This window comes from Zea mays, chromosome 8 (assembly GCF_902167145.1).
Source record: "Zea mays cultivar B73 chromosome 8, Zm-B73-REFERENCE-NAM-5.0, whole genome shotgun sequence".
Taxonomy (NCBI): Eukaryota; Viridiplantae; Streptophyta; class Magnoliopsida; order Poales; family Poaceae; genus Zea; species Zea mays.
This window is the reverse complement of record NC_050103.1, coordinates 69857461-69929549: the sequence shown is the minus strand read 5'-3', so window position 1 is coordinate 69929549 and position 72089 is coordinate 69857461. Positions and strand designations below refer to the sequence as shown.

Below are 72089 nucleotides of genomic sequence, written 5' to 3'. Positions count from 1 at the left end.
GGTCACACCACAAAAGGTGCCCTACTTCCTCGTTGAGGCGCCCACAAAGAGCCGGGTCTCTTTCAACCCTAATCCTCCCTTTGCCGACCACAAAGGTCAAGCTCACACACTAATCTTTGCTCAAACGAGCGGGTAATACAAACTTTCTTGTGGTCTTCCACAAGATTTGGAGACTCACAAGAGACACCTAGTCGTCTAGAAGCTAGAAGCTCCAAGAGTAAAGAATCCACAAAGAACTCGATGTAGTACCAAAGCTCGAATGAAGAAGAGCAAGAGAGATTTGGAGATGAAGCACAAAAACCGTAGCTCTCAAACTCACTCAAAGATTTCTCTCCAAAGATTTGAAATGGGAGAGGCAAGAGATGTGTGAGAGAGTGGGAGGTGTTTCTCAAGTTGAAAATGGAGTTTTGGGTCGTGCTCTTGGCTGTGGGGAGAGAGGTAGGAGGGAGTATATATAGGTGGAGCTTAAAACTAGCCGTTTGGGCAGATTTTTCTGTCTGAGACCGGTTGAACCGCCCCTGGCAGGCCTGGCAGCCTGTCTGCCAGTCTGACTGGCAGACTGACGCACAGACTGACCAGCAGACTGGTCAAGTTGACCAAGACCGGTTGAACCGCCCCTAAGACCAGTTCAACCGCCTGGGGCAGGCTGACAGTCAGTCTGCCAGTCAGACTGGCAGACTACAGGTCAGACTGCAAAAACAGGTCCTGACACCGGTTGAACCGCCCCTAGGGCCGGTTCAACCGCCTAGGGGTTAGACTGGCAGTCAGTCTGCCAGTCAGGAGGTCAGACCGGTCAGGTGACCCTGACACCGGTTGAACCTCCCCTAGGACCGGTTCAACCGGTTTTGATCAGTGAGGTCCGGGAAAAAAACCCCGGCTGAACTTTTCTTGGACCCCGGTTGAACCTCTCTGGACCCCGGTTGAACTTGCCCTGGACCCCGGTTGAACCTGCCTGGACCCCAATTGAAGTTGAAGTTCAGCTGGAGTTGAGAAAGTTCAACACAGCTGAAGTTCAGCTCAGCTGCAGCTGAAGAAGCTCAACTCAGCTGAAGTTCAGCTCAGCTGAAAAGCTCAGCTGCAGCTGAAGAAGCTTAACTCAGCTGAAGTTCAGCTCAGCTGCAGCTAAAGAAGCTCAACTCAGCTGAAGTACAGCTCAGCTGAAAAGCTCAGCTGCAGTTGAAGAAGTTCAGCTGCTTTTCAACAAGAACACTCTAGGTTTCTCAAACCTAACCATGGTCTACCATAGAATGTTAAAGAGATTTTTGTTTTTCAAAAATAGCTTTTGAATATAGAGGTTTGAGCTTTGGCAAACACCAACCTTCTTTTTGGATCCCCCTTTATAGTACGATGATTCCTATACTCAAATTAAATAAAATTAATTAAGTAAACTTCTTGAGTCATTGGTGTCTCATGTGTGATTTCTCCATGGCGTTGCTTCATAAGGATCACAAACATCTTTGTCTCACCTTTTGAAGCAAACACAAATCAAACCCTGTGACTTGTACCATATCACCATATATGAGTTCAAATCATGGTTTCAAGTCACCTTACTGATGCATCAACATGTTATAACTCTTCATAGCTGATTAGTTCATCGACTTAGTGCAAGTACTCCCTTCTTCACCTTAGCCATGGTACCTCAGTCTACAAGCCGTCGCTTGGCCTTCACCTTCGCTTAGTTCCTCGAAGCCCTTTCCTTGCTATCTTCACCCTATCAAGCCATTCTTAAGTCACATCCTATTGAGCATCCATTGAGAGAATCATTTCTTCAATATTGTGAACCTTGCTTGAATGTCTTCTAGATATAACTGTTAAGATTAATCAAGCTTTAGTTTGATTCTCATAGAAGCATATATGGACTGATAGTAATATGGTCAAGCCAATTCACGATTCCTCATATCTTATTCACTTTGGCTTGACCAATCCTCTTAACCACTTCAACCTCTATTCTGATCATATGTATGCAGTGATTTCTTAGGTCTTGCCCATATATTCAAACCAATATAGAGAGACCATATTATATCCATTCGCATTGTCTCACTGGATTTAACCTTGTGTTGAACCTTTGTTCACTGTCATTATACACTATTCAAGTATGTTCATCATACTGAATTTCCTGTTCAACACTTAGCAAACTTGTTAGTCTTTTAAATGTGTTGTTATCCAAATCACCAAAACTCACAAAAGGGATGAATGCACTTTCAATCTCCCCCTTTTTGGTGATTGATGACAACACATTTAAAGCTTACATAAGATTTGATAAATAAGATTTTGAATCCTATGATATAATTTCTCCCCCTAAATATGTGCATTTCAGAAAATACCAATTTTGTACTCAAATGCCAAAAGCACATATTTGGGTCACAGTATGGAGACAACTTATATCATACTATTCATAGGGTGCAGTGTGTCATAAAATAAACGTGATGCTCATGACATAGTATGCACTCATCAACTCCCACATCTTATGTTTTACTTATGATTCTCCCCTTTTTGTCAATTATTTCTCCCCTTTTCAAAATTATTCTAACACTTAGTTACATAGGACTAGAGGTAAGCTTTAATGCACAATTTCTCCCCCTTTGTCATAAATCTCCAAAAAGGATACAAAGGATATAAAGGGAAGAAATTTTGATTAAGCAATATTTAAACACACTATCATGAAAAGGGTCCTTAGATGGCACAAAGATAATGTAGAGGTGACATGAAGTGATGTACCTTTGCATTTTACCTTTTCAAGGGGAGTTCCAGACTTATGTTGGATTTAGAATTCATTTGCAAGCTCTTGTTAGCATTGTTGTGACATAGGTCTAAGATATCAAATGAATATTGTCATACTAATTGAAAGATAAATCTTGATACCTGGAGTCTAGATGTCACCTAGCATTTTCTTATCATAACAAGAGGCAACATGAAAATTGCACAAGTATGGATTATACAACTAGTGATCATTTACGAGAATATCAATTGAAAAACACCAATTGATATAATTTGATAGATAAACATATCACTAATTTCATATTACATTAAGTTGTCCTCAAGTTTTATTGCACACATATATATGTATTCAATTGATACCTATTGAGAGTACTTATTTGCAATTTAAAGTACCATTGGCATAAAAAAGTATCATATGAATATAATCATACAACATAAGGAACATGTGCACTATTTAATCAATTAAGTTCTAGAAAGGAGAATTTATAAGCTATGCTACTTTAGACATTTGCAATCCAAAAGGATATGATACATGTTTACCAATTTTAGATGATGTTGGAGTAGCATATAAAAGAGAAACTCATTCCCTTATGAAATGTATAAAAGATACATTTATTGGAGCAAAGAATTTTTGATACCCATCAAAATTTGCAGTGGAAGCGATTGTCTTTGCCCGAAGATTCCTTTCTAATTTGAAACTATGCACATAATAGACTTGAAAATGAAGTTAGTCTCAAAGATTCAAATTATAGACCATTCTCCCCCTAAATGTGTGCATACAAGTGATGAATATTTGTTTAGCTTATGCACTTGGACTTGTGAGGCCAGGGGATTAAGTTCTACAATTTGAACCTTGGTACAAATAAAGTATGAAAAAGTGAAATTGTACCAATTGAAAGAATTACTTATCCTCAAAAAGTATACTAATAGACATGATATGTAATATTTTAAGCCAAGATTCCGGAGAAGTTAGCATGTTTGACTCATACCCCACTAAGATGACTTAAGACTAACTTATGATATCACCACAAGAGGTATTAATCAAATATCTAGAGATTCTTTAATCATCACCACAAGTGCAACCTTGTGATGTGACTTAAGATATTGCATATACATGCACACACTAGCATGTAAGAGCCTAGATACACAAATGTAATACAATAGTTTATGGAGTGACACACCTTTGTTCTATGCCACATGGTCTCCATTATAATCATGAATTTCCATCTTAGCTTTTGACAGGCTTGACATTTCAAAGAGAAACTTATCCTCTTCAAACGATCAAGAGAAACTCATTTTCTTGATAGGTTCAAGAGAAACTCATTTTCATTTCTATGGAATCACTCATCCTCATTTGATGTTCTCCAAGATGTGGACTACACAACATGAACTTGAAAGAAATCATTAGTCTCACAAGATATAGGCTAAACTGTCCCTCAATTTGTGCATACAAGAGTACCACAAAGTACACTTATGCACATCAACAATACGAGGTTAAAGGAGATGTTTGCACTATATCTTGGTTGAACATAACATGCTTTACATAGATGATGAAAATTAAACCAATTGAAAGTTTAAGAATTGAAAGTATATCAATTGAAATCCTAAAGGTAAAGCATGCTAATATGAACATCAAACCTCATAATGAAGTATATTATATGATTATGTCACTACATCTTCATTATTTGGTTGACAAAAAAAATATAACTCCCTTCTTGAATCACTGTGATCTCTTTTCTCTTTACGATTTCATCCAACCAAGTGATCATGAACTTCTGTCATCTTTTCTTGATTCGATCATACTTGATATGAGATCAATTGAAGCTCAATGATTGAAACAACCAAGACTCTTATATTTGTAGATTTTGAATTCATCTTCAAAGAACTTGGGAGGACCTTGTTGAAACACTTAGAAAAGAGAGCATTAGAAACACAAGAGAGGGTTTCACAAATGATGATCCTTATATGTGGATGGCAAATGAATCATCATTAATGAAACCTAAAAGGATAGACTAAATTCTTTTAAATTAGTGCACACATATAGTTGATGTGAAAGTTATATGCACTATTGAACATTTTATATTGCAAGAAATTTAACCTATACTATGGTACATCCCACTAAGGATAGAATACTAAAACAACTGAAGGAGAGGAAGTTTTCATACCATGGCCTCTTATCAACTTCTTCTTACTTTAGTTGAATAGTATCCTTTAAGCTTGTGATTTATCCAATTTAAAACAAGCACATCTCTTAACATAGATTTTCTATGGATAAACTCAACACAAGAGATGACATTAGTAGCACAAGCACTAGTTTCTTATTTAGCAACCCTTTATATGTGGAAGGCAAGTGAGTTGCTAAAATAGAGAAACCTCATAATATGGACTAAATTTCCCTTGAGCCCTTATGCACAATATATTTTGAATGACATGAATAATATGCATGGTTGTTCAATGAAGTCTAAAGGGCTGACTTAATCCATATTATGGTGAGTGTCTAATAAAGAAGAATCAAATCCAAATTAACTAGATAGAGAATACGTCACATAATTTTGGATTGTTCACCATATGATAATATTCATTCATCTTCCAATTAGACCTTTATTTCATAATCAACAACTGATGTATATCCTCAAGTGCTTCTTTTTCCTTAGTGGCTACACAAGTCACAAAAGAGATAAGATTTGAAAATAATATGCATTTGAGATTCAGTTGTTACCACCCTTGCTACTATCTCCAAAGATGATTTATACATTCATTATCGAGCACCCAACTTGATCCATTGAAGGAGTGATCCTGCAAAACAAGTTTAAGCTTCATATCTTGGTACCCAATTTGAATTGGGTCCTTTGAGATTAGTAGGAAGAGCCTTGAGTACCCACACAATCCTTATTGTGGCCTTTCTCTTTGTGTAGGCACCCACATATACTTGACAACTATCTTACATGGTTTCAGGTCAATATTTAATCACATAGATAAAAACTAGAGTTAAGAATAGGAACCTTTTCTCCTTTTCTTGATACATCGTTGTGTTGCCTTCTTGATGATGAACCTAGCTTGACCTTGGGTGCACCTAGCTTATCAAGGTTAATTGCACAAGCATTCATATCATGAAGACAAGTTATGCATGGAATTTACAACTTAGTGATCCAATTCAATGTGAAGCATATGGATACCGATTGAAGTAGATTTCTAAGATATCAAAATATGGGTTTCCAAAATTTAGAGAGTATGGATCACTAATTGTACCTTTTACAGTTTAAAATTCATATTCATGTTAGTGCATATGTATGTGATGAATATCGATAAAAAGGATTCTTATGCACTTTTAGATTTAACGATAAGGGAATTTTAAACTGCATCAAGAGTAGCTATTTAGAAAACAAAGATTACAATCCATATGAATGAGATACAAATTTACCATTTTGGATTGTCTTAGTATAGTTTACTCAAGGGAAACTTATTCTCTACGACACAAGATATATAATGTTCTCCCACTAGATATGTGCATCAAGTATTTGAATGACTTGCCACATGCACTTTCAATTCAGTTAAGAGTCTCATGAGGAGTACATTACATATCATGGTCAAGGCATGACAAATTTGCAATGAATTAACTTATCTTTAAGAATACTTACCATCAAGTAGAACGTACCATTTGTTACACCAATTTGAAAGATCTTACTACGGTGGTGGTGTCACCTTAGTATTCTTCTTTTCATCATTTGTGGAGACTTCCTTCTTTGTTATCTCTTTTCCTTTTAAAACTAGTTGATAAAACACTTTGAAAAGAGGTATTAGTAGTACAAGGAAGTATTTAATGAATGATGATATTTATATATGAATGGCAAACAAATCATCATTTATGAGGCATAAAGTCATAAATTAAATTCCTTTTTAAGTTAATGCACATGGAGGAGTGAATTAACAATATGCACTAGTTTACAAATTTAAGCCAAAAGAAATTTAACCTTCATATTGACATTTCTTTCCATAGAATATATTATTACCAATTGAAAGAATGTCACTTGAAAGGAACTATTATTGATCACATACCAAATGAAACAATTAGTTCCATACCTTTGCCTTGAGCATTCCTAATCTTTCTTTTAGGTGAAGATTAACCTTTAATGCTTGTGATTTTACCAATTGAAAGAGCACAATCTTTACTTATGAATTTCATGAAATAGCTTAAAAGAGATTACATTAGAAACACAAGCAATAGTTTCCTATTTAGCAACCTCTATTATATGAATGACAAGAAGGTTACTAAATAAGGAAACCTCATGATATGAACTAAATTACTCTTACAGGCATCATGCATAATATCAATTGAAACAAGATAAAAGTAGCATGATTGTTTAATTAAGTTTATAGGGCAAGTTTAATTCATAACATGGTGAGTGATTAATGTAGAAGACTCAAAACCAATTTAAACAAGAATGAATACATCACATAGTATTGGTTCGATCTTCTTTGAATGTTGAATGGCACACTCCATTTGAGAAACACATTCTCATGTTGTGAGACTACATAAACACTTAGATAGAAATATTAGTCTCACAACTCTAGTCATATAGAGAATTCCCTTTTTGGTAAGTGCTTTAAGAATTTGAATTTCTTACTTAGCACTCTATTCATTTAAGAACATGGGATAATCCTCTTTATGCCTAGGTCATGGCAATAATACGATAATAAATTTGAAATATGCCACAAGATACATACAACCAATTTAAAGCATGTAGATTGTGACAATATAAAAATATAAACTTGCAATCTACCATATGATTGGAGCTTTTCCAAGACAAGGTAAAATATTTTAAGTTCATTCTCAAGTGCTTCATTCTTCCTATGTGGCTACAAAAGACACAAAGAAATATACTAATTAAAAGCAATGTGCACTTAAGATTTAATTGTTACCATCCTTTGGATATCACTTGGTTGTAGGCCTTTTGCTTGATTCCCACAAAGGCTAATCCTTATTCCCTACAACACAAGTTCTTGCTAGAGTTGAATATGAAGTTAGTGATATAACAACTCAATTCATCTTTGGGCCAATCTTAAAAAAAATAGTCAATGTAAGATTGATAGCTTGAGATAAGAATTGGGTTAAACTGCTCAAGCACCCCAAAGCTTCATATCATCTCTGGGTACCTGCAAAACTTATTAAGTACATTTTGGTACCCATTTTTGGATGGGTCCACCAAGGTTAGCTAATAAGTACTTAGGCACCCAAATGGCCTTTGTGCTAGTTTTAGGTGAACTAATTACCTTTCTAGCACAAGTGTCATTTTTGGGTCTCCTAAGCGAATATGAATGAATTGACATGGTAGACTTAGGAAACTTACTCATGGGACAATCCTTGCATAGGTGTCCCTTTCTTCGGCAAGTGTAGCAAATCTGATTTTTAATTTTGCAAGGCTCCTTCTTACCTTGCTTCTTGTTTGCTACATGGTTAGTGAGCCTCTTTCTTTCTAAAGTTAAGCCACTATCTTTTATGTAGGGACATGACTTAATCTCATGTCCCTTCTCATGACATTGATAACACTTTCTAGTGCATCTTCTCTTATTTGGAAGAGTGGCTTGTTTGTTACCTTGTGTGGAGCATGTGGAGGCGTGGTTGGGGCACTTGTCATGAGCTTTGGCTTTCTTCTTTTGATGTTTGCTCATGTCCTTCTTGGAAAGCTTGGTATTCCTTTGAAGGGGTTTTGTGCATGCTACTATTGTCCCCTTATCAAGCTTTTTCACCATATTATCATGATTATCTTGAGAAGGTTGAGCATGACACTTTCCCTTCAATTGAATCAAGCTCCTTCTTAGCCTCTCATTTTCTTCCTTGAGCTCTTTATTTTCTTGTGTGATAGAAATATCACAAATTCCTGAAATTTCTAGCTCAATGGAAGATTGGCTTTCTTGAGAGCAACATTTGTTAGCACATGATAATATAGTTTCTACTTGAGTACATGTGCATATGTGAGGTTGGTATAATTTTAAATTAGTTAACACAACCTCATGAGCCATTTCTAACATGATATGTGAATCCATAAATTTATTATGAGAGAACACAAGCATATCATGTTTTTCTTGCAAAGCTAGATTTTCAAAATTTAGCCTTTCTATCGTGTTCTTGAACATAGCATTTTTATTTTCTAATTGAGCAAATGATGAATGATTAACAACTTTAATTTGCTCAATTGAAATGTCTTCATACCTTTGGACCAAATCATCATGAGAGCACTTTAGCTTCTCATGCTCTTTGGTCAACTTCTCTAAGTCTTTGATTTTTCTGATAAGGAAGTCTTCTTGCTTATGAAGCATTTCTTTTTGTTCTTCCGCTCTTTTCATGAGTTTGAGCAAGCTCATCCGATGTTTCTTGCTTAGCTGAGCGAAGAATTGTTGAAGATCATCCTCATCTTCACTATCACTTTCTTGCTCCTCCTCATCCTCACTTTCGCTTTCACTGTCACTCCCATTAGCAATAAAACACATATGAGAAGTGGACTTGAAAGACGAACTTTGTGAAGTGGTGGATTCGTCGTTTGGTCTCCATCGATCATTTTCTTCTTCAATTTTGTTCTTCGCCTCATCTTCCTTCATTTTGAGGAACATCCTTTCGGCGATTCTCATGGCAAGATCTATTGCCCTAGGATCAACATCTGCACCAAAAGATAAAGTCGAGGCAACCTCAACTTTTTCAAGCTTAGAACCACTTTCGTTTCTTAGTCCCCCGGACATGATCTTTTCCTCACGCGGTTAAGCGTTAGAACGAGGATTAGGCTCTGATACCAATTGAAAGTTGCCTAGAGGGGGGGGGGTGAATAGGCAAGTTAAAACTTTTTCTACAAAAACTAGAAGCAAACTAGGTAAAACTGAATTGATCTCGAAATTCACCCAGTTAACTTTGGAAATGAAATGTTCTAAATGATCCACTGGGTTCAAAGTAGTAGATCTGAGAAGGGCACTTCTTAAAATCCACACACCAAAAAGGTATAAACAAATCTTTCACGGAATGGTGAGAGAACAAAAAACACAAACAAACACAATGAGCAAGAACACAAGATACACAAGATTTATCCCGAGGTTCGGTCACACCACAAAAGGTGCCCTACTTCCTCGTTGAGGCGCCCACAAAGAGCCGGGTCTCTTTCAACCCTAATCCTCCCTTTGCCAACCACAAAGGTCAAGCTCACACACTAATCTTTGCTCAAACGAGCGGGTAATACAAACTTTCCTGTGGTCTTCCACAAGATTTGGAGACTCACAAGAGACACCTAGTCGTCTAGGAGCTAGAAGCTCCAAGAGTAAAGAATCCACAAAGAACTCGATGTAGTACCAAAGCTCGAATGAAGAAGAGCAAGAGAGATTTGGAGATGAAGCACAAAAACCGTAGCTCTCAAACTCACTCAAAGATTTCTCTCCAAAGATTTGAAATGGGAGAGGCAAGAGATGTGTGAGAGAGAGTGAGAGGTGTTTCTCAAGTTGAAAATGGAGTTTTGGGTCATGCTCTTGGCTGTGGGGAGAGAGGTAGGAGGGAGTATATATAGGTGGAGCTTAAAACTAGCCGTTTGGGCAGATTTTTCTGTCTGAGACCGGTTGAACCGCCCCTGGCAGGCCTAGCAGCCTGTCTGCCAGTCTGACTGGCAGACTGACGCACAGACTGACCAACAGACTGGTCAAGTTGACCAAGACCGATTGAACCGCCCCTAAGACCAGTTCAACCGCCTGGGGCAGGCTGACAGTCAGTCTGCCAGTCAGACTGCAGGTCAGACTGCAAAAACAGGTCCTGACACCGGTTGAACCGCCCCTAGGGCCGGTTCAACCGCCTGGCGGTCAGACTGGCAGTCAGTCTGCCAGTCAGGAGGTCAGACCGGTCAGGTGACCCTGACACCGGTTGAACCTCCCCTAGGACCGGTTCAACCGGTTTTGATCAGTGAGGTCCGGGAAAAAAACCCCGACTGAACTTTTCTTGGACCCCGGTTGAACCTCTCTGGACCCCGGTTGAACTTGCCCTGGACCCCGGTTGAACCTGCCTGGACCCCAGTTGAAGTTGAAGTTCAGCTGGAGTTGAGAAAGTTCAACACAGCTGAAGTTCAGCTCAGCTACAGCTGAAGAAGCTCAACTCAGCTGAAGTTCAGCTCAGCTGAAAAGCTCAGCTGCAGCTGAAGAAGCTTAACTCAGCTGAAGTTCAGCTCAGCTGCAGCTAAAGAAGCTCAACTCAGCTGAAGTTCAGCTCAGCTGAAAAGCTCAGCTGCATTTGAAGAAGTTCAGCTACTTTTCAACAATAACACTCTAGGTTTCTCAAACCTAACCATGGTCTACCATAGAATGTTAAAGAGATTTTTGTTTTCCAAAAATAGCTTTTGAATATAGAGGTTTGAGCTTTGGCAAACACCAACCTTCTTTTTGGATCCCCCTTTATAGTACGATGATTCCTATACTCAAATTAAACAAAATTAATTAAGTAAACTTCTTGAGTTATTGGTGTCTCATGTGTGATTTCTCCATGGCGTTGCTTCATAAGGATCACAAACATCTTTGTCTCACCTTTTGAAGCAAACACAAATCAAACCCTGTGACTTGTACCATATCACCATATATGAGTTCAAATCATGGTTTCAAGTCACCTTACTGATGCATCAACATGTTATAACTCTTCATAGCTGATTAGTTCATCGACTTAGTGCAAGTACTCTCTTCTTCACCTTAGCCATGGTACCTCGGTCTACAAGCCGTCGCTTGGCCTTCACCTTCGCTTAGTTCCTCGAAGCCCTTTCCTTGCTATCTTCACCCTATCAAGCCATTCTTAAGTCACATCCTATTGAGCATCCATTGAGAGAATCATTTCTTCAATATTGTGAATCTTGCTTGAATGTCTTCTAGATATAACTGTTAAGATTAATCAAGCTTTAGTTTGATTCTCATAGAAGCATATATGGACTGATAGTAATATGGTCAAGCCAATTCACGATTCCTCATATCTTATTCACTTTGGCTTGACCAATCCTCTTAACCACTTCAACCTCTATTCTGATCATATGTATGCAGTGATTTCTTAGGTCTTGCCCATATATTCAAACCCATATAGAGAGACCATATTATATCCATTTGCATTGTCTCACTGGATTTAACCTTGTGTTGAACCTTTGTTCACTATCATTATACACTATTCAAGTATGTTCATCATACTGAATTTCCTGTTCAACACTTAGCAAACTTGTTAGTCTTTTAAATGTGTTGTTATCCAAATCACCAAAACTCACAAAAGGGATGAATGCACTTTCACCCCTCAATTAAGGATGGACTTGGTTTCAAGAGAGAAGCCAAGAACTTAACAAGCCATAAGGCTCCCATCCCCGCCAAGGATAAAGGGAAGGCCCCTATGGCTAGTAGTGCTAAAAAGAACCATGCTTTTATGTATCATGATAGAAGACACTCTTATAAGAGTTGTAATGCTTATGATGTTTTTAACTCTCATGCCATGTTTGCTTCTAGTTCTTCCTATATGCATGGTAAAGATATGTCTAGGAGATATTCTGTTCATATGCCTAGGAGAAATGTTGTCAATGTTCCTAGGAAAGTTAATGAACCTTCTACAATATATCATGCTTTAAATGCTTCCTTTGCTATTTGTAGAAAGGATAGGAAGATAGTTGCTAGAAAATTAGGGGCAAAATGCAAGGGAGATAAAACTTGCATTTGGGTCCCTAAGACAATTGTGACTAACCTTGTAGGACCCAACATGAGTTGGGTACCTAAGACCCAAGCCTAAATTTGCCTTGCAGGTTTATGCATCCGGGGGCTCAAGCTGGATTATCGACAGTGGATGCACAAACCATATGACGGGGGAGAAGAAGATGTTCACCTCCTACGTCAAAAATAAGGATTCCCAAGATTCAATAATATTCGGTGATGGGAATCAAGGCAAGGTAAAAGGGTTAGGTAAAATTGGTATTTCATCCGAACACTCTATATCTAATGTGTTTTTAGTTGAGTCTCTTGGATATAATTTACTATCTGTTAGTCAATTATGCAATATGGGATATAACTGTTTATTCACTAATGTAGATGTGTCAGTCTTTAGAAGAAGTGATGGTTCACTAGCTTTTAAGGGTGTATTAGACGTCAAACTTTACTTAGTTGATTTTGCAAAAGAGGAGGCCGGTCTAGATGCATGCTTAATTGCTAAGACTAGCATGGGCTGGCTGTGGCATCGCCGCTTAGCACATGTAGGGATGAAGAACCTTCACAAGCTTCTAAAGGGAGAACACGTGATAGGTTTAACTAATGTGCAATTCGAAAAAGATAGACCTTATGCAGCTTGTCAAGCAGGTAAACAAGTGGGAGGAGCACATCACACCAAAAATGTGATGACCACAACAAGACCTTTGGAGATGCTTCACATGGACCTCTTCGGACCCGTCGCCTATCTAAATATAGGAGGAAGTAAGTATGGTCTTGTTATAGTTGATGACTTTTCCCGCTTCACTTGGGTATTCTTTTTATAGGATAAATCTGAAACCCAAGGGACCCTCAAGCGCTTCCTAAGGAGAGCTCAAAACGAGTTTGAGCTCAAGGTGAAAAAGATAAGGAGCGACAATGGGTCTGAATTCAAGAACCTTCAAGTGGAGGAGTACCTTGAGGAGGAAGGGATCAAGCACGAGTTCTCCGCTCCCTACACACCACAACAAAATGGTGTGGTAGAGAGGAAGAACAGGACACTAATAGACATGGCGAGGACGATGCTTGGAGAGTTCAAGACCCCCGAGCGCTTTTGGTCGGAAGCCGTGAACACGGCTTGTCACGCCATCAACAGGGTCTACCTTCATCGCCTCCTCAAGAAGACGTCATATGAACTACTAACCGGTAACAAACCCAATGTTTTGTATTTTCGAGTATTTGGGAGTAAATGCTACATTCTAGTGAAGAAGGGTAGGAATTCCAAATTTGCTCCCAAAGCCGTAGAAGGGTTTTTGTTAGGTTATGACTCAAATACAAAGGCGTATAGAGTCTTCAACAAATCATCAGGACTGGTTGAAGTCTCTAGCGACGTTGTATTTGATGAGACTAATGGCTCTCCAAGAGAGCAAGCTGTTGATTATGATGATGTAGATGAAGAAGAAGTTCCAACGGCCGCAATACGCACCATGGCGATTGGAAATGTGCGACCACAGGAACAAGATGAACAACCTTCTTCCTCAACAATGGTGCATCCCCCAACTCAAGATGATGAGCAGGAGGCGTGTGATCAAGGGGGAGCACAATATGATCGTACAATGGAGGAAGAAGCGCAACCGGCACCTCCAACCCAAGTTCGAGCGATGATTCAAAGGGATCATCCCGTCGACCAGATTTTGGGTGATATTAGCAAGGGAGTAACTACTCGATCTCGATTAGTTAATTTTTGTGAGCATTACTCCTTTGTCTCTTCTATTGAGCCTTTCAGGGTAAAAGAGGCCTTGCTAGATCCGGATTGGGTGTTGGCCATGCAGGAGGAGCTCAACAACTTCAAAAGAAATGAAGTTTGGACACTGGTGCCTCGTCCCAAGCAAAATGTTGTGGGAACCAAGTGGGTGTTCCGCAACAAATAAGACGAGCACGAGGTGGTGACAAGGAACAAGGCACGACTTGTGGCAAAAGGTTATGCCCAAGTCGCAGGTTTGGACTTTGAGGAGACTTTTGCTCCTGTGGCTAGGCTAGAGTCCATTCGCATTTTGCTAGCATATGCCGCTCACCATTCTTTCAGGTTGTTTCAAATGGATGTGAAGAGCGCTTTCCTCAACGGGCCAATCAAGGAGGAGGTGTACGTGGAGCAACCTCCTGGCTTCGAGGATGAACAGTACCCCGACCACGTGTGTAAGCTCTCTAAGGCGCTCTATGGACTTAAGCAAGCCCCAAGAGCATGGTATGAATGCCTTAGAGACTTTTTAATTGCTAATGCTTTCAAGGTTGGGAAAGCCGATCCAACTCTTTTTACTAAGACTTGTGATGGTGATCTTTTCGTGTGCTAAATTTATGTCGATGACATAATATTTGGTTCTACTAATCAAAAGTCTTGTGAAGAGTTTAGCAGGGTGATGACTCAGAAATTCGAGATGTCGATGATGGGCGAGTTAAGCTACTTCCTTGGGTTCCAAGTGAGGCAACTCAAGGATGGAACCTTCATCTCTCAAACCAAGTACACGCAAGACTTGATCAAGAGGTTTGGGATGAAGGACGCCAAGCCCGCAAAGACTCCGATGGGAACCGACGGACACACCGACCTCAACAAAGGAGGTATGTCCGTTGATCAAAAGGCATACCGGTCTATGATAGGGTCTTTACTTTATTTATGTGCTAGTAGATCGGATATTATGCTTAGCGTATGCATATGTGCTAGATTTCAATCCGATCCTAAGGAGTGTCACTTAGTGGCCGTGAAGCGAATTCTTAGATATTTAGTCGCTACGCCTTGTTTCGGGATCTGGTATCCAAAGGGGTCTACCTTTGACTTAATTGGATATTCAGACTCCGACTATGCTGGATGTAAGGTCGATAGGAAGAGTACATCGGGGACGTGCCAATTCTTAGGAAGGTCCCTGGTGTCATGGAGTTCTAAGAAACAAACCTCCGTTGCCCTATCCACCGCTGAGGCCGAGTACGTTGCCGCAGGACAGTGTTGCGCGCAACTACTTTGGATGAGGCAAACCCTCAGGGACTTTGGCTACAATCTGAGCAAAGTCCCACTCCTATGTGATAATGAGAGTGCTATCCGCATGGCGGATAATCCTGTTGAACACAGCCGCACAAAGCACATAGACATCCGGCATCACTTTTTGAGAGATCACCAGCAAAAGGGAGATATCGAAGTGTTTCATGTTAGCTCCGAGAACCAGCTAGCCGATATCTTTACCAAGCCTTTAGATGAGCAGACCTTTTGCAAGTTACGTAGTGAGCTAAATGTCTTAGATTCGCGGAACTTGGATTGATTTATAGCATACTTGTGTTTATGCCCTTGATCATGTTCCTTATGCATTGTGTTGTTTATTTATGGTGCTCAAGTTGTACAAGCACTCCTCGGACCTCACAAGTCCGTTGCAAAGTGATGCACATATTTAGGGGGAGATGTGCTACAACTTGACCCTTTGAGATTAACCATGTGCGTGAGTTTGCTTATTTAGTCTCTAAGGAGAATTGAAAGGGAAAAAGTGGACTTGGACCATGCAAGACTTCCACTGCACTCCGATGAGAGGGTAACTTATTCCAAGTTCATCTTTATGATCTTATTGCCTTTTACTCTTAGTTGAAGATTTTGGTGAGGCAATGGGGTTAAAGGGCCAAGATTGATCCCGTTTTGGTGCTTAATGCCAAAGGGGGAGAAAATAAAGGCCAAAGCAATAAATGGATCAGCTACCACTTGAGAAATTTTGAAAATAGTAGAATAGAGCTTTTGGTTTGTCAAAACTCTTTTATTGTCTCTTTTGTCAAAAGTTGACCTCTTGTGGGGAAAAGTGTTGATTATGGGAAAAAGGGGGAGTTTTTGAAATCCTTGATCAATTTCTTTTGGACTACCTCTCTTTATGTCTCTACAAGTGAATTTGACTTAGAGTTAGGAAATTGAGGTCGATTTGCAAAAACAAACCAAGTGGTGGCAAAGAATGATCCATATATGCCAAATTTGAATCAAAACAAGTTTGAGTTCTTATTTGAAGTGATTTTGCACTTGTTCTACTTGCTTTATGTTGTGTTGGCATAAATCACCAAAAAGGGGGAGATTGAAAGGGAAATGTGCCCTTGGGCCATTTCTAAGTATTTTGGTGATTGAGTGCCAACACAAGTGCTTTTGTGTTAATCTATGCAAAGGGGTGGACAAAGTGCAAATCATGTCAAAAGGTATGTTTCTAGACTTAGTACATTATTTTATGGACTAATGTATTGTGGCTAAGTGCTGGAAACAGGAAAAATTCAATTGTAAATGTCTTGGCTCGAGCAGCCAAGACTCTGCTCAGTCTGGGTGCACCGGACTGTCCGGTGGTGCACCGGACAGTGTCCGGTGCGCCAGGCTGGCTCGAGCGAACTGGCCGCTCTCGGGAATTCATCGGCGACGTACGCCTATAATTCACCGGACTGTCCGGTGAGCCAACGGTCGGCCGGGCCAACGGTCGGCTGCGCGATCTGCGCGAGACACGTGGACCGAGCCAACGGTCGGGAGGGGGCACCGGACAGTGTCCGGTGCGCCAACGGCTCCCAGGCGCCAACGGTCGGCTACGCCACAGAAGGAAAGAAATCCGCACCGGACAGTGTCCGGTGTGCACCGGACTGTCCGGTGTGCCAGGCGACAGAAGGCAAGATTTGCCTTCCTGGAATGCTCTCAACGGCTCCTAGCTGCCTTGGGGCTATAAAAGGGACCCCTAGGCGCATGGAGGAGTACACCAAGCATCCTCTAAGCATTCCTAAGCACTAAGACATCGATTTCGCGCCTTTGATTCTTTGCGATAGCAATTAGAGCTCTAGTTGAGTTGTGAACTCATTGAGTTGTGTTGTGAGCTCTTGTTGCGACTTGTGTGCGTGGTGTTGCTGTGATTTCTTGTCTTGAGTGTGTTGCTTATCCCCCCCTTTACTCCATGCTTCTTTGTGATCATCTAAGTGTAAGGGCGAGAGGCTCCAAAGTGTGGAGATTCCTCGCAAACGGGATATAGTAAAGCAAGCAAAACACCGTGGTATTCAAGTGGGTCTTTGGACCGCTTGAGAGGGGTTGATTGCAACCCTCGTCCATTGGGACGCCACAACGTGGAGTAGGCAAGTGTTGGTCTTGGCCGAACCACGGGATAAACCACTGTGCCATCTCTGTGATTGATCTCTTGTGGTTATTGTGTTTTGTTGAGACTCCTCTCTAGCCACTTGGCAATTATTGTGCTAACGTTAATCAAGTTTTTGTGGCTTTAAGTTTAAGTTTTACAGGATCACCTATTCACCCCCCTCTAGGTGCTCTCAGAAGTCAAGAACTTAACAAGCCATAAGGCTTCCATCTCCGCCAAGGAGAAAGGGAAGGCTCCTATGGCTAGTAGTGCTCAAAAGAACCATGCCTTCATGTATCATGATAGGAGACAGTCTAGAAATGGTTATAGAAGTTATGATGCTTTTGATTCTTATGCCATGGTTGCTTCTAGTTCTTCTATTATGCATGATAGAAATTTAGTAGGAGAAATGTTATTAATGTGCCTAGGAAAACAAATAGTGAACCTTCTACAATTTATTATGCTTTAAATGCTTCCTTTGCTATTTGTAGAAAGGATAGGAAGATAGTTGCTAGAAAATTAGGGGCAAAATGCAAGGGAGATAAAACTTGCATTTGGGTCCCTAAGGCTATTTGTACTAACCTTGTAGGACCCAACATGAGTTAGGTACCTAAGACCCAAGCCTAAATTTGCCTTGCAGGTTTATGCATCCGGGGGCTCTAGCTGGATTACCGATAGCGGATGCACAAACCACATGACGGGGGAAAAGAGGATGTTCTCTTCCTACGTCAAGAACAAGGATCCCCAAGATTCAATCATATTCGGTGATGGAACCAAGGCAAGGTCAAAGGCTTAGGCAAGATTGCAATCTCAAATGAGCACTCTATTTCTAATGTATTCTTAGTAGAGTCGCTTGGATATAATTTGTTATCCGTAAGTCAATTATGTAATATGGGATATAATTGTCTATTCACAAATGTAGATGTGTCTGTCTTTAGAAGAAGTGATGGTTCACTAGCTTTTAAGGGTGTATTAGACGACAAACTCTATTTAGTTGATTTTGCAAAAGAGGAGGCCGGTCTAGATGCATGCTTAATTGCTAAGACTAGCATGGGCTGGCTGTGGCATCGCCGCTTAGCACATGTGGGGATGAAGAAGACGTTCCAACGGCCGCAATGCGCACCATGGCAATTGGAGATGTGAGGCCACTGGAACAAAAGGAGCAAGATCAACCTTCTTCCTCAACAATGGTGCATCCCCCAACTCAAGAAGATGAACAGGTTCATCAAGAGGAGGCGTGTGATCAAGGGGGAGCACAAAATGATCATGTAATGGAGGAAGAAGCACAACAAGCACCTCAAACTCAAGTCCGAGCGATGATTCAAAGGGATCTTCCCGTCGACCAGATTTTGGGTGACATTATCACATTAGCAAGGGAGTAACTACTCGGTCTCGATTAGTTAATTTTTGTGAGCATTACTCTTTTGTCTCTTCTATTTAGCCTTTCAGGGTAGAGGAGGCCTTGCTAGATCCGGACTGGGTGTTGGCCATGCAGGAGCAGCTCAACAACTTCAAAAGAAATGAAGTTTGGACACTGGTGCCTCGTCCCAAGCAAAATGTCATGGGAACCAAGTGGGTGTTCCGCAACAAACAAGACGAGCATGGGGTGATGACAAGGAACAAGGCACGACTTGCGGCAAAAGGTTATGCCCAAGTCGCAGGTTTGGACTTTAAGGAGACTTTTGCTCCTGTGGCTAGGCTAGAGTCCATTCGTATTTTGCTAGCATATGCCGCTCACCATTCTTTCAGGTTGTTCCAAATGGATGTGAAGAGCGCTTTCCTCAACGGGCCAATCAAGGAGGAGGTGTACGTAGAGCAACCCCCTGGCTTCGAGGACGAACGGTACCCCGACCACGTGTGTAAGCTCTCTAAGGCGCTCTATGGACTTAAGCAAGCCCCAAGAGCATGGTATGAATGCCTTAGAGACTTTTTAATTGCTAATGCTTTCAAGGTTGGGAAAGCCGATCCAACTCTTTTTACTAAGACTTGTGATGGTGATCTTTTTGTGTGCCAAATTTATGTTGATGACATAATATTTGGTTCTACTAATCAAGTCTTGTGAAGAGTTTAGCAGGGTGATGACTCAAAAGTTTGAGATGTCGATGATGGGCGAGTTAAGCTATTTTCTTGGGTTCCAAGTGAGGCAACTCAAGGATGGGACCTTCATCTCCCAAACAAAGTACACACAAGACTTGATCAAGCGGTTTGGGATGAAGGACGCCAAGCCCGCAAAGACTCCAATGGGAACCGACGGACACACCGACCTCAACAAAGGAGGTAAGTCCGTTGATCAAAAGGCATACCAGTCTATGATAGGGTCTTTACTTTATTTATGTGCTAGTAGACCGGATATTATGCTTAGTGTATGCATGTGTGCTAGATTTCAATCTGATCCAAGGGGGTGTCACTTAGTGGCCGTGAAGCGAATTCTTAGATATTTAGTCGCTACGCCTTGCTTCGGGATCTGGTATCCAAAGGGGTCTACCTTTGACTTGATTGGATATTCAGACTCCGACTATGCTGGATGTAAGGTCGATAGGAAGAGTACATCGGGGACGTGCCAATTCTTAGGAAGGTCCCTGGTGTCATGGAGTTCCAAGAAACAAACTTACGTTGCCCTATCCACCGCTGAGGCCGAGTACGTTGCCGCAGGACAGTGTTGCGCGCAACTACTTTGGATGAGGCAAACCCTCAGGGACTTTGGCTACAATTTTAGCAAAGTCCCACTCCTATGTGATAATGAGAGTGCTATCCGCATGGCGGATAATCCTGTTGAGCACAGCCGCACAAAACACATAGACATCCGGCATCACTTTTTGAGAGACCACCAGCAAAAGGGAGATATCGAAGTGTTTCATGTTAGCATCGAGAACCAGCTAGCCGATATCTTTACCAAGCCTTTAGATGAGCAGACCTTTTGCAAGTTGTGTAGTGAGCTAAATGTCTTAGATTCACGGAACTTGGATTGATTTATAGCATACATGTCTTTATGCCTTGATCATGTTCCTTAAGCATATTGTTGTTTATTTATGGTGCTCAAGTTGTACAAGCACTCCCCGGACCTTACAAGTCCAATTGCGAGTGATGCACAAATTTAGGGGGAGATGTGCTACAACTTGACCCTTTGAGACTAACTGTGTGCTTGAGTTTGCTTAATCTAGTCTCAAAGGAGGTTTGAAAGGGAAAAGGTGGACTTGGACCATGCAAGACTTCCACTGCACTCCGATGAAAGAGTAACTTTTTCCAAGTTCATCTTAGTACTCTTATTGCCTTTTTCCTCTTAGTTGAAGATTTTGGTGAGGCAATGGGGTTAAAGGGCCAAAATTGATCCCGTTTTGGTGCTTGATGCCAAAGAGGGAGAAAATAAGGCCAAAGCAAGAAATGGATCAGCTACCACTTGAGAATTTTGAAAAAGTAGAGTTAGAGTTTTTGTTTGTCAAAATACTCTTGTTTGCCTCTTATTGTCAAAAGTTGGTCTCTTGTAGGGAGAAGGCTTAATTATGGGAAAAAAGAGGGGAGTTTTTGAACTCTTTGATCAATTTCTCGTGAAATATCTCTCTCTCTATGTTTCAACATGTGTGTTTGACTTAGAGATAGGAAATTGAGTTTGATTTGCAAAAACAAACCAAGTGGTGGCAAAGAATGATCCATATATGCCAAATTTGATTCAAAACAAATTTGAGTTCTTATTTGAAATGATTGTGCACTTGTTCTACTTGCTTTATGTTGTGTTGGCATAAATCACCAAAAAGGGGGAGATTGAAAGGGAAATGTGCCCTTGGGCCATTTCTATGTATTTTGGTGATTTAGTGTCTAACACAAATGCCTAAGTGTTAAATGGTGGACAAAGTACAAATCAAGTATAAAGGTATGTTTCTCAGACTTAGTACATTGTTTTAGAGACTAATGTATTGTGTCTAAGTGCTGGAAACAGGAAAAATCAAGTTGAAATTAAAGATGACTTTGTTCAGCCAAAATCAGCTCTGTCTGGGTGCATCGGACTGTCCGGTGGTGCACCGGACAGTGTCCGGTGCGCCAGGCTGGCTCAGTCGAACTTGCTGCTCTCGGGAAGTGATTAACGGCGTACGGCTATAATTCACCGGACTGTCCGGTGAGCCAACGGTCGGCCGGGCCAACGGTCGGCCACGCGATCCGTGCAAGACACGTGGCCGAGCCAACGGTCAGAAGGGGGCACCGGACTGTCCGGTGTGCACCGGACTGTCCGGTGTGCACAGGACAGTGTCCGGTGCGCCAACGGCTCCAAAACGCCAACGGTCGGCTTCGCCAAATAAGGAAGGAGATCCGCACCGGACTATCCGGTGTGCCAGTCGACAGAAGGCAAGAATTGCCTTCCTGGAATGCACTCAACGGCTCCTAGCTGCCTTGGGGCTATAAAAGGGACCCCTAGGCGCATGGAGGTGTACACCAAGCATTCTCTAAGCATTCCTAAGCACCAAGACTTCGATTCCGCGCATTTGATTCTTTGCGATAGCAATTAGAGCTCCATTTGAGTTGTGAACTCACTGAGTTGTGTTGTGAGCTCTTGTTGTGACTTGTGTGCGTGTTGGTACTCTGATTTCGTGTCATGTGTGAGTTGCTCATCCCTCCCTTACTCCGTGCTTCTTTGTGAACTTCAAAGTGTAAGGGCGAGAGGCTCCAAGTTGTGGAGATTCCTCGCAAGCGGGATATAGTAAAGTGAAAGCAAAACAACATGGTATTCAAGTGGGTCTTTGGACCGCTTGAAAGGGGTTGATTGCAACCCTCGTCCGTTGGGACGCCACAACGTGGAGTAGGCAAGTGTTGGACTTGCCGAACCACGGGATAAACCACTGTGCCATCTCTGTGTTGATCTCTTTGTGGTTACCGTGTTGTGCAAGCTCTTCTCTCTAGCCACTTGGCTTATTCGTGCTAACTCCTAATCAAGTTTTGTGGATTAAGTTTCAAGTTTTTACAGGATCACCTATTCACCCCCCCTCTAGGTGCTCTCACCGACGCCGCTGCCTCCGTCCCCATCTAGCGATCTCCCTCTCCTCGCCATTGTCGACACCACCGCGATCGAAGATCCGGAAGGCAAGTTTTTTTCTTCATCCTCTGCCTCGGTGTCCTCTTCTGTGTGGTTTGGTGGGGAGGCAGCCGGAGCGCTGCGAGGCCGATGCTGCTCCCACCGCTCCAGTCGTGGCGCGGCCGGCGCGCGGCCTCCGCTTGCGAGGTAAGGGCGGGCCTGCACGGGCTCGACTCCGTCAGCGGGCCCCACCTTCAGGCCGCGCTGGAGCGCGCCGAGGCGGCGCTATACACACTCGCTGACGCCGCGGTCGCCGCGGCGGACGCCGCCGCGGGCGCGGGGGCCAACGCAGGCCGGGCTGCGGCGGTCCAAAAGAACAGCGGCTGGTTCGGCTTCATCTCCGAGGCCCTCGAGGTCGTGCTCAAGGTAATGATTGCTACCCTTACCAGTTTCTTTCTCGGCGAACTGAATGCGCCCGAATTATGACTTATGGGAGTGGAAATTTCTGGAGAGTCGAGGGTGAGGACTGAGGGGTGTGCATACATATACTTGTGGGACGTGGGCAGAGACTAATATCTTTTTTTCATATTTGATTTTTGTTTGGATCTTTTAGTTCCCTAACGAACCAACAAGGTGACAAAGACGGTATGCAAAGGAGTTGGTAAGCACAAGAGACAACCCAATTAACTTTCTTTAGAATTTGAATACCACTACTACACATATAGCCTTCTATGACGAATACCTTGTGACAATAGATCAAAATGTCATAAGCCTCTCCTACTTATGACATTTTGTAGGGGATGATTGACTTTAGTGATGAAAAGTAAAACTTTGTCATTAAGACCAATGCAAAATCGTCATAAATATGAAAGTGTCACATTTGTGACGAACACTCTTTCAATCTTATGACAATTAGGTAGTGTCACTATTTCATGACAATGTTGGTCGTCATAATTCTCATGTAAATTTCCTAAAAAGCAAAAATGTAGACGCCACTACAAATAATGAAATAAATCAAAATGACTATGAAATAAGTTTGAATATGAAATCATGTTTAAATAAAAATTGATTAGGCTTGAATTTCCCACATGTATTGTTCTATAAATATATTACTATAGACTTAGATCTAATATATTCATGAGTAATTTGTTATATAAAAATAGCTAAAATGATAATCAAACCATGAAAATAGGAACAATTTTAAAATTAAAAATTTGGAGAAAACACCAACCAAACAATGCAAAAATGACAAAAACAATTTGGAAATAATTTTTTTGCAGAAAACACGAACCTAGATAGAAAATAGAAACAGCTTTAAAATAAAACATTTAGAGAAAACACCAACCCACATAAACTACAAAACATAAACATTTTTAAAAATAAAAACTTTGGAGAAAACTCTGGATCCACGTAGACTAAAAAAATAGAGATAGTTAAAACTAAAAAGGTTGAAAAAAAACTATAAGGCAGTGAAGATTCGAACCAAAGACCTGTTGGTCACTAAACAACATAGCTACCATTGCGCCACAAACAGGATTGTGTTTGATACTTTGACACAATACATAATATGAACGTATAATTGACTTTTGTGTGGCCTCAACTTCACGTTTCCATCCAGCGCCCTGTACCTCACGCAACAAATTTCTTCACGCCGCCACAATTGAATCAAGAGGCAGCAACCTCCCTCTCTCATGCCATCGCCGGTGGTACCAATTTGGGCGCCATTGAGGGTGACTGTGCTACCTCGTCTGTGCCCTCGCACTCGCAGGTGATTGCGGTGGTGCCAATTTGGGCGGCAGCCTGCAGTGGTGAAGCCTCCCTCACAGCTCCACCCAGAGGTCGCCGTCTTGCTCAGATCTGCCCTCATTATAGAAGCAACATCGACTTGCGTGCCCACGACACAAGCTCGTGTCGGTGCTACTACCACCATCCCTCCACAGCACAGCCACGCTGCCAGCCTCGTGCGGCACTGCTGCGTCCTATTCTGCCACACCGGATATAACTTCTACAAGGTACCACATTATTGACCTTCAATTTATGACTAATCAAAGAATTGATCCCTATGGTAGAGGATACAAGTTGCAATGTCGAATGAGTTTAAATTTTTTCAGCACTAGTAATTTACTATGTTATATTTTATTTCAATGTTCTGCAGATGGATAGATCTTGGATCAAAGATAGACTATTTAGCGATGCACATTTGGATGGGGTCAAAGAGTTCATGAATTTGGTTTCACAAAGATTTGATAAGAATGAGGAGCTACTATGTCCATGTCGAAGGTGTCTGAATCGAGTTCATCAACATAAGGGGGAGGTGTATGATCATTTACTTATTCATGGGATGACTAGCACATACACTAGATGTGTACATCATGGAGAACCATTTGAGGCTGAAATTAATGAAAATTATGATCATGTAGATGAATATATTGGTATCAATGAGGATGACAGTATGAATGAGAATGAAGAAGATGAGCCTGATAATAGAATTCATGATATGATTCGGGAGTTGTACCCAACTAATGACCAAAGTAGAGGGAAATCTATGTTTGCAGCTTTATTAGAAGAAATGAAGCATGAACTTTACCCTGGAGCACCTTACACACGTTTTTCTTTTTTGGTGAAGTTACTTCATATCAAGTCATTTTATCGATTCAGCAACGTTGCATTCACTGCAATGCTAAAACTATTATCAGCAGCATTCCCAGATTGCTCTCTTCCTGCATCTTACCATGAAGCAAAGAATGTTATTAATGCGTTAGGACTTGGATATGACTCAATCCATGTGTGCCCAAACAATTGTGTTCTATTTCGAAAGGAATATGCAAAACATGATGAATGTCTGGTTTGTGGTGCATCAAGATGGAAAGATACTACAGATGGAAAAAAACATATTCCTCAGAAAGTACTACGACATTTTCCAATTATTCCAAGGTTGAAAAGGTTCTTTGCTTCCAAAAAAATATCAGAGGAGACACAATGGCATTTATTGAAGAGGAAGGCAGTGGAGAATGAACTAAGCCATCCAGCTGATGGTGAGGCATGGAAAGATTTTGATAGAAAATATGAGTGGTTTGCAAAAGATGGAAGGAACATTAGACTTGGTCTTGCTACTGATGGTTTCAATCCATTTGGCAAAATGAACTCTTCATACAGCATGTGGTCTATGATAATTAATCACTCCTTGGTATGCACAATCATGTCCTAAACGACTACCTTTACTGCACTGGAGGGAATACATACTATCATGTGTCCTATTACTCTGGTAATCGGTAAACATAATAATGAGTGTGGCTCAAAACTGGAGATAACTTTTCCATTTTTAACAAACCATTAAGCATCACACTTTGCAATTTTAGAGAAGCTTCTTAACCAGATACTACCTAATCGAATCCATGCTACAATACTTCCTAGCATCGTAATATAGTAATAAAACTGTGGAAGCTAAATATAGTAATCGGAATGCACTAGTTTCAATTAGGATTAGGAAAGACGATAGTAATCACATATATTAGGCGCTTCCTATCTGTTGTTCTAACCTAATATAGAGAAGATAAATTCAGAACCTGATTAATGTCCTTCTGGCTAGATTAGCAATATCATCTTTACAATTCCATGATTACAATTCTTCTGGCTTCATTATATACATAACCTGATTGTGTGTTGCAAACAACAACTTAAAGATTGACACTAAATGATTTATATGATTTCATTAGGTGCACTTGAGGCAACCATAGATCCAAATGGAAAAAGGAACAGGAGTATGGGCAGAGAACTGGATAGGATAAGTAGAGGTTTATGCACTAACATCCCCATACACATTGCTGAAGGAAAGATGCGGCCAGAAGCACCTATGCAAGCTGCCAAACTTGCATCAGAGGGCGGGAGTATACTTAGGCAGCAAATGCCGATCCTCCGGCATTGGAAAGAGTACAAGAAGGATAAGTCAATTGTTACAAACTATATCGGCAAAGTTGCTGTAAGTGAAATTCAATCATTCAATGTTACTCCATTCAAATATCATTCTACTTTTTTGCATTTTTTAAATTCTAACGTTTATGCTCTTTACTAGGCCCAATTCACCATGGACACCAACAATAATGCAATCAAAGCCGCATGTGCCGATTTGCTCAAGGGTGGACAACGACAGATGAGGTACCAGCTGAAAAAAAAATATTTCAATGGGATACCAGCAAATCAAGTAAGGACCACATCGCCAGTTAAACATATGACAGATGATCAATGGAAAGCATTGGTGGAGATGTGGTCAGACGCAAAGCACAAGGTATGCCAATTAAATAATAATATGTTTAAAATATAAGGTATGCTACATTCTCCTTTTGAACATAGTGAGTTAGTGATGTTGGAATTTGTTACATATTTCCTTTGAGCTTCTAATGTTAATTGTGGACACCATACCAATATTGGTTGGTAGCTGAGTGTTCATTTATTCTTTTCGGTCAATAAAAATTTAACAAGCTTGAGTATTGTTGCTAGCTGAATTTGATCTATTAAAGCTTTATGATCTTTTGTTGTCATTTTGGTTTCATGATTGGTTAATCTAAATGAATGTGCACTTATACTAAATATTGTAGCATTAGTGTTCAGAGCCTCAGACGCTCAGCTTTTGAGCTTTAGCTACTGCTCAAACCAATTGCAAAATAGTTAATATTAACCTTTTGAACATAGTGAGTTAGTGATGCTGGAATTTGTTACGTATTTCCTTTGAGCTTCTAATGTTAATTGTGGACACCGTACCAATATTGGTTGGTAGCTGAGTGTTCATTTATTCTTTTCAGTCAATAAAAATTTAACAAGCTTGAGTATTGTTGCTAGTTGAATTTGATCTATTAAAGCTTTATGATCTTTTGTTGTCATTTTGGTTTCCATGATTGGTTAATCTAAATGAATGTGCACTATACTAAATATTGTAGCATTAGTGTTCAGAGCCTCAGACGCTCAGCTTCTGAGCTTTAGCTACTGCTCAAACAAATTGCAAAATAGTAATGATTTATAAATGAACTTTGCAGACCAAGTAGCTTCTCCAGAAATGGCGGATCATCAGCATGTGCACATATACTGAACTTTGCATGTGCACAAAATAGTAAAGATTTAGAAATGAACTTTGCAGACCAACCTAAAATCCTAGCAAGTCTGTATGTGTGCAGCACAACTTCCAATTTCCAATTGAATTTATACTTTCCCATATCCTAACACCGTTGTCATGAGCTCATGACCAAATATTCAAATTGTTTTTCATCACGTTGATGATTTCTAATTACACCTAAGTATATGCACATCTTTCAAGTTCTTTGTCGGAATATGCTGCCCTAAAATCTAAATATTCTTAAATGTTTAAGAGCTTCCCCTGTAAGCAATGCAACTGTTTATTATCAATGTTTTCTGGAAGACGCAACATCTCATCTTGTTGCATTCATGCTATCTTGCATTGAATCTTTTATATTATCCAGATACTTTCTTGTGTCATGTCACTCATGTATCATATGCAGGAAAAGTGTACCAAAAACCAACTAAATCGAGAGAATGTCCGGTTACATCAGCGCACTGGATCTCGATGCTACATTGCACAGGCCCATGTTGTGGTAAGAAATGAAACAATAATGTGCATGATCACTATTCTTGAGACCATGTTCTTGTTTCAAGATAATAGCTCGTTACTGTTTGCAATTATTTTAGAAGAAAGATATATTCAAAGATGTAGAGCCCACCTCAATTAATCTATTCAAGAACTTCCATTGTGGCAAAAAAAAAATGGATTTACCGAGTCTGTACAGAAAGCAATTGTAAGTGATTGTTTACTTTTATTCCTTCTCTACATAAAGTATACATGAATAATACCATGTAAGAAACATCTACTATTGTCATTTTGCTAGGATGATATGGAAGGCATTATGAGTGAACCAGTACAAGATGGACAGGAACCAAAGTCAGCAAAAGAAGCTGTTTCTCAGGTTGTCAAATCAACTACTTTTCTTCGTGTTGCAGGTGTTTGTTCAGCCTCCAAGAGTACCTCTAGAGGTGCAATATCATCACAGGTACGAGTGTTTCACATACCAGTCATGTTCCCTTCTTTCTTTGGATCATTTGTACATGCAACATGTACTTTTTCTAAAGGGTTTGACATAGAGAACATCTTGTTTGACTGCGAGAATTAGTGGCTGCGGCTGATGCCACAACTTATTATGTTGTAGTAAGTACTATAAATGGACAATGATAAGGGTATTAGGTGAAGAATAAATGGTTGTAGGTTGCTGCGATCTACTCTCATAAGTTACTATAGCATTACTGTACAATTGTACATACAACAAGAGCAGCTGAAAGTAGCTACAATGAATGCAGACAGTATCTAGAAAATTTAAAACTATTTTGATAGCCCCTTTTTTGCACAACTAGCAGATCATATTCCATTCTTGACTAGCAGCACAACTAGCAAATTGTTTAGAACCAACATGATTGCCCATATATGTAGACCACTTGATGCTTTGGTGTCTGATTACATATTTATATATTATTTATTAATTATGTTCTTGTTATTATTTCTCTATATGTGCATGTCTAGATATGAAGTAATAAGTTATGTTTATTTATAGGTCCACGATCTTCAGGTTGAGCTTGAGAATGAGAAGCAAGAAAAAGGAGAACTTCGACAAGAGTTGGATAATTTGAAGATGGAATCAGAAACTTCAAGGGTAAAACATTCTGAGGAAATAGAGGGTTTAAAGAAGACATCACAAGAAATGCATGGTCCCCTTCGCCAACTATTGAGCTTCAACCAGGGTCAACACAATCCAGGGTCATAAATTTACTAAGCCCCCAATAGTGAACTATTGTAGGATGTTTCTGTTCTGAAATTTGGTTTTTAGTTGAACTATGTCTAGTTTTATCAATAGTTGGTTGCTAGTTGTTTACATGTACAACTAAGTAGGTCCAAGTTTGTTGATTTTTGTTACTGGTAGCTCCAAGTTGTGTTGAACATTGTTGCTTCTTATAAGACGTATTGTGACCTATGAATTAGAAATTGTGTTTGCTATAATTTTGGTCTTTTGATATGTAAATTTTGTGAAATAATACATGCGAACATCTGTACATTTGAATGTGATTGTTCAAAAAATAGGCTACAAATTTTGCTAATATAAAATTGTATTCATAGAAAATTACAAATTAGATTTAATGAGGCCACAATTTTGGCCTAGCACTAGGACGAGCCATTTTATAAATTATGACAACGAAGTTTGTCATTGAAAAGCGACATGTCATATTGATAAACGTCATAAGCATTTGCCACATCAGCTCCACATCACCAGTACGCATGATTTTATGACAAAATTTGGTCCACATGGCAAGCCTCTAGCTGATTATTAGTGACGTTCTTGTTTGGCGTAATGACAATATGCAAATGTCATAAAATCTATGACGAAGTAGAATTGTCACAATTTTAATGACAAAAAAACTTCAAATCGTCATAGAACATGTTTAGCCACGTCACATACATGACGAACCAAAAAACGTCACACAAGCGTCATAAATTTCAATATATGACATATATTCACTTATCAATGACACAAGGTGAATGTCATAGAAGGTAAGGTGTGTTGTAGTGTACCTAGGACTTGGAAACCAAAATGTTGTTGTGAAGAGGTTTGAATACTTGCTGCAACTGAAATTTACTCTCATGGTTTAGTACTAGATAATCACATCTTTAAATGTGAAAATGATGGTAGCTACATCCTGACAATTACAGAGAATAGGTTTCATGATCTGAGTACACTTATACAATCCTCCTTTATGAGTACAGAGAATAGGTTTCAATTCCAGAGAATATTCCTTTATGATCTAATTCCCATGTTAGGCGGGTTAGTGTGAGGTGCACATGGTTTAGCATGCTTCTAATGGTAAATTTATAAACAAAATCATAAGCTATGTATAACCAGACTACCACTAAATCTGTCAGGAATGGTAAGCTGAAAACATTTTTTAGGAGGGACTGGATCACCAGAGTAATTAGACATTAGCACGTTCACAAGACAAATGGAAACATTCCCCCCTGAAAGTTTCTACCTTATTTACTTCATAACATTTTGTTGCTTGATATGCATGCAAAAATAACATTACCGCTGGTCGCATGCTCAGATGCATATAATCTCAAGACTATATCCTTGCAAAGAATGTGTTGATCACTTCAAGAAATTTTTCAAGTGAGTTCGACTTGAGCCATGCCAAACACCCACTTTTGGAGGCAAATATAATGTCTAGACCCTGGCATGGCCAAGGCTACCTGTAGCTCCACCATCAAGCAATGAATCCTATGAACTAGCTTGCACTCGCCACATGAGCTCACTCATTTATAAGGCGATGTAAGTCGTTATTTCCTAGCACAGGATTGTAATGACGCCATACCCTCATGCAACTGCAAATGATCCACATGATGGGAAGAGAAAGTGTGAAGCTCTCTGGCCTATTTTCCGTATTTCTCATCAAAGGAGCCACTTCATATATGGTCTTTACTACAAAAGGAAGGAGATATCGCAGGAGCTTTATGAGTTCTTGGACCCGGGTTATGCAGACTGTAAGCTGACCGCAAAGTGGAAAAAGGTAATTATCCATATTTGTTGTACATTGTCTATATCTCAGTTGGCTTGATTTTTTTCTCCACGACATCTTGTTCTTTTTGGGTTAAGGGTGGGTGGGAGGCATACTAATCTTCCTTATGTTTAGCTATAAGTTAGTAGATTAACTCGAAATGTTGTGTATACATTGTGCAAATTACATTATAAATATACAAGGTTCAAGAATATTCACGCAGTTTATGATGAAGATTATGACAGGGATCCTAAGAGGATCAAAACTGAAATCATTGATTCGGAACTAAGTGTTGGTTCTGTCAGTGACAAGGATAGTGAACAAGATTATGATGATGTATTTCTCAAGGATCTCAGGACTCAGTGTAAAGCAAAGAATTGGAAGACTTCAAAAATCACATCGGAAGGATGTGGCATTAAGAATCAGGCTAAAACAGAAGATGACATTGATCTTGATAAGCCTCTTATTGCATTGAAACAAAAGAGTCCAAAAACATCTCTTGCTAAGGATAATGTAAAGATGAATGCACTAAGATTTTGTCCATGTGCTACGAAAGAGGAAGATACAACATCACAGAGAGACAAGATTCTTAGTTCTTCCCTGATCAAAGCAACAATGCAAGACCCAGTATTAGAGAAGCTTGGAAGGAAATTTGCAGAACTGGAGCAGTCTAAAATTGTTATTGGTGAGTGACTAGCCTGTTCATATGAAGTCTAGTTCTTATATCACTGTCTATTATCTTCTAGATGTGTTAGATGAATGTGTAGATTTTTTTTCTTGTTTCTCAGGTTCTTTTTTTGAAATAAACATACCATTTTTCAATTATGTGACTAAATGTTTTTTTCTGTACTGCACTTTCATATTGTACTGAAATAGTTGGTGAGCAAATTTGTTGTGTTGAAGTGAACAATACAGCTGGAGCTCTAGCGAGCTGTGCAAAACCTGATGTACTTTGTGAAATAAAAGCTAAAGATACAAATTATTCTGAATTTGGAACTTCTATCTGTTCCATAAAGAATCCTGAGCATTCATCCTTTAAGCTGCAACAAAAGCTGGTGGTGGGTGATGACTGTGTGCCTCAATCTTGTTTCATGACTCGAACAACTCAATTAGCCGATGTTTCTGATCATCCCTGCGAACAAACCTGCAGTATCAACAATTTTGATGACATTACAGCTGCAAAAGCAACTGAGGTTTCTTCGTTAGGTCTCACTGATGAAACGAGCAATCATCAGAAAACATCTGAAAATCTAACTGACTCAGATGTGTGTAAGTCCTCTACTGCAAATGGGTTTATGGCTTGTTCTTTCAATCAGTCCTGCCATGATCTTGTGAATAGCGATGAACACTAGAATTTATTTGTTCATCGGAATGAGCCTATGAAGCTTTTGGAAGAGTTGTCTTCTGTTGATGAATCATGCGCAGATACTCAATCTGATTTATGTGGAAGCACACAAATGAATTGCACTTCACTTGAGGGGGTTGTGCAGATGCAGGCTGAAGGCCAGTTGGATTCAATAGTCTGCTGTGGTGTAAGGCCAAAGCATATGTTACTAGATATGGAAATTAGACATACAGAAACTGGTATATTCACCTTTGATAAGACTATTGACTTGGCTCATCCTGCCAATTTTGTTGCACAAGATGGAAGGCTAGAAAGTATAGTATACGATGTTTTGAATAATCATGCACAAAGGACAGCCTCTAAAAACGAATCTTCTGTTGGACTCCCAGAAACTGCTGTGACTCAGAGCTCACTTATTGACTTCACTGACAATTGTTTTGAAGACAAAAGGGCTTCAGTTGATAAAATTTTACCTCCTAATAATCTAGACTGGCCATTGAAGGATAAGTTAAATTCTACAACAGACTATGACATCTGTAGGCCTATTAATGATGATGAAGGATCAGAAGAAGAATTAGTGCCTCAACATCAGTTATACCAGTCGTGTAGTGATAAATTCAACCTTAGCAGTGCCATGCCAGAGATTTCTAATGCTGAAGAATCACAAAAAATATCTGTTGGAGCTCAAAATTCTTCTGCTACCTTTTTGGAAACTGATGGGCGAATTAAAAAGCCAATTTTTTTGTGGATGAAGAACCAATTGAAGAAAACACTCCAAAAGTATTATTGTCCAAGAGAAAGGTCTGAGCCATCCCTTCAACAATGTTCCATTCATATGCATTAGCATGATAGTCATACTGACATCTTTTCCCCCTCTTTTCTTTTAGATTATGTCACCGACGTCTCAGGAGAAGCTTTGCAGTGCTCTGACTGGCATTGATTTGTGTGATGGAGTTCAAAGATTTAGTAAGCAACAATATATGCTGTCTGTTTCAAAAAAAATTACTATATCAATTATAATCATACTCATTTCTGTTGTAGAGAGCAAAATCATTATTGAAGATCATGATAAAACTACAATATCATTGCCTCAACCAGCACACATGCAAGACAGATCAATGTTGTCCACAGACAGGAGACTTAAGAGCAGGACTTTTGTCTCCCCTACAAGCAAAGGAGTTCTGAAGTCAACAGGATCCCCACCCCATCAACATACAACTCCCTGCATTTTTCAGTACAAGGTAGCATCCATTTTTTGCTACATCCGTCATGTTCGGTAGCTCCCAGTGCTGGAAAAACAAAATGTAAACTAGCATGTTCTGATTGCATGCCTCAGTATTTTTTCAATGACACAAAGTGTATGAACTGATGGTACACCAACTTGTCCACATTGGGTCTTACTGGATTGGGAATGCACATGCGCAGTATACCACTCGACACATCAGGTCATGTTATTTTCGAACAAATTATTTATTTTTCAATTCAAGTTTGTCCCATTGAGTGTAACTAGATTCTGAGTGTGATCTTAGCTATCACCAAGGGACAAAGCATAAACACTGATAAATCTTTTATCGTATATGTGTCTCCCCAATCAAGAGCATCACTAGCTACATTCTCTGGTCTTTCCCAGTCATAGGTAATTACATGACCTTGCCATATCCATTCCCTTGTCATAATCATTACCCTGGCATATATGCTCATACAAATGTTTCCCACGATTTATTTATTTTCAAAACACAATTGAAAGGTTGCACTTCAATTATGAGAACTAAATCTAACTCTTTTAAATTCAGGTCCTCAGAAAACTGAATGCTTAACATCTATATGGTTTGATACGAATTTAGATATAATCTATCGGTAGTATGTAATAAAAGCTACGCATCTATAGCCCCACATAAGCTCTCACCGCACTCATCTTTGTGCATTTTTCTTGGCTTTAGCTCTGATTAGGCCTCCAAATTAATTGGATTTGGGTGTCTGATATTTTCCAGTCTATGCTATGTTTTGGGTTATATTGGATCTTGAGTGATAATTTCTATACCAAAGTATTTAGATTTATAACATAAGGACAATATCAATATCTCAGATTTATCATAAAATAATTCAATATTATAGATACCTAGTTGTTGTTGGCAATCTTCATATACGCCCTTTTGACGCTCAAATAGCCCCCAACTAAAACAATTGTTGGATGTACCAATAAAAATAATTCTAGCTAACCACTTATTCTTGTGCTGACTGTTGCATGGCCTCACACCCTCTTACAATGAGCACAAGGACATTCAGGTTCTCTACCATGATGATGGAGTGAAAGATAGCCCCTCTACAAATGGCAGCAAAGAGCAACAGGGAAGAAGGCCAGCGCTGGACTGCAAACGGGCTCGAATTGCTATGAAGGATACTAGAAGGCAAACTGTTTGCTAGGCAAAAACCTTCCTATGGATCTCCAGGAGTAGTGTGAGCTTGAATGTCGTTAAACTAACTTTTCTTGATATCGTTTTCTTTGCAACAAACCAGTGCCTGTTGTCGATCAATCTAAGTTATAGAATATTTCAGATCCAACCACATTCTTCATGACCTTGGATCAGCTTGAAGGCCACTCTTAGCATTTCCATTGATCCATTGATCAGCATTAAGCATGCACTAATAACGGTTCATCGTTGCAGAAGCCGAGGAGTAGATCAAATGGCTAAATGGAGAGGTAGAAAAAGATATATTGAATTTTGATCCTGTAGATGAACCCATTAGACAACCTGGTTTTGCGCGGGTATGCTGCTTATGTCTCTTTCTACAATATGTGAATGTGATAAGGCATTTAACACAATAAGTAAACATTGTGGTTCCAGTTTCATTGAATTTCAGAAGGCTAGAGAGTGAATTTTATTTGTGGCACCGGTGACTACGAAGCGCTAGAGCTGGAGGATCTCCCGCTGCGCACACCGGCCCAGCAGACGCCCACGCCCACGAGGATTGGGAAGCTCATGAGCCACGCCGCGCAGAACATGTCGCTCTCGCCGGTGGTCCTCAGGGCCACGATGGCCAACGACGACAACTGCGCTCCTCCTCCACCTCTGCCGACTGTACTGCCAGCACCACACATGGTGAGGTGCACGGTAGCGGCAGCACACGAGCAGCTTCCTCCGGCGCGCAAGGACGGCAGTGGTGACCACGAAGCCGGGGTCGGGCTCATGCTCAACTTCAGCAGCACACACGCCGTGCCTTCCGTGCGTTACCTGGCCACGGTCTTCAGCCGATTCGGGCCTATCAAGGAGGTCCGGGCAGACAACTCTACCGCTCTGGTGGTCTTCGATAGTGGTGCGCATGTTGTTGTAATCTTTTGTCTGAGCACAAACATTTCTTGTTGCTTATGAGCTTTTTGTTTCTGCAAAAGTGTGCTACTAATGGTTGGAAAGCGGAACGAAACAATCAAAAATGTTAGACTACCGTCTAGGGTTTGGGGTGTTCCCCCTGTAATTACCGTCATACCCTCTCTGTAATGGGCATGGCCCATATACTAAGTCTATTAATACTACTCCCAACCCTGTTTAGGGTTATGGGTTCAGTTTCCAATATGGTATCAGCTTAGGTTTAGGTCTTCTCCACACACAGCTACAGCCGCAAGGGGGTTTCTTCCCCCTGCAGCCGCCGCCGGCCCCCAGCCGCCGGCCTTCCTTCCGCCGTCGGCCCCCCATCCACCGGCCTCCCCTCTCCGGCCCTCCCTCCCTCCCTGCTCGCCGCGCCGCCTGCTGCCTCGGTGACCCGACGCCACGCCAGGACGCCGCCGCGCCCTCCCTCTCTGTCCAGTACGCCGCCCTCTAGCCGGACGCAGCCGCGGCCGCGCCAGGTCGTCGCCGCGCCGCCACCTGCCAGGACGCCGCCGCGCCCTCCCTCCCTGTTCGCCGCGCCGCCAGCTGCACCGACGCCCCTCGCCCAGGACGCCGCGCCATCAGCAGGTCCGCGACCGACTGTAGAACCCCTCTGCCTCTCTGTCCTGTCGCCCTGCTGCGTCAACGCTCGATGGACGCACCTGCCACCACTACGGCCGGATTCAACGTCGGGGACATCACCGGCCCTAGCACACACCCCCCATCGCCCCTGCTGCACTCAGCAGCGAGCTCACCCATGGGGGGCCCCCTACATCGCCGGCCTTGGGCCGATCCACGCTGCCTCCCCGCTGCCCCTGCGTCGCAGCTCCCCGCCGGGCTTTCCCACCTTCGCTTCACCCACCTGGAGTCACCGAGTCGTGCCCTCCGCACTCCCCACCACCGACTCCCCGCTCGTCGGCACCCTCGCTACGATACAGGCCGCTGTGACGGCCTCGCGGGAGCGCGAGCGTGCTGCCTCCCTCGCCCTGGAGCGTGAGCGTGCCCTGGGCGCCGCTCTGACCACCCAGATGGCCACCACGCAGCGCCTCCTCGGCCGCCCGACACTCGCCAATGCGGAGCCCCCAGAGGACCCCCAAGCCTCTTACCTCGACGCCGACCTCATCGCTGCTCTCCACGCTCAAGCCGCTGGCCTGCACAACATCCGGGCCCTCGTGTCCGTGGTGTTGGATCCGGCGTCTTTCCACTACCCCCGTTGGCGAGGACAGGTCCTTCTCACGCTGCGGCGGTTCGTCCTTGATGATCACGTCCTCGTCGACCACGACACTCCGTCGCCTCGCTCCTGGTGCCTCATGGACAGCGTTGTCCTCTCGTGGCTCCACGGCACCATCACCGTTGAGCTACATGACATCATCCGCGACCAGGCGGACACTGCGCGCTAGGCGTGGCTCGCTCTCGAGGACCAGTTCCTCGGGAATCGGGATGCTCGGGCACTCCACCTCGACGCCCAGTTCCACCTGTTCTCTCTGGGGGACCTCTCCGTGGGAGAATACTGCCGCCAGATGAAGGGCCTCGCTGACTCTCTCCGCGATCTCGGTGAGCCAGTTGCCGATCGTACCTTGGTGCTGAACCTCCTGCGTGGCCTCAGGCCCTGCTACGGCCACCTGAAGGCTCTCATCAAGAGGAGCGGTCCCTTCCCCACCTTCCATGCCGCGAGGAACGAGCTTCTCCTCGAGGAGCTCACCATGGCACATGAGGCGCCCACTCCTGCCTCGGCTCTCTACAGCGCTCCTACCAGCGGTCAGCCGCCTTCAGGGGGCCAGGCTAACCGTCCTCCGTCGACCGGGGCTCCTACACGCCCTCCACCCTCCGTCCCGGTGGCCCCTCATCCGACTTCCACACCCGACGGAGGTCGTCGCTCCCGCAAGGGCGGCCGTGGGGGTGGCGGATCCTCTCGTGGTGGTCCCTCCGGCCGGGGTGGCGGCCTTGCGTGGCCGTCCTTCTACAACCCCTGGACCGGGACCATCGCCATGTGGCCGGGCCAGGCACCGAGTGCCTCCTGTCCCTCGGTGCCGGCCCTCCTGACTGCACCTCACTACGGCATGCCCCCGACGCCTCCTTACGGTGTGTCCGTCATGCCCCAGGCTCCACCCGCGCTCCTGCCCCCGGGGACCCACACCTCGACGCCTTGGTCCCCACCGGCTGGCGGATAGGACAACGCCTCCCTCGCTGCTGCCTTCAGCACCATGGCGATGACCCCACCCCCCTCCGACTGGGTGATCGACTCCGGTGCCTCGTACGACACCACTCCCACGACAGGCACGCTCTCTCGCTCGCATCTCCCCCTCCCCTCTCACCCATCCTCGATCATCGTTGGAAACGGATCCACTCTACCAGTCACCTCAGTAGGTGCCTCGGTTCTCCCTGGGTCGTTTTACCTCAACAATGTTCTCGTAGCTCCCCACATCACTCACAATCTTCTTTCTGTTCGTCGATTCACCACTGACAACTCATGTTCTATTGAGTTTGACCCCTCTGGTTTTTCTGTGAAGGATCTGGCCACCAGGACCCTTCTCGCCCGCTGTGACAGCTCGGGGCCGCTCTACACGCTCCAGCCCTCCACCTTCGGCGTGTCACCACCTCCTGTCCTGGTCTCCACCACCTCCACCACATGGCATCGTCGTCTCGGCCATCCTGGACCTGACGTCATGACCAAGATTACCAGTAGTCTAGATCCTTCATGTAGTAGGGGACATTTTGAGGGTCTCTGTCATGCTTGTCAGTTAGGCCGACATACTCGTCTACCATTTACTACTTCTTCTTCTCGGGCTGAGCAGGCTTTTGACCTGGTTCACTGTGATCTTTGGACCTCCCCTGTACTCAGTCTTTCTGGTTATAAATACTATTTGGTAATTTTGGATGATTTTTCCCATTTTCTCTGGACCTTCCCGCTTCGGTTGAAGTCGGACACATTCACCACCCTCACACACTTCTTCACCTGGGTATCCACTCAGTTTCGTCGCCCGGTCCGTGCTCTGCAGTGTGACAATGGTCGCGAGTTCGATAACAACGCCTCTCGCTCTTTCTTCCTCACTCACGGCGTCCAGTTGCGTCTCTCGTGCCCCTACACCTCTGCACAGAACGGCCGAGCCGAACGCATGATCCGCACCGCCACCAATATGCTCCGCTGCCTCCTCTTCCAGGTGTCTCTCCCTGCCAGCTACTGGGCAGAGGCCCTGCAAACTGCCACCCACCTCCTCAACCGTCTTCCCTCGAAGGCGGTGCGCCACCCTACCCCTCACTTCGCCCTATACGGCACAACCCCTTCCTATGACCACCTTCGCGTGTTCGGCTATGCCTACTACCCTAACACTTATGCTACTGCTCCACATAAGCTTTCTCCTCGCTCCACCCGTTGTCTATTCCTTGGCTACTCCCCTGACCACAAGGGGTACCGGTGTCTGGACCTCACCTCCCACCGCATCATCATCTCTCGCCATGTAATCTTCAACGAAGATGTGTTTCCCCTTGCTGGCTCCACCCCACCCACCGATCTTGACTCCCTCCTCAAGTCCGATCCGATTCCTCCCCCACCTCCGGCTCCCCGTCTCATGCCGTTCCCTGCTCCTCGTGCGGCCACTACGACCTCTTCCGTGCCACGCGCGGCCCCGTTGACCACGCTTGCGCCACGCGTGGCCCCGTCGACCCCGCCTGCACCACGCGTGGCCCCGTCGATCCTGCCTGCGCCACGCGCGGCCCCGTCGATCCCGCCTGCGCCACGCGCGGCCCCGTCGACCCCGGCTCGCTTTGCCAACCCCGCACTCGTCTACCATCGCCGCGGCCACGCCACTACCTCTGTGCCCCCCGACTCAGGTCCGTCGACGAGCGCGGCCCGGTTCACCGACCCCGCCGTCGTCTATCACCGCCGCGAGCCGGCCCCACCAGCCGCTATCGACGTTCCGATGGTTCGCTCCGAGTCGTCCGTCTACCACCCGATCGCCATCCACCGCGACCCCGGGCACGTCCACCCGATGGTGACTCGACACGCTGCTGGCGTTCTCCGCCCCGTCGACCGTCTAATCCTGGCAGCTGCTACATCTGGCACTCCACCCGACGCTTCCCCGGTGCCCTCCTCCATTCGCACTGCCCTCGCCGACCCACATTGGCGTCGTGCTATGGAGGAGGAGTACGCGGCCCTCTTGGCCAACCACACCTGGGACCTGGTGCCGCGGCCACCAGGCACCAACGTGGTCACCGGCAAGTGGCTATTTCGCCACAAGCTGACCTCGGACGGCTCCCTCGACCGCTACAAGGCCCGTTGGGTCCTTGGGGGCTTCACCCAGCGCCTCGGGGTGGACTACGACGAGACCTTCAGCCTGTAGGATTACGGGGAGGCTACACTAGCGCAAAACAAAATTTTCCACCCCATAATACCAAGAACTACTGTGGTTATAGGTCATGGAATTACCACTAGACGCGCAGAGTCAGCGGAAGACGTCTCGATGTAGACAAACGCGTCGAGCAGTGCCGTGCAGTCGTCAGCGTCCTTCACATCCTCGCACGGTTCGTCCTAGTGCTCCAGATGCAGCACCTCCGAGGTATCCACACGTACAGGGAGGAAGCGCCGCGTACCGAACTGCTAGGTTCACGACGGCGGCTTGGCGAGGGCGAGAGGCGAGCGACTACTCGTTTGCTGGTGGCGAATTAGGTTAAGCCTAACCGCGCCCCCGCCCCTCATTATATAAGCGTTATGGTGGGCTTCTGACACCGAGGCCCATAAGTAACCCTAAAGCCTAGTCTAATCTCGGATCTAATCCGAGTTAGGCTTCCTTCCCCTTAAGTGTGTGACCCTATAGGTTCACGTACAAATAGACATAGCCCGAGTACTATTACTTGGCCCAATAATTGACAGCGGCCTCTAGCAAGACATGTCAACTCCTATGCGCACGTAAAGATCATATCAGACGAACCATTGCAACATTACGTACAAGCTGTTCCCTTTGTCTCACGATATTTGGTCTGGCTCGAAGCTGACCTCTCTTTCTCGATACTGTGAATTGGAATCCTTTCAATGGTTAACTCTTAACCCTAGCACGGCCATGCATTTCTTGATCCAATCACTTGAGGGGCCCAGAGATATCTCTCTCACAAAGAGAGGGACAAATTCCATCTTGACCGACCATGCCTCACAGCATGCTTCCTGACAAACCCAAAACTACCTTTATAACTACCTAGTTACGGAATAGCGTTTGATAGTCCCTAAGTAAGTCAATTCACATCTTGAAAACATGCGACAATCTCAGGTCTAAGGATACAGTATTCATGTTGCAAAAAGAGAACTATATTACAATATCTCACGTTGGGTCGGTCCAGCCTCATGTCATACATGCGCCCACATTATTAGTTTAACATCTCCATGTTCATGACTTGTGAAATATAGTCATCAACTAATACATGTGCTAGTCATCGACTCTGACTAGGGACATCATTTAGAATAACCATATAAGTAAAGAATCTCACAAACAATTCACATAATTGCTAATCAATACAAGGTGCCTTTCATGGATATTCAATTAAGCAATATATATATCATGGATACAAAGAAATATGCTCATCTCTATGATTATCTCTAGGGCATATTTCTAACAGTCTCCCACTTGCACTAGAGTTAATCTAGAAGATATCTAATACCCATAGATCTCATGTGTGCCTCATGCTTAGGTTGTGGAAGAGGTTTTGTCAAAGGATCAGCAACATTCAAATCCATATGTATTTTTGCATATCTTTATCTCACCCCGCCTAATGAATTCCCGTATGAGGTGAAGCTTCCGCAGTACGTGTTTGTTTTTCTGGTGGTTCCTTGGCTCCTTAGCTTGCGCAATAGCCCCATTGTTGTCACAGTAGAGGTTCAATGGACTAGAAGCATTAGGAAACACACCAAGCTCGATGAGGAACTTCCTTTTCCAAACACCTTCCTTCGCAGATTCAGAAGCTGCAATGTACTCGGCTTCTGTTGTAGAATCAGTCACAGTCTCCTGTTTGGAACTCTTCCAACTAACAACACCACCATTTATTGTGAACACAAAACCTGATTGCGATTTTAACTCGTCTGGGTCAGTTTGGAAGCTAGCATCGGTGTAACCAGTTACAACGAGCTCCTCCTTACCCTCATATACCAGGAACATATCTTTAGTCCTTCTTAAGTACTTAAGAATGTCTTTTACCGCTGTCTAGTGATCCTCACCTGGATCAGCCTGGTACCTACTCGTAGCACTTATAGCGTATGAAACATCTGGGCGTGTACTTATCATGGCATACATGATTGATCCAATTGCTGAGGCGTATGGTACCTTACTCATGCGCTCCCGCTCATTAGCCGTCGCAGGACATTGCATCTGGCTAAGGTGTTTACCATGTGACATAGGTATGAACCCTTTCTTGGACTGTTCCATGTTGAACCGTTTCAAAACCTTGTCAATGTACGTATCTTGACTTAATCCTATAAGCCTCTTCGACCTATCTCTATAGATCCTTATGCCCAAAATATATGCTGCTTCCCCTAAGTCCTTCATAGAAAAACTCTTTTTCAGTGAAGCCTTGACAGACTCCAGCATAGGAATGTCATTCCCAATCAATAATATGTCATCCACATACAAGATCAGAAATACAACAGCGCTCCCACTTTCCTTCTTGTAAACACAAGCTTCTTCTTCATTCTGATGAAAACCAAACCCTTTGACCACTTCATCAAAATGAATGTTCCAACTCCGAGATGCTTGCTTCAACCCATAAATGGATTTCTGAAGTTTGCATATCTTTCCAGCATTGATCGGATCGACAAAACCCTCGGGCTGTATCATATACACGTCCTCATCTAGGTTTCCATTAAGGAAAGTTGTTTTGACATCCATCTGCCAAATCTCATAGTCGAAATATGCGGCAATAGCTAGAATGATCCGAATAGATTTAAGCATCGCTACTGGCGAGAATGTCTCGTCATAGTCAACTCCTTGAACTTGTCAAAAACCCTTTGCAACAAGTCGAGCCTTATAGATGTGAACATTTCCATCCATGTCTTTCTTCTTCTTATAGATCCATTTGCATTCTATGGGTCTAACACCATCAGGCGGGTCAACCAAGTTCCAAACTTGATTTTCTCCCATGGAATCTATCTCGGATCTCATGGCGACTTGCCATTTCTCGGAATCTGGGTCCATCATCGCTTCTGCATATGTTGCAGGTTCGTCGTTGTCTAACAACAACACTTCCCTATTGCCCAACAGTAGCACTTCTCCTCGTGCCTCGTGAAGCCTTGCTGACCTTCGTGGTTGTGGTGGTGATTCTCTTGCCATAGACGTCTCAACTTGTTCTGCTACATTAGCATCCCTTGTTGAATCTTGTCCCACTGGCTCATCCTGAACTTCTTCAAGATACACCTTTTGTTTACTTTTCTCTCTTTTGAGAAACTCTTTCTCTAAGAACACACCGTTCCGGGCGACAAACACTTTGCCCTCTAACCGGTGGTAAAAGTAATATCCTAAAGTTTCCTTTGGATATCCCACGAACATGCACTTGTCCGATTTTGGAGTGAGTTTATCCGACTGAAGTCGCTTGACATAAACCTCACAACCCCAAATCTTCAGAAAAGACAAACTGGGAGTCTTCCCAGTCCACATCTCATATGGTGTCTTAACTACGGACTTAGACGGTACCCTATTTAGTGTGAAAGCTGCTGTTTCTAGAGCGTATCCCCAAAACGACAAAGGTAGGTCCGACTGGCTCATCATTGATCGAACCATATCCAATAAAGTCCGATTACGTCGCTCAGACACGCCATTCCTCTGAGGCGTTCCAGGTGGCGTAAGCTGTGGAACAATTCCACAACTCTTTAGATGATTGCTAAACTCATGACTCAAATATTCACCTCCACGATCCGATCACAGTGCTTTAATTTTCTTGCCACGCTGATTTTCTACTTCATTCTGAAACTCTTTGAACTTTTCTAAGGATTCAGACTTGTGTTTCATTAAGTAGACATACCCATATCTACTAAAATCATCAGTGAAGGTTATGAAGTATTGGAATCCTCCCCTAGCTGTCGTACTCATTGGCCCGCACACATCAGTATGTATGAGTTCCAATAAATCTAATGTCCTCTCCGGTAAACCCGTGAAGGGCGCCTTGGTCATCTTACCAAGTAAGCAAGCTTCACATGTCTCGTATGATTCAAAATCAAACAAAGTTAAAAGCCCATCAGAATGAAGCTTCTTCATGCGATTCTCACTTATATGACCCAAACGACAGTGCCACATGTAGGTAGGACTTAAATCATTAGGCCGAGGCCTTTTAGCACTAATATTACAGATAGGTGCATCATCAAGATTTAAAATGAATAACCCATTCATAATGGATGCAAAAGCCACAAACATGCCATTCTTAGAGATCACACAACCATTGTTTTCACTCGCAAATGAATAACCATCCTTCATCAAACATGAAGGAGACATAATGTTTCGACTCATACTAGGAACTAGATAACAATTATTTAACTCCAAAATAAATCTTGATAGGAGGTGGAGTTGCATCGTCCCGACGGTCAACGCAACAACTCTTGCATTATTGCCTACCCGGAAATCAACTTCTCCTCTTTTCACGCTTCTACTTCTTATCATTCCCTGCATCGAATTGCAAATATGGGCAACCGATCCGGTATCAAATACCTAATAGTTAATATAAGAATCAGCAAGAAAAATTTCTGTAATGTGAATAGCAAGTGTACCTGCTGCGGCCGTACCCTTACCGCCGCGATCCTTAATAGAGGCCAAGTACTGCTTGCAATTCCTTTTCCAGTGACCAAGTTCTTTACAATAAAAGCACTCTGCATCTGCAGCTGGTCCAGCCTTGGGCTTTTGATTTGGCTTGGATACTGTATCCTTTGCCTTGCCCTTCTTCTTTTGAGATTTACCCTTCTTCTTAAAGTTGGGTTTATTTTGGACCGCCATCACATGGCCGCTGCTGCTAGCGCTTTTCTTTATGTCCCCTTCTGCTGTTTTCAGCATGCCACATAGTTCATTGAGGCCCCTCTCCGCCCCATGCATATGGTAGTTCATAATGAAGTTTCCATAGCTGGGCGGAAGAGATGCCAAAATGAAGTCAGTGGCCAACTCTTGGCTTATTGGGAAGCCTAGCTTCTCCAACCTCTGACTGTAACCAACCATTTTGATTACGTGTGGCCCAACCGCTGCGCCTTCTGCTAGCTTGCATTCCAGAAAGGCTTTGGATACATTGAACCTTTCAGTCCTAGCCTGAGTCTGGAACATATCCTTGAGCGCCACGATCATATCGTGCACCTCATGGTTTGTCTCAAACTGCATCTGTAGCTCAGGCTCCATGCAAGCAAGCATTAGGCAACTCACTTCAAGATTAGCATCCATTGCTTTCTTGTAAGCGGTTTTAGCTGCAGCAGTTGCATTTTCACCAGGATCCTCTGGCAGTGGGGTATCTAGAACGTCTTCCTTTTTTTCAGCCCTGAGAACAATTCTCAGGTTACGGATCCAATCCGTATAGTTTGTTCCATTTAACTTATCCTTTTCAAGAATTGATCGCAAAGTAAATGTTGGTGTGCTAGGTGCCATTTATCTACAACAAAATAATGCAAAATACTAAGATAAAAATATCCATGACTGAGTAAATCATATTAAACATTTAATAGTCTACTCCCATAAAATCAATATCCCTCGATTGATACTTAGTGATTCAGAACCCACAACTAACAAGTCTACTAGTGAGCTTTAGCATCACCGCTAGAAGACAAGGTAGATCGGTAAGCAACTCCTTGCTAATCATATCATATATATGACTCCTGTTGTTGGGTGACATCTCTATGTCTCGGCTCCCAACCTTATACCCCAAAGTCCTTAACCATTAAGCTGACTTTGTTTAAGTTAACCAACCCTATCTGCAGTTCGTATCCGATACAAACCTATCTAGTCAAGGAAAACTGGTGGCACCCTAATTTCATAGACCCACCACCAATTGTACAAGACTTATGATAGTGCAAGGTTTGGAGAGGCATTTAAGCTTAAACATTTATGAGGGATCGTCCTACTTTTATCATCGCACGCAAGGACATATATGCAATATGAACAAGTAGAACATTAAGAATGACATTCACACAACAATTGTGATTCGGTATGGCTTGCTGTCACATGGTGATCCTCATCTCCAATAATCTGTCCATCACAATGATCTCCATCTCCATGATATAGGTATGCCATCCTTCAGGTGATGAGTCCTTCAAGACCTATCTAACATATACTGGTAAACAAATTACATATACGCTTTGGATCATCACATGTTGACACGCAGGTCATTACATTAAATTTGGACAATACATGTGGCTCCAGCCGTATTGCCCTGGTCACGACACGCAGGTCATGAATAATTCATTAATATGCATCATATACACACAATAGCCATACCGATCACAAGATGTCCTGCAAAAACAGGTTAGACAAACATGTTTCTATATGTTCGCCACTACAGCAGATAGCCACGGCGGTCCATGCATCGTATGTATGGAAATTCCCCTGAAAATCTCATGCGGTTGATCAAATCAACCCAAATCTGAGACTTTCGACCCGAAGAAGATTACACTCATGACGTCGATCTGTTACGTCAATCTGCTGGTTGTGTGCGCAGTTAGCCCCGATGGTGATTCCAGCCGGTAGGGGCAAGTCGCGCACATAACAGAGAAGGACGAACTAATCTCTTCAGTCATATCCGATGTAATCTATTTCAACCCTTTATAACCAATTGATCTAATCAAACCGTGCATCAAGTAGATCCATCTCATGAACCTAGATCCAGACCTAAAACTACGCAGAACCTGCTCCGATACCACTGTAGGATTACGGGGAGGCTACACTAGCGCAAAACAAAATTTTCCACCCCATAATACCCAGAACTACTGCGGTTATAGGTCATGGAATTACCACTAGACGCGCAGAGTCAGCGGAAGACGTCTCGATGTAGACGAACGCGTCGAGCAGTGCCGTGCAGTCGTCGGCGTCCTTCACGTCCTCGCACGGTTCGTCCTAGTGCTCCAGTTGCAGCACCTCCGAGGTATCCACACGTACAGGGAGGAAGCGCCGCGTACCGAACTGCTAGGTTCGCGATGGCGGCTTGGCGAGGGCGAGCGGCGAGCGACTATTCGTTTGCTGGTGGCGAATTAGGTTAAGCCTAACCACGCCCCCGCCCCTCATTATATAGGCGTTATGGTGGGCTTCTGACACTGAGGACCATCAGTAACCCTAAAGCCCAGTCTAATCTCGGATCTAATCCGAGTTAGGCTTCCTTCCCCTTAAGTGTGTGACCCTATAGGTTCACGTACAAATAGACATAGCCTGATTACTATTACTTGGCCCAATAATTGACAGCGGTCTCTAGCAAGACATGTCAACTCCTATGCGCACGTAAAGATCATATCAGACGAACCATTGCAACATTATGTACATGTTGTTCCCTTTGCCTCACGATATTTGGTCTGGCTCTAAGCTGACCTCTCTTTCTCGATACTATGAATTGGAATCCTTTCAATGGTTAACTCTTAACCCTAGCACGGCCATGCATTTCTTGATCCAATCACTCGAGGGGCCCAGAGATATCTCTCTCACAAAGAGAGGGACAAATTCCATCTTGACCGACCATGCCTCACAGCATGCTTCCTGACAAACCCAAAACTACCTTTATAACTACCCAGTTACGGAATAGCGTTTGATAGTCCCTAAGTAAGTCAATTCACATCTTGAAAACATGCGACAATCTCAGGTCTAAGGATACAGTATTCATGTTGCAAAAAGAGAACTATATTACAATATCTCACGTTGGGTCGGTCCAGCCTCATGTCATACATGCGCCCACATTATTAGTTTAACATCTCCATGTTCATGACTTGTGAAATATAGTCATCAACTAATACATGTGCTATCATCGACTCTGACTAGGGACATCATTTAGAATAACCATATAAGTAAAGAATCTCACAAACAATTCACATAATTGCTAATCAATACAAGGTGCCATTCATGGATATTCAATTAAGCAATATATATATCATGGATACAAAGAAATATGCTCATCTCTATGATTATCTCTAGGGCATATTTCTAACACAGCCCTGTCGTCAAGTTCGCCACTGTTCGTGTCGTCCTCTCCCTCGCCCTCTCCCGCGACTGGGCGATCCATCAGCTCGATGTCAAGAATGCCTTCCTCCATGGCACTCTGACGGAGACTATCTACTGCAGCCAGCCCACCGGCTTCGTCGACGCCGACCGCCCAGATCGGGTTTGCCGGCTGAATCGGTCCCTGTACGGCCTCAAGCAGGTGTCACGGGCTTGGTACAGTCGCTTCGCCTCCTACCTGGCCTCCATCGGCTTCGTCGAGGCCAAGTCGGACACGTCCTTGTTCATCTACCGGCGCGGCGACGACACCGTCTACCTCCTGCTCTACGTCGACGACATTGTGCTCACGGCATCCACCGCCGACCTTCTACACCGCACGATCGTCGCCCTTCAGCGGGAGTTCGCGATGAAGGACCTGGGGCCCCTACACCACTTCCTCGGCATCACCGCCGAACGTCGGCCTCAGGGTCTCTTCCTCCACCAGCGCCAGTACGCCATCGACATCCTGGAGCGGGTTGGCATGTCTGACTGCAAGCCCTGCTCCACGCCTGTCGACACTCAGGCGAAGCTCTCTGAGGACGACGGGCCCTAGGTCGCCGACGCGACGTCATACCGAAGCCTCACCGGCGCGCTCCAGTACCTCACGTTCTCCAGGCCCGACATCGCCTACACCGTCCAGCAGGTGTGCCTGCATATGCACACTCCGCGGGAGCCCCATTTCACTGCACTCAAGCGGATTCTGCGCTACCTCCACGGCTCCCTCGACTACGGCCTCCTACTCCACCCATCCCCGACGTCGGAGCTCGTGGTCTACACCGACGCTGACTGGGCTGGCTGTCCCGACACGCGCCGGTCCACCTCCGGCTACGCCGTGTTCCTAGGCGCCAACCTCGTCTCTTGGGCCGCCAAGAGGCAGCCCGTCGTCTCTCGCTCCAGCGCTGAGGCCGAGTACCGTGCCGTGGCCAACGGTGTGGCAGAGGCCTCCTGGCTACGCCAGCTCCTCCACAAGCTCCACAATCCCCTTCAGCGCGCCACTCTCGTCTACTGCGACAACGTCAATGCGGTCTACCTCTCCACCAACCCCGTGCAGCATCAGCGCACGAAACACGTCGAGATCGACCTGCACTTCGTCCGCGAGCGTGTCGCTGCCGGTGACGTTCGGGTTCTCAGCGTCCCCACCATGCTGCAGTTCGCTGACATCTTCACCAAGGGACTACCGTCGAGTGTATTCTTAGACTTTCGATCCAGTCTCAACATCTGTACAGGATAGAGTTGTGACTGCGGGGGGGGGGGGGGGGGGGGGGGGGTGTATTAGACTACCGTCTAGGGTTTGGGGTGTTCCCCTTGTAATTACCGTCATACCCTCTCTGTAATGGGCCTGGCCCATATACTAAGTCTATTAATACTACTCCCAACCCTGTTTAGGGTTATGGGTTCAGTTTCCAATAAAACATCAGGACAGAGCTCTAAATTTGTATTGTCTTTTATGGTGAGCACACAAGCTGAAGCCTCACTTCATTGCACCTGCAACTATTTTGTGCCTTTGTAAGATATATATTGTTTTTATATAAATTTGCTTGTCATCTTTATTGTCTCAACTATAGCTGGCTGTCTGTTGTACAAAGTTTAATATATTGGGAAGTCCAAGGCTGAAGTAGCAGCGAAGAGGGTTATGGAGTGGGTTAATGGGGTGAACATTGTTCCTCATTTTTGCAGGATTGGAGATAAAGAGATAGAGTTTTACAGTCAGTTCCACATAATTGTCCTTGGTCTGGATTCAATTGGTATGGGAATATAAATTATGTGGCTTGTGATTTCTTAGGTATGCTTTTTCCATACCATTTTTTGTTAGGTATTCTGTCTCTAAATAATTGAGTTCCCCTTATGTACTCTCGCTAAGACACCAAGAACTGCAGCTCACTACATTGAGTATGCTCACTTGATCAAATGGGACGAGGTACTATTTTTTGCACATTATTTCTCTCTAGACATTGACCCAACACTACTAACTGTTATATTCACTTTTTTAGGTTCATCCTGGAAAACCTTTTGATGGTGATGATGCAGAGCATATGCAATGGATTTATTCAGAGGTATCTATATCGCAATGTCATGTAACTTAATTTATTAGTAGCCTACTTGTTGTAAATCATTTGGCAGACATGCTTTAAAGAGAGCAGAGCTTTTTGGCATTTCTGGTGTTACATATACTTTGGCACATGTTTGTTTTTTGTTTATTAACAACATTTTGCCCATGATTTAAGGCATTACATATTTTTTCCATGTAAATATGTTAAAAAATACAACACTGTTCTATTTATTTTTATGTTATAAGAGGCTAGCAATTTGGGCTTGGGTATAAAAAATGGATTGCTAAGATAGCTCATCATCTTCTTGTATGACTGCTCGAGTTATATAAAATGCTAATGTCTGAGTATAAGAATGGTTCTAAATTAGGGGTATATCTTCTTTAGGTACCATTAAGTAGTGGAGTTGCTTATGTTTTTAATAGTTGTCTTGTAATATGGTAACTGGTTAACTGGATAAGCTCTACCCCGGTTCAAATGAAATCTCACTCGTTTATTAGTTTATCTTTGGTTTTAGTGCTACTGCATATATGCTTATTTGTTGCTTTGTGCACAAAAAAGATGTCCATCATCATTTTTTTCTTGTCTTCTTTATTATTCAAATTCACCTCAATTGTATGTATATGTCTGTCTGTCAAAACCGGTTTTTTGTTTCTTTACGCACACCTTACCCTGTAGCAAGCAATCCACGGATGAGCGAAAGAAAGGTCCCTGATTTGTACTGATGCACATCTCCTATATATACTACCTACTCGAGGTGCTAGAAGTATGGAACATTCTATTTAGATGATGTGCCTTTTAATTACAGTTTTAATATTTTCCCATTATAAACACTTTGTGATATTCTCAGTAGCTCATCATCTTTCTCTCTCTCTCAACATTGTAGATTGGCAATGATGCTTCTCAATTTGTTGGTCCACTTGTATTAAACCTGTTGATAAAGGTATGTTTCTCATTCCATGACTTCCCCCATCGTTAACATGACTATTGAAGTGCATTGATGCGTTAACATGACTATTGAAGTGCATTGATCCTAGAACATACTGTGCGATTATGCGTATCTTAGCGCACCTTTATTATGTTCTTTGCACCAATATACTTTGTTTTTTTCCTTTTCCGGTCTTTGAAAAAGGTGATCCATCTTGGAGCATTACATCTATGCTTTCTTGATCTTTGCAGAAGTTGGTTGTTTATCATATCACCTTTGTTACATAGGCTATGTACCCGAACTTAAAGTTAGTACAACTAAGTAGCTAACTACGACCATAGAAGGAACTATTATCATGCATGGTAATTGTGAGAATTCCATCACCGGGTGTTTTATTATTTTCATGTGATTTCAGGTTATGGACAACTATGGTAAGGGTAGACCTTCAGTCATGAAAACTACAGGGCTGTTGCTTGATAAAGATGGCAGGAGGGGCTTTTATAGAGGTTTTGGACCAAGTTTTCTTAACATGTCTGTTTCTCGTCTAACAAAATAATAATAAGATGAGAGTCTGATATAAAACTAGGATGTGAAAAATTTATATCTATAATAATGTATGCTATTCGTTTTTGTGCAGTTATTGTACATTACCATTTTATAGAATTTGTGTGTCATTGCAACGGACAGCCATTGTACTATATTTTTTAGGTATGTAACTAACAAAAGTATAGAATAACAATAATTGTTTTGCATATAAATGTATTTTATCATAGTGCTTCTACGTCTCATTGCATCTTACCAGTACATGTTGACTCCGTAGCAATGCACGGGCATACACCTAGTATATATATTTATAGTTTATATATTAGGAGCCCTGAGCTTCCAATAACTAGAGGAAGCCTAGGTCGGACGGTGCAATCCGGTCGAGCCGGACCACATCTGGACGTCTATAAAATAGGACCCGGAGTGTTAGGGTTTAGTTTTTTACGCTCCACCCCGATTCATTAGCGACGCCGCGTGCGACGACGGCGGTTGCCCCAGAGCGTGCGCGGCGGTGGACCTCCAGCCGGTGGCCGCAACTTCATGACCTCGACGCGCGGTGGCGGAGGTTCCTCGATCCGGAGTAGGGGCGGCGGTTCACAGGTCGGTGGCGGCGGCTCCCCGATCCAGAGGGCGAGCGACAGCGGGGCCCTTGTGCGGGCAAGCGGCGGCGTCCCCGAGGTCCCGAGGAGGCGGCACTTCTAAGGCCGGCGAGCAAGCGATGCCCGTCGACGTGCGAGTAGCGACGACGATGCATGAGGCGCGATGTTCAAGCGAGCGACGTCACAGAAGGCCCGAGATGCGCGCAACGATGATCGCGCGTGACATCCTCCGATCCGGCGCAATTTTCTTTTCGATTATTGTGTTTTATGCCTACCACATGTATTATTTACGCCAAAAACTGTACGATTTTATGCTTAAACACGGAGTTCGTATATTAATTTACTGCATGCACATTGGAAAGGCAATTCCTTGATTTATGTTATTCGTAATTTGCGCGCATGCAATGGAAACTCGCACGATTTTTGCCATAATTTTTGGATCTGTATAAAAATAGAAACCGCATGCATGCGGCTGCCATGTTTTCGGATCTGTCATAAAAATAGGATAGTAATAACAACCTACTAGAGCTATCAACCTCTCACATTGACTCGGTATTGACGCTTATAATTGAGGTATTTTATGCTCAAAACTTAAGGTTTTTATGCTCCATCCGGAGATGCGTCCACCAGTGAACAACATGCCAGATTTTTTACGCAGTGTATTGAATTTCATGAATACCTACATCGTGTAGTATAATTTGTATCAGTATATATATCATAAACTAGTTCTAATGCGTTTAGCTGCATGGCTGTTGGAGGGATCCTATATTTACGAAGAAAATAAAACATTAAATGCGATTTTTTGTTTCTATGCATGCAATTCATTTCCTTTCATTGATATTCTTTCCATCATAAATTCGTGTGCGTGCAGTTGGTAACAGATTTTTACGGAGTATACCAAATTGCATAATTATCTACACAGTGTGACATATTTAGTATCAGTATATATCATAAAATGGTCATTACGAGTCTAGCTGCATGGCTGTTGCAGCGATCCTAACTTTATAGAGGAAATAAAGCATTTAAAATAGAAACCACCACACATATCTTTCCTAAATTTACGCACATGCAAGGGAACGTGTTTGACTCATGCATGCATTTTGCCATAATTTTTGGATCTGTATAACCGCATGCATGCGACTGCCATGTTTTTCAGATCTGCCATAAAAATAGGATCGTAATAACAACCTACTAGAGTTATCAACCTCTCACATTAGCTCGGTATTTACGCTTATAATTGAAGGATTTTATGCTCAGAACTTAAGGTTATTACGCTCCAACCCGGAGATGCGTCCATCAGTGAACAACATGCCAGATTTTTTACGCAGTGTAACAAATTGCATAAATAGCTACACCATGTAGTATAATTTATATCAATATATATCATAAACTAGATTTAATGTGTTTAGCTGCATGGCTGTTGGAGGGATCCTATATTTATGAAGAAAATAAAACATTAAGTACGATTTTTTGTTTCTATACGTGCAATTCATTTCCTTTCATTGCACATTATTTTCATCATAAATTCGTGTGCATGCAGCCGGTAACAGATTTTTAAGCAGTATACCAAATTGCATAATTATCTACACATGGTAGCATATTAGTAGCAGTATATATCATAAAATGGTCCTTACGAGTCTAGTTGCATGGCTGTTGCAGCGATCCTAGATTTATGTAGAAAATAAAGCATTTAAAAATAGAAACCACCACACATATCTTTCTTAAATTTATGCGCATGCAAGGGGACGTGTTTGACTCATGCATGCATTCCTTTTTTGCGCGCACAGACGTGGGCATGTGTGGTGCAACGTTAACCGACAGCCTGGTATAGTCGGTGCGCTGGGTTGAACCAGATTACAGGGATGATCGACCTGAACTTCTTTTAACTATTGGAAGCATAGAGCTCCTGTTATACCTGCTATATATATAATATATAATATATATATATATATATATATATATATATATATATATATATATATATATATATATATATATATATATATATATATATATATATATATATATATATATATATTGATTCGAACTAGGTGCTGTTTGGTTCACAAAATGTAACGTAAAGGGTAATGGTAATGGTTTACACTCGATTACGGGCGGTAACAAATTTGAATAGTCCGGTATCAATTTTTAGTATGGTATCTGATTACGGTTGGACTAAAACAAACATGATTTAACGTTATCACTTCCCCATTACATTACAAATATTTGAACCAAACGGTACCTAATGTTTATGGATTGCTGGAATGACCAATCGTTCTGACCGGTGTAGGAGTCGAATTCCCTCCGTGTTACCTAGAAACACTTCATATTGTCACGGTACTTGACGTGCCATGCACATCTTCTCTCTCGACCGAGGTTTCTTATATATGGACGCCACTCTTAGATGAAGGCCATGACGTTCGTCCTATTGCCGCCACATTCATGTCGTCGTTGAAGCTTCACTTATCAGCTCGATCCTTTGACAATATCTATTCTCAATTCTCCGCCGACTAGATAAAGCAATCCAACGAAGCAGTCTCACGAGATTGTATCATTGGAACTATGTTAGGTCCTGTTTCAATTATAATAGATAAACTTTAGCAGCTTTTTTAGCTACTTTTAGCCATTTAATGATCTAAACAGGAGAGCTAATGGTGGTGTGGTAAAATTTAGCACATATTATCTTATAAGCTGCTTACACTACCGGAATCAATCGCTTTGCCGAGTGCCTGAAGCACTCGGCGAAGCCTTAAAAACACTCGGCAAAGGCTTTGCCGAGTGTCACACTCGGCAAAGAAAGCTCGGCAAACAGTGCATCGACAAAGCCTTCTTTGCCGAGTGCTTTTTCTCGGGCACTCGGCAAACCTTTTTGCCGAGTGCCAGAGAGCACTCGGCAAAGAAAAGCGGCCGTTACGGCGCCGGGTGACGGAGACGGCGGCTTTGCCGAGTGTCCCTGGTGACACTCGGCAAATAAATTATCTTTGCCGAGTGTCTTTCAGGCAGCACTCGGCAAAGAACCCGCCAGGGAGGGTCCCCATGTCAGGTTCTTTGCCGAGTGTTCTGTGCGGCACTCGGCAAAGCCGACCTCTTTGCCGAGTGCCAGTGACATAACACTCGGCAAAGAACCTAAGCCGGTGCCCAGGTCTGTGCTCTTTGCCGAGTGTTATGACTCAGACACTCGGCAAAGCGCCTCTTTGCCAAGTGTTACACTCGGCAAAGTGACTAGTATATACCTTTTTTATTTGTTTTTTATATTCCATCCACACAAACAGAAGATATCACATATATATCACATATATACATCACAGATATCATCACAGACATAAATAGCCAACACAAACATAAAACCGTCACCACAAACATAAATATCCATCACAAACATAAGTGTTCAACACAAGTATTAAACACAAACATAAGTCTCAAACGTCGCAAGCTCTCACATAAGTATCAAACACAGACATAAGTATTATACATAAGTTCTGAAGTCTAAAACAATGAAAACACAACACTCATGGAGGTGGGCGGTTTGACCGGGGCTGCGTTGGACTGAACCCTTCCGGAGGGTTGTTGGATGCCGCCCCAGATTGGCCCTGCATAGAGAAGAGATTGCATGTGTTATACCAGATGCATTACAAACATCTAACTACAATTTTGATACTCACAGGAGTGTGGAAGAGAGTAGGGTCAACTGAGGGGAACAATGGAGGTGGCGGAGCGATGCCCTGTGCGGCGCCAAGGCTCTGCATGTACTGGAACATCTCCGCCATCCTCTGATCAGCCACCGCCCGCTCCGCCATTATCCTCGCCTCCATCTCTTGACGTTCCCTCCTCTCTTCTTCTAGTTGGGTCTGTAATATTATAAGCCAACGTTATAGTAACTCAAAGAGAAGGTATATAACTCAAGAAAGGACGAGTTACAGAAGCACTAACCTCGAGTTGCTGTATGCGATGCTGTGAGCTGTCGTGTCGAGGTCGTATGGCTGGACTCGAGCCCGTGCTCCTTGCTCTCACCTGAGACAGAGTGGGAGTGGAGGACGAGTAGATTGCCCCGTCGGCAATCCAGTACCGCCCATGTCTCTTGCCTCCTCCGACCCTCATGAGCACATCGGGGTCGATCAGCTCGGTGCTTGGATCATAGTCTGGGCCATGGACCTCCTGCGCCATGGCGGTGTAGTCATGGAGGCGGCTGTAGACGGCGGAGTTGGTGTAGTGTAACGCCCCGAATTTTGCAGTTGAATTTTTTCTTTTCTTTACTCGCCAAAATTCGGGCGTTACCTTTCCCTTTTCTTTTTCCCCTCGCTAAACCTTGACCTTTTCCAAAGTTCTAGCGGGATTCGGTTTGGAATTCCCGTACGTAGAAAAACCCTAAGTACTTTATGTTGTTTGATGCATCATGCCGAACCTTGCATTTCTTTTGATTGCTTTGAAAGTGCAATTGCATTCATGTAGAAAGATCGGATTTCGAAAATGAGAAGAAGATCTTTCTTTCTCTTTTCTCTCTCTCTTTCTCTCTCCCCTCTCTCTCTCTCTCCCGCGCCCTGGGCCGACCCCGGCCGGCCCAGCCGCCCCCTTGCGCGCCCCCCCTCTTGGGCCCAAAGCAGGCCCAGCCGCCCCCACCCCCCCCCTCTTTTTCCCCAAATCCCCTCTCCCTCTCCCTCATTCTCTCCCTCTCTCCCTCCCCACCCAAGCCGCCGCCCCCACCCACCTCCCTGCCCTAGCCGTCGCCGCTGCCCCGACCCCGGCTGCGCGCCCTCGCCGTCGGCCCCCCCCCCCCTCGCCGGTGAGCCCCCTCCCCTCCCCCTTCTCCCTCCTCTCTCCTTCCCCCTCCCCTCCTTCTCCCCTTGGCCGCTGGCCCTTGGCCGCGCCGCCCGGCCGCCCGGCCGCCCCCGTCCGCCGCCCGCTCGGCCCCCTGGCCGCGCCCGCCGCCCGCCCTGGCCCCTGGCCGCGCCCGCCGCCCGCCCTGGCCCCTGGTCGCGCCCCCCCCTGTCCCGGGCCGGTTCAGCCGCTCGGCCCCGGCTCAGCCGCCCCGCCCCCCCCCCCAGCTCGGCCGCCCCCCGCGCTCGGCCGCCCCAGCTCGGCCGCCTGCCCCCGGGCCGGTTCAACCGCCCTAGGGCCGGTTCAACCGCCCCCCCCCCTCTGTTTTTTTATTTTTTTTTATTATTTTATTTTATTTACTTTCTGTGATCATAATTACTGTATTTTAAGTAGGCTAATCACTGTTCATGCTATGGGAAAATAGGAAGTTTAATTTAAAATTCCGTTATGTTATTGATTCACGTAGTTAATTGTTTACCCTGTGCAATGTTGATCAACTAAAAGTGATTAGGTTTCCATTAGTATATATATATAAATATATATAACAGAATTATTTTGTTAAAAACCAATTGTGTCATTAGTGCATAAGATTTAACCCCCTGCGAGACCTTTCCCGTTTCTTTCTAACCATAACAAATGCGTTATCGAATGTCATACTTGATGCATGTTCGCTTTATTTGTTATCTTGTATGGTGTACTGTTCTTTTGTATTAAATATGTGGATGTATGTATGTATGTTTGCGCTCGCATAGAGAACGATCCGGTCGAAGAGCCCGAGGAATTCGCAGGAGAAGCCCCTGAGCAGCAGTCGTTTGGTGGAGGCAAGTGTCCTTTGACCTATCTATGTCCTATTCATTCTTTAATTCACCTCCCGCATTACACCTTTATACCTAAGGATTGACTAGCTTTTGTTATCCATGTCCTTGTTTACCTATTTGGGTCGGATTATTACTACTTAGTCTGATGCTATTGCTCAACTCTAATCAATGAACATGATGTGATTATCTATGATACGCTGTTTTCCCGTTCTTCTTTATGATTATACTTGTGGTTTTCAAGGGGACTCGAGCGGTTTCTCGAGTGCCTCTCCGTAAGGACCTGTTCTATGGATGACCGCCCGGGAAAACAGTGCAACCATGAGGGTGGAATGGGGTGCCCTTAGCTGAATAATTAGAGGATCCGGGGTGTAGTTCACTTAGCCGTCGTGCCGTCAATGGGGCTCGGTGTATGCGGCTCGCTCTGCCAAGTTTGGGTTCGCCCCTTGGGGAGGAGTGCGGTGCATTTAGGAAACCTAACGGGTGGCTACAGCCCCGGGGAATCTTTGTAAAGGCTTCGTAGTGAATCCCTGGCCATTCACCTCGGGAGTGAATAAGGGTCTTGCAAGCCCGGGCTAGAGAGGGAATCACGGCTTGTGGGTAAAGTGCACAACCTCTGCAGAGTGTTATGAAACTGATATATCAGCCGTGCTCGCGGTTATGAGCGGCCAAGGGAGCTCCAGTGATTAGTGATACTTGATCAGAGATACTTTGGTACAGGTAGCAATGAGATTGATGGTTCTGGTGATGACTATGGTGCTGGTAAGTGGTATTCTTTCCGTTTGGAAAGGGTACATCGGGTTAATAACTTGGGTTAATGCTAAAACTTGGCTTTCTACTAGTAAGTAATAACCTGACCAACTAAAAGCAACCGCTTGACTTATCCCCACATAAAGCTAGTCCACTACAGCCAAACAGGATACTTGCTGAGTATGTTGATGTGTACTCACCCTTGCTCTACACACCAAACCCCCCCCAGGTTGTCAGCATTGCAACCACTGCTCAGGCGAAGATGAAGCTGTGGAAGGAGACTTCCAGGAGTTCCAAGATTACGACGAGTTCTAGGTGTGGGTTAGCGGCAACCCCCAGTCGGCTGCCTGTGAAGGCCGCGTTATCTACGTTTCTTTTCCGCACTTTGATTTATTGTAAGAACTATATGGACGTCTCCGACGTATGATGTAATCGACTATTTCCCTTATTAATACTATTTTGAGCACTGTGTGATGATGTCCATATTATGTAACTGCTGTGTACGTGAATAACTGATCCTGGCACGTACATGGTTCGCATTCGGTTTGCCTTCTAAAACCGGGTGTGACATAAGTGGTATCAAAGCCGTGCTGACTGTAGGACCGCTAACCTAGAGTAGAATGGTCGTTCTAAGGATTATAGACCTCTGTCTCTTCCTTGACTTTGATATCCCTTCAAAAGTTGGTCCTACTGACCAAACCTATGTTCTACTATATATTATACCTTGCTGAAAATCATGTTTTATTCTGATCCTTCATTTACTTATGATTCATTACTTGCTGGTCATATTAATTCTGTTCTCACCCTTTTGCTTGCGATGTCTTTTGTAGATGGCTCGACTTAGACACACTGCACGAAAGTCAGTCATCCCCTTCTTACCCTCCCGTCTTGCTGAGCGTCCGCTTCGCCGTCCCGTGGCCGGACAGTCCAGCCACTTGGAGAGACTACACCACCGCCTGCGTGAGGAGCAGGAGCGTCGACGACAGGAGCAGCAGAGCTCTTCCTTCTCGCTCCACCAGGAGATAGAGTCTGTGAGGAGCTGCTCCCCTGTGCTTCCTCTGGAGCCGCCCCCTGCACCACCACTGGGCGCCCCAGCTTCTGGAGTAGCTGCTGGAGGAGACCCAGACGACGGAGATGGCGACGACAGCTCGAGCCGCGACACCGACTTCTCTGCTAACCCTGAGCCGGAAGGATGGGTTGCTCGACCCATCACTCGCGACGCTGCTCGCGGGTGTCACTTCCATGATGCGCTCGACACCCTGCTACGTCGGGCATTTGACCGGCATACTTGGTCCGTCGAGTATCGCTGTGTGGTCTACCAGCATAGTCGCGGGGTCTACCCGGACCGCTGGGAGGCGACTTGCTTGGTGCGCTGCCCGGAGGACAGTCTCCAGGGTGCAGAGGCCTGTTCAGAGCACTATTCTATCTCTGAGCGGGACTCAGCTGAGGCAGCCATGCAAGATGCCGCACGGCGTGCGCTTTCGCACTACTGCTCGGTTTTCGGTGGGGCAGCTGACGGTCTTGACCTGAAGTATTACCCCCGCCGTTCATCTGGCAGCACAGGAGGCGTGATTGTCTCACCTGTCGGTGAGGGCAATCCTAGGTTGAGCAGCACAGTCAACCTAGCCGCCGTGCTAAACACGGAGCTGGACCATGCACTAGACGAGCTGAGTAGGGCTCGTGCTGAGATCGCCCTGCTGCGGGCTGAGCGCGCGGAACGTCGTTTTCTGGACGGTGGTTCCCCCGCTCCCGTTGGGACTCAGCACCCGTACCGCTCACCTCAGCGTGGACACCAGTCTTATGGCAATCCCGCCTGCAAGACCAAGATAAATCTAGAACCATAGATCGTTAGAGTTGGATCTTGTAATTAATACGAAATAAATATATACATGGAAGCTTCAGTCTTAGCGTTAGTCTCGATCTTAGTTAGTTTTAGTTAGACAGGGTAGTTTGCTATATCCTGTGCATTTATGTTTGTCATGATGAACTATGTTTGGTTTGGATCTTTGTAATGATTGTCACCAGAGTGTGGGTATCCCCTGCATTTTGGTTTACATACTATGTCAATAAAGTTAGTTATATAGTTGGGAAACCCATTATTCTACTTTCCTCTTTATCTGAGAAGCTGTGTGGTCTGTGTTGGAGATCAGTGAAGATGCTCATCTGTTCAGTGCTGTTGGAGAATTCTATACTCTTTTCTTATGCTGCAAGCTTTGCCAGATCAGTTCTGATGTGTGGTTGCGTTCTGCAGATGTCAGAGAACAGGCGTAGAGGAGGAAGGCGTGCTCAGCAGGAGCGAGCCGCTCCGCAGGATGAGGTGCCCCAGCAGCAGCACCTGCCGCCCCCGCCCCCGATGTCCATTGAGCAGATGTTTCTGATGCAGACTCAGGCAGTTCAAGCCATCGGTCAGACTCTGGCCGCCATTCAGCAGCAGCAGCAGCAGCAGCAGCAGCAAGCACCACCTCAGCCTCAGATGCCTCAGATGCCTAGAGACAAGCGTGCTGAATTCATGAGAGGTCATCCACCCACGTTTGCTCACTCTTCTGACCCCATGGATGCTGAAGATTGGCTGCGCACTGTGGAGCGGGAGTTGCATACCGCTCAGTGCGATGACAGGGAGAAAGTTCTGTATGGTCCCCGTCTGTTGAGAGGAGCAGCCCAGTCATGGTGGGAGTCTTACCTCGCCACCCATGCCAACCCCGACACCATCACCTGGGAAGAATTCAGAAGTAGCTTTCGTCAGTACCATGTGCCTGCAGGTCTGATGACAGTGAAGAAGGAGGAGTTCCTGGCCCTTAAGCAAGGGTCATCATCTGTCAGTGAGTATCGGGACAGGTTTCTGCAATTGTCTCGCTATGCTCCCGAAGATGTCAACACTGACGCCAAGCGACAGTACCGTTTCCTGAGAGGCTTGGTTGACCCTCTGCAGTATCAGCTGATGAACCACACCTTCCCGACATTCCAGCACCTGATTGACAGAGCAATCATGACAGAGAGAAAGCGTAAGGAGATGGAAGATCGTAAGCGCAAGATCAGTGGACCCCAGCCTGGAAGCAGCAGCCGTCCCCGTTTCTCAGGCAATCAACCTCAGCAGTTCAGGCAGAACCAGCGTCCACCTCAGCAGCATCAGCAGCGTCAGCAGTATCAGCAGTTCCAAAGGCAGTATCCTCAGCATCAGTACCAGAACCGTCAGAGCAATCAGTCAGGAGGTCAGTTTCAGAAGCAGAATCAGCAAGCACCTCGTCTTCCTGCCCCAGCAAATCAGCAGAACAGTCAGGCAGCACCAGCTCAGGTTGGAAGCAGGGCATGTTTCCACTGTGGAGAGCAAGGCCATTGGGTGATGCAATGTCCGAAGAAGGCAGCCCAGCAGCAGTCAGGCCCCAATGCCCCCGCAAAGCAGAATGTGTCTCAGCCTGGAGCAGGCAATCGCTCTCAGCCGCGCTATAATCATGGAAGATTGAATCACTTGGAAGCTGAAGCAGTTCAGGAGACCCCCGACATGACAGTAGGTATGTTCCCAGTCGATTCCCATATTGCAGAAGTGTTATTTGATACTGGAGCAACACATTCTTTCATTACTGCATCATGGGTAGAAGCACATAATCTTCCAACTACTACCATGTTAACCCCCATTCAAATTGACTCAGCCGGTGGTAGAATTCGAGCTGATAGCATTTGTTTGAATATAAGTGTGAAAATAAGGGGGATAGCATTTCCCGCCAACCTTATAGTAATGGGTACTCAGGGAATAGATGTCATCCTAGGGATGAATTGGCTAGATAAGTATCAGGCAGTTATCAGTTGTGATAAAAGGACAATCAAGTTAGTGTCCCCACTAGGAGAGGAAGTGGTGACCGAGTTAGTCCCGCCTGAGCCAAAGAAAGGAAGTTGTTATCAGATGGCTGTCGATAGCAGTGAAGCAGACCCAATTGAGAGTATCAAGGTTGTGTCTGAATTCCCAGATGTGTTTCCAAAGGATTTACCGGGTATGCCACCAGAGCGGAAAGTTGAATTTGCTATAGAGCTTCTTCCTGGAACCGCCCCTATCTTCAAGAGAGCTTACAGAATATCTGGACCAGAGTTGGTTGAGCTTAAGAAGCAAATTGATGAGCTGTCAGAGAAAGGTTACATCCGGCCAAGCACCTCGCCTTGGGCCGCCCCTGTCTTGTTTGTGGAGAAGAAAGATGGTACTAAGAGGATGTGCATCGATTATCGAGCTTTGAATGAGGTCACGATCAAGAACAAGTATCCTTTGCCCAGAATAGAAGATCTGTTCGACCAGTTGAGAGGAGCCAGTGTGTTCTCCAAGATCGATCTGAGGTCAGGTTATCATCAGCTCAGGATCCGACCTTCGGACATTCCGAAGACGGCATTCATTACCAAGTATGGTTTATATGAGTTCACAGTGATGTCTTTTGGTTTGACCAATGCGCCAGCATTCTTTATGAACTTGATGAACAGTGTATTCATGGATTACCTTGATAAGTTTGTGGTGGTATTCATTGATGACATTCTGGTTTATTCTCAAAGTGAAGAAGAGCATGCAGATCATTTGAGGATGGTATTGCAGAGATTGCGAGAGCACCAGTTGTATGCAAAGTTGAGCAAGTGTGAGTTCTGGATCAGTGAAGTCCTGTTCTTGGGTCACATAATCAACAAAGAAGGATTGGCTGTGGATCCGAAGAAAGTGGCAGACATTTTGAACTGGAAAGCGCCAACAGATGCTAGAGGAATCAAGAGCTTCATTGGAATGGCCGGATATTATCGGCGATTCATTGAAGGGTTTTCGAAGATTGCGAAACCAATGACAGCGTTGCTAGGCAACAAAGTTGAGTTCAAGTGGACCCAGAAATGCCAAGAGGCCTTTGAAGCGCTGAAAGAGAAGTTGACTACAGCGCCTGTCCTAGTCTTGCCTGATGTGCACAAGCCCTTCTCGGTGTATTGCGATGCTTGTTACACAGGTTTGGGATGTGTGTTGATGCAAGAGGGAAGAGTTGTGGCTTACTCGTCCCGACAGTTGAAGGTTCATGAGAAGAATTACCCAATCCATGATCTAGAGTTGGCAGCAGTGGTTCACGCACTGAAGACATGGAGGCACTATCTGTATGGACAGAAATGCGATGTTTACACAGACCACAAGAGTCTGAAGTACATATTCACTCAGTCAGAATTGAACATGAGGCAACGAAGATGGTTAGAGTTGATTAAAGACTATGAGTTGGAGATTCATTACCATCCAGGCAAAGCAAACGTAGTGGCAGATGCTTTGAGCAGAAAGAGTCAAGTCAATCTGATGGTCGCTCGTCCGATGCCTTATGAGTTGGCCAAAGAGTTTGACAGGTTGAGTCTCGGATTTCTGAACAATTCGCGAGGAGTCACAGTTGAGTTGGAACCTACCTTGGAGCGCGAAATCAAAGAAGCGCAGAAGAATGATGAGAAAATCATTGAGATCCGGCGATTGATTCTAGATGGCAGAGGCAAAGACTTTCGAGAAGATGCAGAAGGCGTGGTATGGTTCAAAGACCGCTTGTGTGTTCCCAATGTCCAGTCTATTCGGGAGTTGATTCTTAAGGAAGCTCATGAGACAGCTTATTCGATTCACCCTGGCAGTGAGAAGATGTATCAGGATCTGAAGAAGAAATTCTGGTGGTACGGAATGAAAAGAGAAATCGCAGAGCATGTGGCTATGTGCGATAGTTGTCGAAGAATTAAGGCAGAACACCAGAGACCAGCTGGATTGTTGCAACCGTTGCAGATCCCTCAGTGGAAATGGGATGAAATTGGTATGGATTTCATAGTCGGATTGCCTCGCACTCGAGCCGGCTACGATTCCATTTGGGTAGTAGTGGACCGCTTGACCAAGTCAGCCCACTTCATACCTGTCAAGACCAACTACAACAGTGCAGTATTGGCAGAATTGTATATGTCTCGGATCGTTTGTCTTCATGGTGTGCCAAAGAAGATAGTGTCAGACAGAGGAACGCAGTTCACCTCTCATTTCTGGCAGCAGTTGCATGAAGCCTTGGGCACGCATCTGAATTTCAGTTCAGCTTATCACCCGCAGACAGATGGTCAGACTGAAAGAACCAATCAAATTCTTGAAGATATGTTGAGAGCCTGTGCGTTGCAAGATCAGTCCGGATGGGACAAGCGATTGCCTTATGCAGAGTTTTCCTATAACAACAGTTATCAGGCCAGTTTGAAGATGTCACCGTTTCAAGCGCTGTATGGAAGGAGTTGCAGAACTCCGTTGCAATGGGATCAGCCTGGAGAAAGGCAAGTGTTTGGGCCAGACATTTTGCTCGAAGCCGAAGAGAACATCAAGATGGTTCGAGAGAATCTGAAGATAGCGCAATCAAGGCAGCGAAGCTATGCAGACACAAGAAGAAGAGAGCTGAGTTTCGAAGTCGGAGACTTTGTTTACCTGAAAGTGTCACCGATCAGAGGAGTCAGAAGATTCGGAGTCAAAGGCAAGCTGGCACCCCGCTACATTGGTCCGTATCAGATTCTTGCAAGACGAGGAGAAGTGGCTTATCAGCTCAGTTTGCCAGAGAATTTATCTGCTGTGCATGATGTCTTTCATGTGTCTCAGTTGAAGAAGTGCTTGCGTGTGCCAGAAGAGCAGTTGCCAGTGGAAGGTCTTGAGGTCCAGGAGGACTTGACCTATGTTGAGAAGCCAGCTCAGATCCTTGAGATTGCAGATAGAGTCACTCGAAGGAAGACCGTCAGAATGTGCAAAGTCAGATGGAGTCACCACTCTGAGGAAGAAGCAACCTGGGAGCGTGAAGATGATCTGATGGCCAAGTACCCGGAGCTCTTTGCTAGCCAGCCCTGAATCTCGAGGGCGAGATTCTTTTAAGGGGGATAGGTTTGTAACGCCCCGAATTTTGTAGTTGAATTTTTTCTTTTCTTTACTCGCCAAAATTCGGGCGTTACCTTTCCCTTTTCTTTTTCCCCTCGCTAAACCTTGACCTTTTCCAAAGTTCTAGCGGGATTCGGTTTGGAATTCCCGTACGTAGAAAAACCCTAAGTACTTTATGTTGTTTGATGCATCATGCCGAACCTTGCATTTCTTTTGATTGCTTTGAAAGTGCAATTGCATTCATGTAGAAAGATCGGATTTCGAAAATGAGAAGAAGATCTTTCTTTCTCTTTTCTCTCTCTCTTTCTCTCTCCCCTCTCTCTCTCTCTCCCGCGCCCTGGGCCGACCCCGGCCGGCCCAGCCGCCCCCTTGCGCGCCCCCCCTCTTGGGCCCAAAGCAGGCCCAGCCGCCCCCACCCCCCCTCTTTTTCCCCAAATCCCCTCTCCCTCTCCCTCATTCTCTCCCTCTCTCCCTCCCCACCCAAGCCGCCGCCCCCACCCACCTCCCTGCCCTAGCCGTCGCCGCTGCCCCGACCCCGGCTGCGCGCCCTCGCCGTCGGCCCCCCCCCCCCTCGCCGGTGAGCCCCCTCCCCTCCCCCTTCTCCCTCCTCTCTCCTTCCCCCTCCCCTCCTTCTCCCCTTGGCCGCTGGCCCTTGGCCGCGCCGCCCGGCCGCCCGGCCGCCCCCGTCCGCCGCCCGCTCGGCCCCCTGGCCGCGCCCGCCGCCCGCCCTGGCCCCTGGCCGCGCCCGCCGCCCGCCCTGGCCCCTGGTCGCGCCCCCCCTGTCCCGGGCCGGTTCAGCCGCTCGGCCCCGGCTCAGCCGCCCCGCCCCCCCCCCCCAGCTCGGCCGCCCCCCGCGCTCGGCCGCCCCAGCTCGGCCGCCTGCCCCCGGGCCGGTTCAACCGCCCTAGGGCCGGTTCAACCGCCCCCCCCCCCTCTGTTTTTTTTATTTTTTTTTATTATTTTATTTTATTTACTTTCTGTGATCATAATTACTGTATTTTAAGTAGGCTAATCACTGTTCATGCTATGGGAAAATAGGAAGTTTAATTTAAAATTCCGTTATGTTATTGATTCACGTAGTTAATTGTTTACCCTGTGCAATGTTGATCAACTAAAAGTGATTAGGTTTCCATTAGTATATATATATAAATATATATAACAGAATTATTTTGTTAAAAACCAATTGTGTCATTAGTGCATAAGATTTAACCCCCTGCGAGACCTTTCCCGTTTCTTTCTAACCATAACAAATGCGTTATCGAATGTCATACTTGATGCATGTTCGCTTTATTTGTTATCTTGTATGGTGTACTGTTCTTTTGTATTAAATATGTGGATGTATGTATGTATGTTTGCGCTCGCATAGAGAACGATCCGGTCGAAGAGCCCGAGGAATTCGCAGGAGAAGCCCCTGAGCAGCAGTCGTTTGGTGGAGGCAAGTGTCCTTTGACCTATCTATGTCCTATTCATTCTTTAATTCACCTCCCGCATTACACCTTTATACCTAAGGATTGACTAGCTTTTGTTATCCATGTCCTTGTTTACCTATTTGGGTCGGATTATTACTACTTAGTCTGATGCTATTGCTCAACTCTAATCAATGAACATGATGTGATTATCTATGATACGCTGTTTTCCCGTTCTTCTTTATGATTATACTTGTGGTTTTCAAGGGGACTCGAGCGGTTTCTCGAGTGCCTCTCCGTAAGGACCTGTTCTATGGATGACCGCCCGGGAAAACAGTGCAACCATGAGGGTGGAATGGGGTGCCCTTAGCTGAATAATTAGAGGATCCGGGGTGTAGTTCACTTAGCCGTCGTGCCGTCAATGGGGCTCGGTGTATGCGGCTCGCTCTGCCAAGTTTGGGTTCGCCCCTTGGGGAGGAGTGCGGTGCATTTAGGAAACCTAACGGGTGGCTACAGCCCCGGGGAATCTTTGTAAAGGCTTCGTAGTGAATCCCTGGCCATTCACCTCGGGAGTGAATAAGGGTCTTGCAAGCCCGGGCTAGAGAGGGAATCACGGCTTGTGGGTAAAGTGCACAACCTCTGCAGAGTGTTATGAAACTGATATATCAGCCGTGCTCGCGGTTATGAGCGGCCAAGGGAGCTCCAGTGATTAGTGATACTTGATCAGAGATACTTTGGTACAGGTAGCAATGAGATTGATGGTTCTGGTGATGACTATGGTGCTGGTAAGTGGTATTCTTTCCGTTTGGAAAGGGTACATCGGGTTAATAACTTGGGTTAATGCTAAAACTTGGCTTTCTACTAGTAAGTAATAACCTGACCAACTAAAAGCAACCGCTTGACTTATCCCCACATAAAGCTAGTCCACTACAGCCAAACAGGATACTTGCTGAGTATGTTGATGTGTACTCACCCTTGCTCTACACACCAAACCCCCCCCCAGGTTGTCAGCATTGCAACCACTGCTCAGGCGAAGATGAAGCTGTGGAAGGAGACTTCCAGGAGTTCCAAGATTACGACGAGTTCTAGGTGTGGGTTAGCGGCAACCCCCAGTCGGCTGCCTGTGAAGGCCGCGTTATCTACGTTTCTTTTCCGCACTTTGATTTATTGTAAGAACTATATGGACGTCTCCGACGTATGATGTAATCGACTATTTCCCTTATTAATACTATTTTGAGCACTGTGTGATGATGTCCATATTATGTAACTGCTGTGTACGTGAATAACTGATCCTGGCACGTACATGGTTCGCATTCGGTTTGCCTTCTAAAACCGGGTGTGACATGTAGGCCTCGAGCCCGCCATCCGGGTTGTAGGTGACGTCGGACGTCGCCTTACCCTTATGGGCTATAGCATAGGCCGAGAAGGTGGAGCAAGGCCTGCCACCATGTGACGCCGACTACAACGAAAACCAATGAGATAGTTAGAAATAATATCTAAATTAGTGCTATATATCTAAATAAAAAGGTGGCGTACCCATGCTTCGGCATATTGGCCCAGGCTCCGGCTGCCTTGGTGGTGGGAGGGGCCTTGCATCATCAAACGTCGTTCCCGGCTAGCTGTGTGCGCCTCGTCCCACTCAGCCGAACACCACCTATCCACCATCTGCTCCCAGCACAGAGGATGTGCGGCGCACCAATGTGGAATCATCTACAAAGTAAACACATAAAGTGCATATCAGAAGATAAAATAAAATTCATGCATGGAGTACTGGTACCAAACATGCATGACTTTACCTGCAGGTACTGCTCCCTGGTCAACGACATGGTTCGGGCTTGAGGTTTGGTCACCTTCTCCCCAAGGACGGAGCCGTGGTAGGTGATGATGGCCTGGATGCGGGCCTCATAGTGCATGTCCACGACGAGCTTCTTACAGCTCGTGGTGGCCACCACATCCGCCCTAGCCTCGTATCCAGCATCGCATCTGAAGAAATCCTGCATACAAAAATGATGTATCCATACATTATTTGAAGAATTTGCAACGAATGCGACATATTTTACATTATACTAAGACTTACCCACAGCTCTTGCTTCACCTGCTCCGCCTTGTTATTGAATTCCCTGTCGTCCCGGTCTACTGCATCGGGGGCGACGGCGTAGTGGTCGAAGGTGAAGGCTGGGCCCGTCACTCCGGCGTACTCCACAAGTCCATGGAAGTGTTCCCTGCACAGCAGGCCGAGGATCTATTGGGGGGGGCGACGATGACCCCCAGCATAATCCAAAACCGTCCAAGACCTGTCCAAGTGATAAATAAAAAGTATTAGTTTATATTATGATTTTGAACACATAATATGAACAAGAATGAAGAACATAAAGTTACATACCTCTCCCCTTCCGGTCGAATCAGCGGCCGTCTGTCCCGAAGTATGGGACGCGTCGGGAGACTCGTGGGGCCTCGAAGGTAGATGCTCCTCGAACTAGAGCCGCCTGAACCTGAGGCGTCCTGCTGCTGGTCGTCGTCGTCCTGAGGCGCCGCCTGCTCTGCCTCGTCCTGCTGCGCTGCCTGCTCTGCATCGTCCGCCGTCCTACTCCTCCTCCCCTCCCCCTCCTCCTCCTCAGGAAACCGCCCACCATAGAGTTTCAATGTGGATCTCTTAGGTTTCTACACATAGTGTCTCACAACTTTCTCCAAACATTCTAAAATTTTTATCACAGCCTGTACATATGATATCATGACACGTGGACAAGTTTCATGATTTTCTGACTTTGTTTGTGTTTTATACAATTTTTAAACATGTGGATGCCAAGTTCACGGCCCTGTTTAGTGAGCATGTTGCTCGAAGTTTCCGGTACGCTTCTGGAATCGGTCGTAACTTATGCTAAGTAACATGAATATCATTTTTTCATGCACGGTTTTCCAAGTTTCGAGTGACCTGCAGTTCAAATTTGAATTTTTCGAAGAAATTCAAATAAACGAACTAAATCTACTAACGATTGAAACTCTGTTATAATTGTCCACAAATGATATATGTAGGTCTACATAGTGTAGGAACATACCACAAAAAGTTTGGGAGACAAAATAAAAAAAATAAAAATATACTTTGCCGAGTGTCTAGAGATGACACTCGGCAAAGCCTCCTTTGCCGAGTGCCTACTATGTGGCACTCGGCAAAGAAGACTCTTTGCCGAGTGCCAACCGTTGGCTCTCGGCAAAGACTGACGGCCGTCAGCTTTGGGACGGCCGCTGACGGCCCTTTGCCGAGAGCCCCCTTTGCCGAGTGTTTGACTCTCGGCAAACTTGTCTTTGCCGAGTGCTGTTCTGTGCCGAGTGTCCAGCACTCGGTAAAGGGGCTCTTTGCCGAGAGCCTAACATTACCGAGTGCGGCTCTCGGCAAAGCCTTCTTTGCCGAGTGCCCGACAAAAGGCACTCGGCAAAGAATCCAACACTCGGCAAAGCCTTGGATTCCGGTAGTGTTAAGGGGTGCTAAAAGTAGCTAAACGTGGGCTAGGGAACCCCATTTTCCACCCATATCCTCCAACCTCATTCCCTGTCTCTCCGCATTAGGGGCATAGGTGTCTTTTTATTCTAATGTGCTAAACTTTATTAGAGTAGTCCAAACATTCCAAGGAGCTAAACTTTAGCACTTCAATTTATATGGCTAATGTTTAGCAGGAAGCTAAAATTTATCCTGTGAGATTGAAACATGGCCTTAATCCCTTTGTCATGAAATAACAATTAGAAATTATTTTGATTATATGGGGCTTTTGACCGAATACCTTCTCCCCAACACACAATTTTGAATTGAGTTGGTTCAAGAAAAACCCAGTAAAAGTTAGGTAGTGTTCGAATGCATTGGAGCTAATAGTTAGCATCTAAAATTAGTTGGAGACATCAAACACCCTAACTAACAGTTCAACTATTAACTATTTTTTTAGTAAATTAGCTAATAGTTAGGTAGCTATTTGTTAGCTAGCTAATTCCACTAGAAATTTTTTAGTCAACTAAGGGGGTGTTTGAATGCACTAAAGCTAATAGTTAGTGGTTAAAATTAGCTGGAGACATCCAAATACCCTTGCTAATAGACTAAGGGGGTGTTTGAATGTGCTAAAACTAATAGTAATTAGTGGCTAAAATTAGTTGAGACATCCAAACACCATAGCTAGTAGTTCAACTATTAGTTATTTTTTTGGTAAACTAGTTAATAGTTAGGTAGCTATTTGTTAGCTAGCTAATTACACTAACAATTTTTAGCCAACTAACTATTAGTTGTAGTGCATTCGAACACCCATAATAGTTCAATTATTAGTTATTTTTAATAAGTTAGTTAATAGTTAGCTAGCTATTTGTAGCTACCTAATTCCACTTGTAATTTGTTAGCTAACTAACTATTAGCTCTATGCATTCAAACACCCTAACTATTATTTCTAGTGCTTTGAATGCACTAGAGCTAATGGTTAGCTAGCTAATAAGTTGCTAACAAAAATAGTTGGCTAACTATTAGCTGCAAACTATTTAGTTTGGCGCTGTTTGGATTATAGCTAAAAGGTTAACTAGTATTTCAGGTTAGCCAAAGCAGCCGTTCGTTCATGTGTACATCCGTTCAATAGATTTCAGCCATTTTCTATCTAATCAATATTCAATTTTAGTGTACAACCGTTCATTTCAGCTGCCCATCTCAACCTCATTTTTCAAACAAAAAACAGCCATTCTAAAAATGTATAGTTGTTTATAAAATATATAGAAACTTGTCTCATAGCAGTACAAAATGAACTACTTTATAAACACAAATAGTATCTCCAACTTGTCACCCTCTCATCATGAACAACACATTTGCAATGTTGTCACAGAAAGCGTCTATGCCTTGTTCTTCATCACCATCTTCTTCAAACAAATTGTTGCTCTGAATCGATATATAATTCTCATCGTTGTCACACATTTCAAAATCCGCATCTGCCATAGCACTTTCTCTAGTGAAGTTATTGAAAGGGAAATAGTCTCAACATTTTCTATAATCGATTTTGGTGTTTGACGACCATCACAAACCTTGTGGATTAACCAGTCTGCCTAGTTGATCATTTCACAGGTGCATAAGTTCATCTACAACTATTCTAAATCGACTATCCAGAATACCGTAGATTATTCCGGACAGGATAAGCTTTTTGGAAAAACAGACTAAGCGCGGACCGTCTGGGCCCTTGCAGTGGACCGTCCGCGACACCAAAGTGAGCTTCGGACAGGAACACTGCATAAACACAAGTCTATACTACGGACCGTCCGATGGAGAAGCGGGCACCGTCCGAGACCAAGCGCGGACCGTCCGGCCTCAGGTGCGGACCGTC

General features: G+C 44.3%; 2 pseudogenes across 1 annotated transcript; both read left to right on the top strand.

The window, feature by feature from the left end:
* The first annotated feature begins 26273 nt into the window (after positions 1 to 26273).
* LOC100277396 (uncharacterized) lies at positions 26274 to 29544 on the top strand (annotated as a pseudogene). Its single transcript, NR_159933.1, has 6 exons — positions 26274 to 26473; positions 26567 to 26779; positions 28005 to 28097; positions 28192 to 28298; positions 28389 to 28550; positions 29106 to 29544. The product of NR_159933.1 is annotated as an uncharacterized protein (transcript).
* Positions 29545 to 30900: 1356 nt separating this feature from the next.
* On the top strand, positions 30901 to 51516 carry LOC118473203 (uncharacterized; annotated as a pseudogene).
* The last annotated feature ends 20573 nt before the right edge of the window (positions 51517 to 72089 follow it).